General features: G+C 44.0%; 1 protein-coding gene across 1 annotated transcript; it reads right to left on the bottom strand.

Annotated features, from left to right (window-relative positions):
- Positions 1 to 6,876: 6,876 nt before the first annotated feature.
- FBXO3 (F-box protein 3) lies at positions 6,877 to 39,373 on the bottom strand. The gene is made up of 11 exons (XM_065402378.1): positions 39,240 to 39,373; positions 35,703 to 35,792; positions 32,130 to 32,293; positions 26,643 to 26,757; positions 23,553 to 23,757; positions 19,981 to 20,026; positions 16,705 to 16,789; positions 14,665 to 14,787; positions 14,025 to 14,140; positions 12,833 to 13,023; positions 6,877 to 8,039 (listed from the first exon to the last, which is right to left on the bottom strand). The coding sequence occupies exons 1-11, from the start codon at positions 39,338 to 39,340 to the stop codon at positions 7,914 to 7,916; spliced, it is 1,362 nt and encodes a 453-aa protein (XP_065258450.1). The 5' UTR covers positions 39,341 to 39,373; the 3' UTR covers positions 6,877 to 7,913.
- Between the last annotated feature and the right edge of the window lie 16,855 nt (positions 39,374 to 56,228).

The following is a 56,228-nucleotide window of genomic DNA, read 5'->3' as shown; positions in this document are numbered from 1 at the left end:
TAAACAAACAGGGTCGCTATTTGCTTCAGTGGGTAGTTCTGACCCCTTTTGTGTGGTTTCCTCAATCCCTGCCACCTATTTCCAGGCTGTCAATGAGCCTTAGGGAATGTAATTTTTTTCACCTCCTCTGCCTCTTGTAATTTGCGCCAGCACTTGAGAAGTGGTATTTTTACCTTGGGCTGGGGTTTCAGCCCTTCAAGAAGCTCCTGCTCTGCCCTGAGACTGTTCCATCTGCTCACATTTAGCATCTTGGTTCAGGAGCTGAAAAAGTGAACGGCACATACACGAAATTCATAGATGATGTTAATACATCTTAAAGGTGAGGGGGGAAATCCTAGCGGTTGAGAGATTCCTGCAGAGGACATAATGCAGTGGTTCTCAATCAGGGGTACAGGTATCCCTAGGGGTACACAGAGCCAGAGGTCTCCAGGGGCTACATCAACTCATTTAGATATTTGCACAGTTTAACAGGCTACATAAAAAGCACGAGAGAAGTCAGTACAAACTAAAATTTCATACAGAATGAATTTTTTATACTGCTCTATCTACACTATACACTGAAATGTCAGTACAATATTTATATTCCAATTTATTTTATAATTATAATGTACATCAATTCAATCCCAGGGCTAAATAACAAACATTCTACAACTAACATTCTACAACTCAAGCTTCAGAGTATTTGTGGATAGAATTCCAGTCATATATAACACTGGTCTACAATTTTTGAGAAGTCGTCTGCTTCAGAGATAAAATGTGCTATTTATTATGTATTTTGATGTGCTGAATTCAAATATGACAATTAAAACAACGGATTGTCTACTGTTTCTAAGATATTTATGTTTTTTACATTTTATGTCTATGTATATTGTGTAGATAGTAGAGTTTTAATCATAAATTGTAAACCTAGGTCTTTTCATGTGTTTATGGTTGCTTTACATGATAATATTTCACCTGTCCTGTTTATGTAACACTTTAAAAATCAGCAAAAGGGTTATATAAATAAAATTTATTATGAAACAAAAAGGCAAAAAACTATTATGTACACAGTTTAGTCCTATTCAGTGTCTACTCGGCGCTTCTTGGCTTGTCTCTTGTATTCATTAAATGGAGCATCTCTTGTCACTGTCCAGCAATAGTCTGCAAGCATTGATGGGCTCCATTTGCCCTGATAGCGTTTCTCCATTGTTGCAATGTCCTGGTGAAATCGCTCGCCATGCTTGTTGCTCACTGCTCCGCAGTTCGGTGGAAAAAAATCTAGATGAGAGTGCAAAAAATGTATCTTTAGTGACATGTTGCAACCAAGGCTTTTGTATGTCTTCAGGAGGGTTTCCACCAACAACCTGTAGTTGTCTGCCTTGTTGTTTCCGAGAAAATGTATTGCCACTAACTGGAAGGCTTTCCATGCCGTCTTTTCCTTGCCACGCAGTGCATGGTCAAATGCATCATCTCAAAGAAGTTCACGAATCTGAGGACCAACAAAGACACCTTCCTTTATCTTAGCTTCACTTAACCTTGGAAATTTTCCACGGAGGTACTTGAAAGCTGCTTGTGTTTTGTCAATGGCCTTGACAAAGTTCTTCATCAGACCCAGCTTGATGTGTAAGGGTGGTAACAAAATCTTCCTTGATTCAACAAGTGGTGGATGCTGAACACTTTTCCTCCCAGGCTCCAATGACTGTCGGAGTGGCCAATCTTTCTTGATGTAGTGGGAATCTCTTGCACGACTATCCCATTCGCAGAGAAAACAGCAGTACTTTGTGTATCCAGTCTGCAGACCAAGCAAGAGAGCAACAACCTTCAAATCGCCACAAAGCTGCCACTGATGTTGGTCATAGTTTATGCACCTCAAAAGTTGTTTCATGTTGTCATAGGTTTCCTTCATATGGACTGCATGACCAACTGGAATTGATGGCAAAACATTGCCATTATGCAGTAAAACAGCTTTAAGACTCGTCTTCGATGAATCATTGAACAGTCTCCACTCATCTGGATCGTGAACGATGTTGAGGGCTGCCATCACACCATCGATGTTGTTGCAGGCTACAAGATCACCTTCCATGAAGAAGAATGGGACAAGATCCTTTTGACGGTCACGGAACATGGAAACCCTAACATCACCTGCCAGGAGATTCTACTGCTGTAGTCTGGAGCCCAACAGCTCTGCCTTATTCTTGGGTAGTTCCAAATCCCTGACAAGGTCATTCAGTTCACCTTGTGTTATGAGGTGTGGTTCAGAGGAGGAGGATGGGAGAAAATGTGGGTCCTGTGACATTGATGGTTCAGGACCAGAAGTTTCATCCTCTTCCTCTTCCTCGTCTGACTCAAGTGAGAATGATTCTGGTGCATCAGGAACCGGCAGTCCTTCTCCGTGGGGTACTGGGCGTATAGCTGATGGAATGTTTGGATAATGCACAGTCCACTTTTTCTTCTTTGACACACCTTTCCCAACTGGAGGCACCATGCAGAAGTAACAATTGCTGGTATGATCTGTTGGCTCTCTCCAAATCATTGGCACTGCAAAAGGCATAGATTTCCTTTTCCTGTTCAACCACTGGCGAAGATTTGTTGCACAAGTGTTGCAGCATATGTGTGGGGCCCACCTCTTGTCCTGATCTCCAATTTTGCAGCCAAAAGAAAGGTGATAGGCTTTCTTAACCATAGTAGTTATACCGTGCTTTTGTGATGCAAAAGTCACTTCACCACAAACATAGCAGAAGTTATCTGCACTGTTCACACAAGTACGAGGCATCTCTGCTCACTTTGGCTAAACAGAAATGTGTCCCTTTGCAAAATCAAACACTGACAAATAAGAGAGCACGACACTGTATGATTTCTAGAGCTGATATAGGGCAATTTGTTCAGCAGAGTGATGTAAGCTTCGTTATGACTGCATCATCCATGACTTCTAGGAATAACATGATGCAATTCATATCATGTATGATGCAATACCAGCTTCAGATTGCATCATTCATTGTTTTGCCTAAAAAGCAAGTACTGTCCAAACCCGGTCATAGATTTATTCATAGATCCAATCAAAGATGTATTTTAGTCATTTCTGGTTTAAATTGAGATCCCTTCCCTTTATAACTCACTTATCCTCCGCCATTCCCAAGTCAAGGGTCGTATATACTGACCCAATAGCATATCTTGAAAACTAGAGCCAATCAACAATTTTAAGCATCATTTTTGTTCTCAGTGACCCAGAATTAGTAAAGTTTGACTACATTTATTTCAGAAGCATTTTGGCTGTAGAGCAGTGTAATTGAACTATATTATTCCTTTTATCATTCACTGTTCTGAATATCAGATACTAACCATTCAGGCAAACAACTAACAACTGCATGACCACATATCCTCACCTATATCAAAAGGCTTTCATACGCCAAGCCTTTTACTGTAAATGTCATGCCTCTGTTAAGGTCACCTTATCTATCTAATAATGCAGAAGTTACAGAGAACTGAAGAGCTATCATTTAACTGACAGAAGGAACACCCCACATATTAACAAGGATATTGGGCTGCATTAGTACGAGCATTGCCAGCAGATCAAGGGGAAATGATTATTCCCCTCGATTTGGCACTGGGGAGACCACATCTGGAGTATTGTGTCCAGTTTTGGGCCCCCCACTACAGAAAGGATGTGGACAAATTGGAGACAGTCCAGTAGAGGGCAACAAAAATGATTAGTGGGCTGGGGCACATGAAGTATGAGGAGAGGTTGAGGGAACTGGGATTATTTAGGCTGCAGAAGAGAAGAGTGAGGGGAGATTTGATAGCAGCCTTCAACTACCTGAAGGGAGGTTTTAAAGAGGATGGAGCTAGGCTGTTCTCAGTGGTGGCAGACCACAGAACAAGGAGCATTGGTCTCAAGTTGCAGTGGGGGAGATCTAGGTTGGATATTAGGAAAAACGATTTCACTAGGAAGGTGGTGAAGCACTGGAATGGGTTACCTAGGGAGGTGGTGGAAACTCCATCTTCAGAGGTTTTTAAGGCCTGGCTTGACAAAGCCCTGGCTGACATGATTTAGTTGGGATTGGTCCTGCTTTGAGCAGGGGGTTTGACTAGATAACCTCATGAGGTTTCTTCCAACCCTAATCTTCTATGACTTCCAGCTATCCATAGTAAATGCTTGTAGCCAGTCCATCATGCCAGTAAATCTATGCTTTAGTATTCTGCATGGTATGTTCATTCAGTGGCTCATGACACATTCTATATAGAACACCCATGGCCATTGCTATAGAACACTGGACTACCTAGGCTGGTACACAAAGGATAAGGTGGGGCTTACAGCAGACTCTTCAGTGAGGTGGTTAGAGACACACCGTGTCTAGTAACTAATACAAGAAAGTCTTTCTTCCTAACCTTAGCTGACATTCCATTAGTAGCCTAAAGCAGATGTTTAGAGTTCTGCAATTTTATCCTAGATATAGTATAATTACACAAGCTATTTTTATTCATGTATCTACTCCACTTGTGAACCATACCAAGATCTGTGCTTTAAGAGATTGTAGAAGTAGGTCCCATGAATTTGTTAGACACTGATTATTCAAAGTGTTTCCTTTTACTCATATTCCCTTTCACACATCTCCTTGTTTTCATATGATGTAGTCTTCTTCCTAATATTTACTCCTTAGCACTAGGATTCAGAGGATTGCCATATGTAACACCTCCAGTGTTGTCTTTTTACAAATTCAATATATTGCATTTTTCTGTCTGCTTGTAAATAGCTGAACATAGCTCAGGCTTTTCAGCATAAAGCAGAATGAAAAGTGTTTTGTAAGTGACCAATTCATTGCCCATACATGAAGATTGATGTTAATACACGAGATGTGCAGTTTTCCCTTAGAGTATATTGCACTGGTCACATAGCCAATCCTTCGTATAGCATGTAAGAAACCAGCTTCTGAGGTAAGGAAAGAAGAGCAACATAAAAACAAGCAGGTGGTATGAATCAGTAGCTAAAAAAGTGGTAGAACTTGAAGAGCAGATGAATTACCCCTGTAACTGGGCTTCAGCTGTAGAGCAGAGAACATCAAGAACATGATGCTCTGGCAAAAGCCCCCTTTGCACAAGCTATGGAAATTTGCAATTTAAATTAGGAAAAGAAGCAAATCCATTTAGACCTGTGTCCTCACTGGAGACATTGTATCCATCTACAATTTCTGTTCACCACAGAGTTTTATGTTTATTTCTCTTTGTATGCAGGGCCGGCGCAACCCATTAGGCGACCTAGGCGGTTGCCTAGGGTGCTGACATTTGGGGGGTGGCTACCGCAGCAGCCGAACATCCAGCCGCCACAGTCGTCTACGATATTTCAGGGGCGGGACCTTCCGCCGCCTAGGGCGCCAAAAAGGCTGCCGGCACTCCTGTTTGGATGGTAAGTATCAATAGTTTTGGTTGCACACAGAAAGGTGGTGTTTGGTTTTCCACTAAAAATCACGTTAAAACAAAGCTATATGCAAAAGCAGGGCTTATACCAAATGTGATTACTGCTTTTTCACATATGAATTTTAGTTAGTGTTTCCCAAACTAGATCTCTCCTAAAACACGATCCTCTTCCTCCAGTTCCACTCATATCAGGTCTTTTCTCTTACCCTAAGCACATCACCGTAATAGAGGAAACTGAGTCAGGGAAGCCTACAAACCTATAGATCACAATCTAGAGAATTAGATATAATTTTATTCATACGCTTATGTCAAAGTAAACATTGCCGATGTGGCTTTTAGTGAGACAAGGTGAATGAAGTAATATCTTTTATTGGCACAGCTTCAGTTGGTAAGAGAAACAAGCTTGTTTCCCAAAACTGAAGAAGAGCTCTGTGTAAGCTCAAAAGCTTGTCTGTCTCACCAACAGAAGCCAGGCCCATAATAGGTATTACCTCACCCATCTTGTGTATCTAATATCCTGAGACCAACATAGCTACAACACTGCATATGATTGTGGTTTTTGTCCTTCCAGCCATTTACAAGCATGACCTTTTCAATTATTACTATTTAAGACCTTATCTACATTAAAGAAATTTTGCAGGAATTGCCCCCCACCCCCGTTCAACTCTACCAGATAGTTAGAGCTTCCAATGTTCAGGCACAGTGGGAATTTTTTTGAAAAGTTCTTAAGTCTTTGAGATTGAACACATGCGGCTGGCTGCAGAGCTGCTCCAGCAGCAGCTGGTGTGGCTGGACCCAACTGGACAGCCACACTGGCCATTGCAGAAATCACAGCACCAATGACTTCCATGACACCTGTGACAGACACGGAGCCTTAAATCGTCAATAAGACAGTGGTACTTTCTGCCTTTAAAGAATATTAGAATCTTTTCATTTTAATACTACAGATTTGTGGTTATGCTGAAAGTTACAGTCTAATCTTTTGTTAACTAATTCTTTTGTATTTAGTTGAAATAGGAATCAAGGCTCTCTCACATTACATAGTATTTTCCTTTCACTCAATATTTAAGACGGTCTAGTAAAAACAAGTGAGCAGTTTCAAGTATTCCAATTGTTAGTACAGTTCATTATCAATTACAGGCAGAGTTCTGCAGACCGAGGTAGTTACATCTCTCACCTACTTCCATAGACTTTTTTCCTGAGTAATACAGGATTCAATCCAGTAACATTTCCTGGCTCTACTTAATTCTGCCTTGGGAAAACCTCCCTGACATGAAGACTATAACCTAAAAGTGAATCTAATGGGACTAAAATCATGTAAAGGAAATAGTGGCCACAATCTATAATAGCTGCAGCCAACCATTACTCAAGGAGATATCCAGCAAGTGAGGTTTCAGTTGGGTCCATCAGTGCCAGATATTGGTTTCTCTCCAAGCTGGAGGGAATTTGCTGTGGTAAGTGTGAAGAAGGGCAACCAACTACAACTTGACATCAGTTGCAACTTTTAATTCCTTGCTCTACTCTTAGCAAGAGGAATAGTTCCAAGTAACATTTAGAACAATGGAGGCAATATATTTATTTTAATAGCAGTGGAAACAAAATAAAATGATAGAACAAATGTTTCTTTAAATATAAGGCTTTTAGACATCTGTGTACTGCTAAGCCCCAATTGTGAATCAAGCATAATTACAAAAATCCATATAGGATTCAGGAAAACATATGATAATACTTAGTCTTACACATAAAATTTGTGTCACTTACCACAAAGTCAGATAGCAAACAGCATATAAAGGAAAAACTCAGAAACAGTATTTACAAATTTATACTATGTAATAAGTGAGAAATTGCTTGTTAGTAAACAGCAGATTATGAATTATACTACATCCCAAAAGGCATGTATCTGTGATCATCATCAGATATTTATTATAAAGTAAGTTGAAAGACAGATTGTCTGGAAAAATAAAGTTTGTTTCATTTCAAACTTACGCACTCAGTCACCTGAATTTTATGCTATCTGTATATTAATATAAAATGTACATGAGCACCTGATCCAACCCAATGGGGTTACATAGGCCTAACTGCAAATTTCATTCATTCATAGCAGAAATTAACAATTGGAAGTCAGTGTGAAAGGCCATTATATACCTTTTTGCAAACTTCTCTGTCTGTTGCTAAGTTTTAAATGCTTGTATAAAAACAAATCCCCATACCATGTTTGTAATATGATCATAAATAGGAAATAGTTTAAAAATGTAAGATATGATTACCTCAGACTGTCAAGCTATTTTGCACTTTGGAAAAAAAGTGAACACACAAAATCCTCCCCCCCACCCTTCAAAAAAAATCCCTATAATCCAATCAGATGAAAGTTAGAACTGGCACCAGTATTCATGCTAGTTGTCCTGTTGTGGAAAAGAAACAATTCATTTACAATATTCAGAAGCTGTCTTATGTAGTAGCCCCAGGAAGTTAAACTTCTTCTCTGACCAACAGTTTTTATTTTCTTTTAAAAAGAAGTTCGATCAGGTATGACGTGGACAGCGTCCAGAAGGGGCAGGAATATCCAAGACTCTACGTCTGTCTTCATATTCATCAGTATCTGTTGAGTCTTCATCTTCATCCATAGCATATTCATTATGATTAGTTTCCTATAAACAAGACACCCCCAGGTTTAACTAAATACTTAATAATTGCCTCCTAAATCTCACTTTGATCACGTGCTAACAATGTAACAAAAAAATTAAAATCAAGATGTCATTTATATCACATTTAAAGTCAGTCTCCGATAAAGACTAGTTACTGTAAATATGAAAATACTGCTAAATCAGATGTGTTTTCATGTATCAATTTTATAAAATTTAATCTACATGGCAATTATATTTCTAATCTGTTTAAACTTTTATTCATAAACTAAACAGACCAGTGAGATCAGAATCTGACTCACTAACTGTTGGAATGGTGTTGAATTATTATAAATTACTGTGGTTGACATGAGTTTGGTAAAGGTTGGTAAGTCTGAATTTGATGAAGAATTCTGGGAGTGGGTTTTTTTTTTGGGCACCAGACAGGCTGTATGAAAGTTTACTGAAAGTGATGACATTACACTTGGACACTGACACAATTATGTACTTTGGATGTTTAACCAGGCTCTCTGTGTGTATTTGTGCTGATGTAAAAAAAACAAAAAACAAAAACCACATGGTTAGTCATGTTTACCAATCAAATCACACAAAAAACATGAAAATAGTGAACATAGAACTAACTAACTGAACTGGGTTAACTAATCCTGTAGCACAACCAAGAGCTAACTCAAAAAGTAATTAATAAGTTAATAATTAATAAAAAAGTAAATTTCAGCCAGCCTTTAGTCTGTTCACATTATAGAAAAAAGTTACAAAACATTAAAAGGGCATATTTCAGAACATGTAACTTGATTAAAAAAGGGGTATAAGTATTGGAAAATATTACATGCTCCTTCCTTCACCCCGATTAACATCTGAAAAGGCTTGTAACAGACCAAGTGCTTAAAAAAACCCAACAATCCCCCCCAAAATAAAGGCTTTCATCTAGAACTGGTAGCTATACCTGCTTTGTTTGTTAATCAGGGCTATGTCTACTACCGAGGTAAGTCGGCCTACGCTACGTAACTCCAGCTATGTGAATAACGTAGCTGGAGTCGATGTACCTGAGGTCGAGTTACCGCGGGGTCTACACTGTGTGTGTGTGTGGGGGGGGGGGGGGGGGGGGGGGGGGGGGGAGGGGCGCGGGGGGAAAAAATCTCCCGTCGCCTTACCTTATTCTTCTTGTTGGGGTAGAGTACAAGGGTCAACTGGAGAGCGATTTGCAGTCGATTTGGCGGGTCTTTACTAGACCCGCTAAATTGACCGCCGGTGGATCAATCTAAGAGCATCGATCCTGGCTGTAGTGTAGACGTGCCCCAGGATACTGTGTAGGGCCAACACAGTTACTAAGGGTTTATGCTTGAAAAATTAAGGCTTATTTAAAAAAAGCATGGTATAACCTTTCTGCTGCCTGTGTGAAATTCTTTTAAATAAATAGCTTTGCATTAAAAAACAAGAACAAAAAACTAAATCTGGGTTTTACTGGTACTAATATGGCAAATTCTTCCCAGCTGTGGGCCAAGAAAAATCTCAACTCTTCACTAACAATTGAATTCAATCAGTTCTTTCTGTTTTACAAATATGTAACAGAGCAGAATTTAAGCCACTAGGTATGAATTTGAGTGAATACTCTAAAATATCAGTGTGCCACTCAACTTTAATATACATAATCCTCTGCTAAGCATCTGTATAAGAGGCAGAGTAATAAAATTATCAAATCAAATGCAGGTGATTTCTGCAACTTGTGGAACAGAAAAGAGGTCCTGGTTTAAATAAAGGTAACCAAAGGAAAGAGAGGGGGAAAAAAAGCAATTTATCTGTTACAAGTGTGACCTCGGTTGGCACTTTGTATTCACTGTTACCAGCCTAAACCAGTGCTAGTTTCCCAAAATAGCTTTTTTTAAAAGTAATCTTCTCCTAATCACATCACTTGATTGCCCATATTCCTCTTTAGCATTGCCCTGCACATGGATGCCAGTGTAATTAGCAGCTTCATTTCCCTCTTATGGAATCGGTTGACTCTGGGCTCTTTTTGCTTATTTGTCAATTCAGTTTTGTTTTGCTGCTCTGGATTTTGCAAGGCCTTCTGCTTCCTTTGAGTGTTTAACTACAGGGCCTGAAAAACATTAAACACCCTACATTCCATTGAACTACCTAGACATGGGACAGTTTACAGATTTTATCAAATCAATTTACATTTACGTCAAAACAAGCTAACAAAGCTGCCCAGATTCACCAGCTGCTTCCAAACCTTAAAACTAGATAATCATTCAATAGAACAGCAATTCACTAAATTTTTGGAGTTGATGCAGGAGTTACTGGGTGTAATTCCATGGCCTATGTTGTGCAGGGTAGACTAGATGAACATGAAGGTCTGTTTTGACCTTAAAATCAAAACAGCTTAAAAGGCCTGGTTAGCACATGTATGGAAACCTCTCTCCTATCAAGAAAAGCAGAGACATTCTTCTGATGTAGAAGGAAGCAAACCACAATCAGGTCACACCAAGACAGAAAGAGCTCAAATAGGTAACAATTTAGATTTATAAATAAGGGTGTGTAGTGAGTCGGCATGGCTCCCCTCCGCCTCTGACAGGGTAGAGCTGCATCCATCCCCAGCGTGGGCGGAACTTCCGGGTCCGGGGCCCGCCCCTCCGAGGTCACGGCCCCGACCCGGAAGTATAAAAGCCCGACACCAGAGCTCAGTAGGAGGCAGCCGGCCGGAGAGAGCAGACGTCCCGGACAGAGCTCCTGCCTGGGAGACACCGGCAGACCGCGAACCGCCTGCTAACGCCCCGCGCCGGTCTAGCCTCCCTCTCGCCAGGTACCCCGAGGAGGACTGGCCCAGCCTGCCCCGGACCCGGTACCCAGACGAGGACTGGCCCAGCCTGCCCCGGACCCGGTACCCAGACGAGGACTGGCCCAGCCTGCCCCGGACCCGGTACCCAGACGAGGACTGGCCCAGCGCGCCCCGGACCAGCGGCCCCGAGGAGGAGTCCAGTCTCCCCTGTGCCAGCTATCCCGGGGAGGAGATACCGAACCAGCCCCCCAGCCCCGCCACCGAGGAGCCGATGCTGGTGGACTGGCCTGAACCCAGCCCCACGGACGAGGTAGGCCCTGAGGGGGACCTTGGAAGTAGCCCGGGGGTAGCCGACCCCAGTCAGGCTACAGAGGCCTGTGAGCCCATGGCAGTGTGTTGCGGTCAGGATACCCCACTGACCGGCAGCGAGAGTCCTTGCTGCTAGGGCCCTGGGCTGGGACGCAGTGGAGTGGGTGGGCCTGCGTCCCCCCCTGCCACCCCTACACACGGGTGGCAGGCTTCCCCCTCACCCACCGGCCAGGTAGGAACCTGAGCCCCCTTTGCCTGTTTGCCTGCCCAGCCTCTGCTCCAGAGGGCCTGGGCTCTTGAACTGCTGTTTGCCTAGCCCCTGCCACAGAGGGCCTAGGCTCCCTGAACTGTTTGCCTGCCCAGCCCCTGCTCCAGAGGGCCTGGGCTCTTGAACTGCTGTTGCCTAGCCCCTGCCACAGAGGGCCTAGGCTCCCTGAACTGTTTGCCTGCCCAGCCCCTGCTCCAGAGGGCCTGGGCTCCTGAACAGTTTGCCTGCCCAGCCCCTGCTCCACAGGGCCTGGGCTCTTGAACTGCTGTTTGCCCCGCCCTGCTACAGAGGGCCTGGGCTCCGTGAACTGCTGTTTACCTAGCCCCTGCTACAGAGGGCCTGGGCTCCTTTAACTGTTGTTTTTCCCTCAGCCCCCACACCAGAGGGCCTGAGCCCTGAGCTGACCGGCTATTGATTTCGGCCGCAGTGAGTCGGCGTGGCTCCCCTCCGCCTCCGGCAGGGTAGAGCCCCGACTCACTCTATTACAGGGTGTATCCATCCAATTTCAGTTACAAAGATGCCAATGTCACAAGTTACAAAAACATAAAACTAAGTCACCTGCAGAACATCAAACTCTGTTCTCCCTCAAAGCCCAACATTGCAATAGCCTGCATAAATAGATGTGCCTGGAAGCATGCCCCGAAAGTCCACAGACATGAGCTAGCATCTGGGCTAGAATGTGCAGGTAGAAGCCATTTCAGAATAGCAGACCCCTCATGTAGGAATTACTAGTCTACTCTCATTGTCAAGATGACTGAAGTTCAGTGTCTCCGTCCATTGAAACTGTAACAGAGTGGGAGGGGAAAAAGGTGGCCCATCAAGCAGGATGGTCCCAACCCACTTAGGAATTCATGGATAAAAATTAAACAACTTAGCTTCAAGCCATCTTTGATTCAAAATGCAAATTATAACTCCAATGACATATGCTGCACCTAACAAGCATGTGCTGCTTAACAGACAGACCATTACTCCACTCAAAGTGTTGTATTAACTAAGGGAAGCCCCACATGAAGTGTACACAGTAATCCAAGCATGAGGTGACATTAACACTTAATCATAAGTGATAATTGTTAGATTCAATTAATCTATTGTGTTATATTCTCTTGGCTATATGATCACCCCAAAGAACTCAGAGGAATTCAAATTAGGGGACAGGAATTTTTTTTTGGGGGGGGAGGGGTCTTTATATATATATCCCCATATTTAGTAATTGTTGTTCTTTTCCTTCCCCCTTGTGGGGAATTATCTACATTATAATACTAAGAAATGAAATAAAATTATAAAACTGGAAAAAAAAGTGTCATGATTATGGAGTCTGGTAAGCCCTGTATCTAGAGAACGTATATTATACTGTTCTATTAGAGCTAATTTCATTCATGCTTTCTGCAAAAGGGTTAGGGATAAAAGCCTAGCACAAACGACAATACCAAATGTATCTCAGCTTACCATGCGTGCTGTAGACACCTTGAATGTTGGGCACACCATATGAAATCTGGGAATTATGACGTTAAAGAACTTGTCCTTATAGTAGAGACAATGGAAGGTATAGTATCCTTCCATGTATCCTGAATTAGTGGAGAAGGTAGTACAGCTGGTATATTCGTAAACTCGACCTGGGCTGATTATTGGAAATTCTCCTGCAGATACAAAAAACAACAAAGAGCCATTGGGAGTTTTGAATTAAAATAGGTATAAATAGCATATACTTTCCCTTGCAATATAGTTAATTTCTATAGACATTAAGTTCAGTTAGAGTTCTGCTGGAATACACAGCTAGTAACAAAAGTTTGTGTTTCTGTAACTGTACTATACAAATAAAAAGAGGTAAGCTTGTTGTAACAAATCCTGTTTTAATGAACATTCTAGTGACTAGTTATCTTTGCATCACTTTCAGTCACAAGTGAATAGCAGTTTTTTAGAGAACATTGTTCACTAAATCAGAAGTGCCTAACTTGCTGAACAGGAGTCACTATAACAAGCTCAAACGACAAGAATGCCCAAACAACATCCGGGGGGGGAGGGTGGCGCAGGGAGAAGAGGTTTTTTTTGTTTGTTTGTTTGTTTGTTAAATCAGAACTATTGCTACAAATCATTTCTAAAAACAAAACAAAAAAAATACTTAAGTCTTCTGACATGCACTTATGCGGTTAACCCTGATACATAGATTAAAAACAGATGGCATTAGAGACTTCAGGATTATTAATATTAATTTGTATTCTCAAAGTGCTTAGGAGCCCCACTCAGGGACCAGGACCCCAATGTACTAAGTGCTGTACAAAAAGACAATTCCTGTCCCAAAGAGCTTACAATCTAAGTAATTCAAGAATCTTTAAATGGTTTGACTACTTATACTAATATTAACTACTGTATATTAATATACAGATTTGCCCAACAATATATATGCCCCAAAATTATATTCCTTAAGATCCTTTAAAATTGAAGTTAATGTTTAACACTTTCACTTACACACAATGCAATATGAGAAAGTAGAACAGAATGCATGTTTGCTAAGAGAAGAGAATAGCCACCATCTTGCATCATTACTGAGAATGGCTCCCCCAGAAGTTACAGAATTTTCAGATTAATCACTGGAATGCTCTGAATGCTAAAATAAAACTCAAACTCTCAGTTTACATACCAACGACTCCAGGACCCTGAACTTCTTCTACGTCACCTTTGGCATTGGTTATTCTCCAGTACCGACTGTCCAACTGACAAGCCTTTTCAGGAAGAGCATCTTTGGACATCTCAATTCTATGACCCAAATCAAATATATTTTTTGCTTAGAAATGCCTTACTTACATGTCTAAAAACAACCATAAAATGTTTAAAATACTATCCTATACTCCCTACTGCTTAGAGAAAGTGGTATGTTCTAGTGACCTGTGTACAGACCAAAGTAGGAACACCAGAGCACTAATCCCAGCTTTATTATTCCTCTTACCTACCTCTCCTTAACTCATGACAAATAGTGACAAATGTTTGTTTGCAAAGTGATATGTGCTATATATTGTTAGTGAAAAGAAACCCCCCAACAAAAGTACAACGATAAGACCCTTTCCAAGTTTTAAAATAGTCAAAGCCTTTTTATTTAAACTATATTAAAATAAATATATTGCATGCTGTACACCAAGCCCCATATGTATATGGTATCTAAATTTCACCATATTTTACCATACTTCTGAGTACTATGCGTACGCATGCAACAGTCATGAGGCTTGAACTCCAGACAGGACTCTCTCCTGTTATCAGGAAGATAGCCCATTTGCTATTCTCACCTGATTCTGTAAGTGAAGAAGTAATGAGGTGGATGTACAGAACTGAGTTCAGGTAGAAAAGATGTGGAGACTGAAACAGTAATATCTCCTGTTGTGGCCACACACTCCTTATCATGAACATACCTGTGCAACAGAAACATAATAAAGAGTTGGAAATTTCTTTTGTATGGTGTAACCCAATTCCATGGGTTCAATACAGATGCTAAAAGGATATTTTTGAAGAATACGTTTCCACATGCTACACTAATAGTATTTTGGATTATTAAACCCAAAATTAAAAAAAATATTAATTATTCTGTGTGACTATTAGCTCTAAATTAAACTAAACTAGTCATTCTTTAGTCTTTGTGAATGCACTAGTACAACAGTGCAATACTTGCCTTAAACTACGAGAGCAGACTTTAGAAATGTCTTCATGCAATTCTTCACATTAGGTTGTGTACAAATCTATTTTGGAGATACAACATCTTACAGCATCCCATTAATCTTAAAAGGGGCTATTATACATCAGTGGCTCTCAACTGTTCCAGACTACTGTACCCCTTTCAGGAGTCTGATTTGTCTTACATACCCCCAAGTTTCACCTCACTTAGAAATATAAAAGAGCATCACAGCCCACTATTACTGAAAAAAAATGTATAATTATATGGTAAAAATGACAAAGTAATACAATATGAATATTGTACTTACATTTCAGTGTATAGTATATAATATAGAGGAGCAGTCCCCAAACTTTTGAGGGTCTCGCCCCCGTTTACCCCTGCTTCCCCCCCCTCCCCAAGCCAGACAGTGACTCCGTGGAGAGGGGGGCCATGGACAGAGGTAAGGGGGCCAAGGCTGGGGACACAGCTGGGGGTGGGGCTGTGGTCAAGGGCCAAGGCAGGGGCAGGAGCAGAGCCGCAGCCGGGCTGCGGTGGGGTCAGACAGCCGTGCCTGCAACCAGATGCAGCTCCGCTCCTGGCCTTGCCCCTAGTCTCTGTTCCAGACCAGGAACGGGGCTGGCACGGGGCCTGGAGCGGAGTCGCACTGAGGCTGGGGCTGGCGCCAGGAGCCGGAGACACTGCTGGGGGCAGGACTGGAGCACAGCGGGGGGCGGGGAGGAGCTGAGTGGCACTCCCTCCCCACCCGTGGGGGCTGGCCTGGGTCCCACCATGCACCCTTGACCCCCAGACCTTTCTCCACATCCCCCTGGGGGGGCGTGCCCCACACTTCAGGGACCTCTGATATAGAGCAGTATAAACAAGTCATTATCTGTATGAAATTTTAGTTTTTACTGACTGCTAGTGTTTTTTATGTAGCCTGTTGTAAAACTAGGCAAATATCTATATGAGTTGATGTACTCCCTTATGCGTACCCCTGGTTGAGAACTACTGTTATACACAACCAGGATAAAAACAAAAACATCTAGAGAAGTGCACTTGGAGCTTCAAGGTAAATCCATCTCCAAATCTTGTTTGTTTAGAGTATCATAATACATGTATTCAATACAACATTCAAATTAATAGTAGATAGACCATATCACTGAAAGAATCCCTTATTTAAAATAGCAAATGTCATTTGTTTACCAGTTTTGTTGTAGCTGTTTTGGCCTCAGGATATTAGAGAGATAAGGTGGGTGAGGTAATATCTTATTGGACCAACTTCTGTTGGTGAGAGACAAGTTTTTGAGCTATGCAGAACTGCTCTTCAATAAATTCCTACACGATCTGCAGCTGCATCTTGCTCACTAGCCCACTTATTTTGCACCTCAAGTTCTTGGCAGGCAGATGAGTTAGAGCTGGTATTAATTACAATCCCTTCAGTGTGATGCTACTAGTTCTAATATTCCTGGTAACAAAACAGGATTAGTTTAAGCCTTTAGATTTCTGCAGCTATATCTGTTGTATATATTACACATCTCTTCTCTCCATACCCACCCATTTACCCTCATGTCATACACATCTGCACCCAGCTGTTTGGAAAAAAAAATCAGCATTTAAAATAGATTGATTTTTCTCTTCCTTATAATTATGCTGCACTACAGATCAAAAGTCACAATACCTGAAAATCTGGTCCCTGATGATGGGATAGCCGCCTGTTACGACATTGTTTACATAAGATGTGAACCACTCCAAATAAGAAGTACCTAGATGCCAAAGAGGGAAAGTTTTACAAGAGCAGGTACTCTTATAATTAAGCCAGTTACAATATTAACGTTTTTTTTTTTTTTTATTATTAAACATAGGCAATATAAAAGCTAGTAGGCTTTAATATAAACAATTCCCAGACCTCTGTAGCGGAGTAACACATTCCTCATCCTGCTCTATTCAAAAAATTGAACTCTGCTTTTGCTGGGAACTAAATTACGGCTTAAATGGTTTGCTTGTTATCCTCCACTCACTGTGTCACAGCTAAAATGAGACTGTATACTCTTCAGGCCAGGAACCATGGCTTTCTATTTATATTGTGAAGCACCTCGCACAATTCTGAAGTATAAAAGCATCCAACAACTGCCTTTTAGACCTTTGCTGGTACTGCATGATTTAAGGAGATGGTAGCTTTACAAGTAATGTAATTACTACCTATTTCTTAGGCACTGTACTCCACAGTTAATCCAATATTCTATTTGCTAAAGCTGGTAGGTCTATTACTGGACGTACAAGCTTGGTTTTGGTTTGTAGGGATCTGAATGTATAAACAGGTAAGGTATTAAAGTTTCTAAGAAATCTAGCAAATTTTGTAAGTTTCTGTACTCACAAGACCAAAGCTGGAAAGTAGGGTGGAAGAATGTGCAACATGCACACCTGTTACCACCACAAGCTCAGAGCTCTGGGTTTATAGGTCACCTAATATAGAAACAGCTTTCCAAAAACCTGCAGTCATCATTTTGAGAACAGCTGGATTTATCAGGATCATAAAAATTCAATAATTGGGCAGATTCAACCTTGACAGAGTCCCTTTAATGAACGAAGTCCTCAAAGACAAGACATTATCCTCTATAAGTGAAATAAGCTATAGGTAATTCAATTAATTCAGGCAACGTATTATGGGTTTTAGTAATGGAAGATCAATAGTTCTTTAAATTTTGGTTTATATTATTGATGTGAAATATGTTTGTTTTTAAGTTAATGATTTCATAATATTCTATTTCTCACAAGCTACACAGGGTTGCTATGGCACAAAGCAATAATTAACACAATTTACTCATCACTTGTTCTTAATTTTGCCCTAAAAAGCCATTTAATTATTTGTACTGTCCTGCCATCTTTGGGGCTCCTCTGTTGCTTAGAGGTCTCCAATAATTTATCTTCTCCATTTTCCTTCTTCTATCACCCCACCCAATCATCTTCAACATTTTGTCTTGGCCTTGAAATGCTAGAGTTTGGGGTGCACACTAGCTGTATGATTCACTCTGCAGTTTGAACACTTGGTTTTTATATGGAAGTAGGAAATACTTAGCAGATTAATCTTCTCATGTACATGGAATGTGCTGCGCCAGGATACTGGTCCACAACAACTGGAAGTCATTGTTTCCATAAGGACAAGGCCAACCCAAAGTGATAATTAACACTAGATCACTGCAGTCACTATCTCTAAAACAGTTCATTTTCCTCACAAATTGCAAATAATTAGAATAGTACTTTGAACTTCTACAACACCTTTCATCTGAAGATTTCAAAGAACAAGACAGTAACCGCAACACTCTTGTGAGGAAGACGACAGTGATTTCCTCACCCAGCACTGCAATACAGCTACCTCTGGGGCGGAATAAGTGACATGTTTTCCAATACACAGCCACTGCAAGTCCAAAATTGCAGGACTAGAAGACTAGGAAGTCTTAGTAAGAGTTTCTCTTGCCTTTCCTTTTACCCATAAATGAAAATATTATGGCATGGCCCAGTGGGGCTATTACTCATCATTGGTGTTGCACTAGAAACAACCTGTGATGCAGGTTAGCATAGCAAAATAGCAAGATTATGCATATTAATAGAAGTCTAAATTAAGGTACTGTTTTCACTCAACAGGAAAGCAGTTCAGTTAGTTGAAGGCTTCCATAGCCAATAGCTAGGGCCCTACCAAATTCATGGTCCATTTTGGTCAATTTCATGATCATAGGATTTTTTTTTTTAAATAGTAAATGTTATGATTCATGTGGGCCCAGCTGTGAAGGCAGCGCTGCCGCCAGTATCAGCGTAGAAGTAAGGAGGCATGGTATAGGTATTGTCACCCTTACTTCTGCGCTGCTGCTGATGGGGCGCTGCCTTCAGAGCTGGATGCCATTTTGGTCAATTTCATGATCATAGGATTTTTTTTTAAATAGTAAATTTCATGATTCATGTGGGCCCAGCTGTGAAGGCAGCGCTGCCGCCAGCAGCAGTGCAGAAGTAAGGGTGGCAATACCACACCCCCCCATAATAACCTTGTGACCCCCCAACCTTCTTTTGGGTCAGAACCCCCCGTTTGAGAAACGCTGGTCTCCACTGTGAAATCTGTATAGTATAGGGTAAAAGTACACAAAAGAGCAGATTTCACAGGGGAGTCCAGATTTCATGGTCCGTTAAATGATTTTCATGGCCATGAATTTGGTAGGGCCCTACCAATAGCCTTCAGTAGAAAAGGGGAAAGGAAAAAAAAAAAAAAAAAAAAGATTTGAGAAACTTTCTACTACAGTCCCAGCCCATGTCAACAGAACATCATAAGGATTCTATAGTCATCAATGACTCCGAAATCTTCCTCTCCCCTCCTTATGCTTTGAACAATGCAGTTAGAGAGAAAACCTGAAAAATCCAGGAACATTTTCCTTTTCAGGTATAGTTACATTTAGAAGAAATTTTAATTGAGAGGCACAATATATATTGAACCTGTGACATGGTTGCAAAGGCTACTAAAAATTCCTTCTCCCAGGCTACAGTTCATGGTGTTTTTGAACCACGCATCTCCGACAGCTCCTCTGATGGTTACCCTAAAGGTTGCTACATGTTTTGTCAGACTGACCAGTGAATTGAATAACTCAAAAACAGAGGTGTGAAGTAACAAGCATTAGTAGGGAAATAAAACGGTTTTATAACGGATTTCAATTAATTGTTCAAGTTCCAATACCGGTTATAAGTTTCTCAGCAGTAAGAATACATGTACAAGTTTAGTGCTTACTTTGTGCAGGTCAAAATGTTGTGCAAATGTACTAAACAGCTCTCAGCATAGGTATATTTTTTATTAACATATGCAACTTAAGACAGAATGAAGTGCTTAGATACGCTGGCATCTCTAAACAAGGTATTTTTTGCATGAATGTTTCCTCTCCCCTCCCTCCCACCCCCCACTTCAACATGCTCTTACCTGTAATGAACATATCAATAGCAGATGGATTACGGGCCATCTGATCCTAGAAAAGGAACAAAAATTAAGTGTGTATATTGAAAAGCAGACTGATGTTTTTTCTTGACATCCTAAATACCTGAATATTTTCCTAGTATTATCTAGGCCCAAACCTAGCTTCTTCAATAGAGCATCCAAATCCCACAATCAGATGTTCAAATCAGTATTTAAGACACAAATGTCTGTCCCATGTGTCTAAGTGCCAAGTTGAGCATTCAAACACACAATTGGGACATTCCACTAAGGTGATCACATTTGAAAATCAGGCTTCCTGCATCATCTAAAAAATCAGCCTTAGAATAATCTGAAAACTAACTCCAACTCATTTTTAGAGCTCCTATCTTTATATTCCTTCCTACCGAAGGGTCTGTATTGTCTCCAGAGGAACACAAATATTAACATTTAAATGCCTTCAATTTCTCATAATATAGTCCAGGCAAAATAGACATTTAGCATAACATAAAAAAAGTGTACAAGATTTTTTTTCAATGTCCCCATCAATGTCAGGTGACTAGAACTCCCATTGCTACACATGAGGAAATAACTAGGAAATCCCAACAGGTTAAGGTTCTATAATAAAGTCTGTTACTTGAGAGTTCCAAGCTCCCGGCATCTTTCTTTACAAATTTGCGCTGAATCCCATGGACAGCTAGAATTAGGTCAGCAGTTTAAACAACTGCTTTTCAAGGGGTTTTAGCTTAATTCCAATTCAAAATTAAGACTAAGACTGTAGCCAAGGTATCTTCTGTTGTTGCTTGTCATTGCAGTTCTACTGTGATGCCAAGTAATATGTACTGCAATAATTTTAGTACAGTGAGAAGAATTAAGAATAGTTTATTTTTGAATGTGAGTGACCTTGCTTTTGAGGGTTTCAGACTTAACCTTGGCGTATGTTTTTAAAATGCACAATTTAGTATGTAATGTACAACCTGACCAGACCTGCGGTTATATCTTAGAGCTTGGCTGTAGACAATGGATCGTGTGGTGTGTCCTGGATGGAAGCTGGAGGCATGTAGGTAAGTGTAGCGGTCAGTAGGTTTCCGGTATAGGGTGGTATTTATGTGACCATCGCTTATTAGCTAATTGTGCTAATCGTTCACCTGCACATCTACCAATGTGATATATGCCATCATATGCCAGCAATGTCCCTCTGCCATGTACATTGGCCAAACCGGCCAGTCTCTACGCAAAAGAATTAATGGACACAAATCTGACATCAGGAATCATAATACTCAAAAACCAGTGGGAGAACACTTTAACCTGTCTGGCCATTCTATGACAGACCTGCGGGTGGCTATCTTACAACAGAAAAACTTCAAAAACAGACTCCAACAAGAGACTGCTGAGCTGGAATTGATATGCAAACTAGACACAATCAACTCAGGATTGAATAAGGACTGGGAATGGCTGAGCCATTACAAACATTGAATCTATCTCCCCTTGTAAGTATTCTCACACTTCTTATCAAACTGTCTGTACTGAGCTATCTTGATTATCACTTCAAAAGTTTTTTTCTCTTACTTAATTGGCCTCTCAGAGTTGGTAAGACAACTCCCACCTGTTCATGCTCTCTGTATGTGTGTGTATATATATCTCCTCAATATATGTTTCACTCTATATGCATCCGAAGAAGTGGGCTGTAGCCCACGAAAGCTGGGCTACAGCTTTAGTCTCTAAGGTGCCACAAGTACTCCTGTTCTTTTTGCGGATACAGACTAACACGGCTGCTACTCTGAAACCAGTTATTAAAGAGAGACAAAGAGTCCTGTGGCACTTATAGACTAATAGACGTATTGGAGCATAAGCTTTCGTGGGTGAATACCCACTTTGTCAGATGAATAGTGTGTGGAGAATTCATCTGACAAAGTGGGTATTCACCCACGAAAGCTTATGCTCCAATAAGTGTTAGTCTATAAGGTGCCACAGGACTCTGTCGCTTTTTACAGATCCAGACTAACACGGCTACCCCTCTGATACTTATTAAAGAGAGAATATCTTGACAATCCCTTTTCTGACTATACTCGCACTTTAATCCGTGAAAGAGACAAAGCTGTTCAGGAACTGAGGGCTTGATTCTCTCCACACACACTAATGAGACTTAGGAGTAAACTCCACTGAAATCAATGGAATTATACCAGTGCAAGCAAGAACAACCAGACTCCAATATTAGGGTGTTGCCATCATTGTAGTATCAGAAGCAATTTTATAAAGCTTTCAATAAGATTAAATTGTTTGTCTTTTTTTAAAAAGACAAACTGATCTTCTGTTCTTTCACTGTAGAGTAAGCAGCGTATATTTCTCAAAAAGATCATACCCAATTTTTTCCCCCTCTTTTGCTGTTTCTAGAAAACAAGTCTATAACTCACTGCTAAATCCAAAATCCCCCACTGTGCAAAACAAAGTTTAACAATGAAAAAGTGAGACTTGCTGAAATAGACTGGGACAAATTCATGCCTGGCATAATTCTACCAAATTAAATAGATTAGAGCAGGGATGAGTTTGTCCCATGATGTCTTAAAATCTGCATAGAAGTTGGCTACAATCATTACTACTGGGGGCATTCTGCACCAAAAAAATTAAAAAGCTGCGCACAATATTTTAAAATTCTGGAAAAATCCAGAAATTTTATTTGTCAAAATAACACTACATAATCATGCCAGTTTCAATTATTTTGGTAATTTATTTCAAAATACCTGTCAGCAAGTATATCTATAATAATACAGACACACAAAAATTCGCCCAGGAGTAGAGAGTTAAAGAAACCCCTATGACAACCCAGTTCCTGTTTCTCTGCCCCCTTCCCCTCCCCAGAGCCCAGTCAGGGGGGCAGACACTCATAACCCCTTGCCCACAAAACCCACCTGCAGCAGGCCCCCCCCAACCAATACACCCACACATCCTCCTCCTCAGAGCCCAACCGTGGGGCCCTCCCCCAGCCCAGATACCCACACCCCATCCCCAGCTGCAGGGTCCCCCTCCACCCCAGAACCAAGGGATCCAGAGGGAGAAACAGCCTGATGCTCTGTCCCAGGCTTGCACAGAGTTTCCTGCACACTGCCCTCTCCTTTCCTCAGGGCATGCTGGGAACTGCAGCTGCCAGGAATCCTCTAGCTCTCCCCCCAGCAGTGTCTTCTATGTGCAAGCTGGGCTCTGCTGAGTCCAGTGACCCCTAATAGCAGCTAGCAGCACTGCAGCCCATTTCTTTGGGGGAAAGAAAATTCTGCATGCACAATGTTAATTTCTACAAAATTCTGCATTGCGCAGTGGCACAGAATTCCCCCAGGAGTAACTGCATTACACACTACGGTCACATCACTGTTGTGTTAAATAGTCTTCTTGTGTAATTTTGGTGTACACCTGAGGGCAACTCAAAGACATTTTTATTTACCAGTTAAATGCTCTCAGTCATAGTATACAGAGCATCCACTCATTAAACTGTGCATATTGTATATTTCACATGTTTTATAACATGCAAAGGACAAATGCCAGTTTTATCAAAAAGATACATTTATAAACAAACATTTCTTCCTTACTGGACATTGGTAGAAGATCTCATATTTATTACGACCCTCCACACTCTCCAGTGCCATGTATTGACTCAGGCCAGTGTGAATGCAAAAGGTTAAAGGAAGACATTGTTTCAAACCAAGACGCTGTTGAAATCCCCCAGCTGCTGTGTCAATATCCAATAAATCCTCTGAACGATAGTGATTGGATAGTGCCATACTTCCCATCAACCTTAGAAGGAACAACAACAAAAATAGAAACAATGAACACTTGATTAACAATGCAAAGATAGCTTTTACCTTTTACTCAATGAATAACAACTCATTCTAAGGTCTAATTCTGCCATCTAGGCATAACTTATACCCAGAGAAGTGTGAATTGTAATGTTTTCTACAGAATCAGGTCCTCAGTTCATAACACCAGCCTTACAGATTTCTTTTTTGTTTTTTTGGGGTAAGAAAAAACTAAGCGGTTTTAACAAATATGGTCTTGCTCATTTTCCATGCTTAGCACAGGAAGAAAGGGAGTTCTGGGACATTCTGGTGACTGTCAATTGCCTCACAAGTTAAAGCAGCCTAGGGCATCTGTTCACCATTGAAATAGCATAATAGGGCAGCTTCACAGGCAGAAACTTGGACTATATTCTGCACTTCAAGTTTTGCATCAACTCTTTTCAGTACTAAAAGGAATATTCATAAATACTTAGTTTCTATAGGCCAAGAAATAGTCAACTTTAGTAACAAATATTTGACAAGACATATTGTTACCTAGAAAAAAAAAAGAACAGGAGTACTTGTGGCACCTTAGAGACTAACTAAGGTGCCACAAGTACTCCTGTTTTTTTTGCGGATACAGACTAACACGACTGCTACTCTGTAATTGTTACCTAGATTCATTCACAAAATGAGTTGAGACTGAAGCCAGATGTAAGAAATTAATAAAATTCAACAACTCTGTTCATCCCTTAAGAATAGTTAAGAAACAAGTCAGCAATTATTTTAACAGATACATATTTATGGATCTGCACTTAGGATTTACATAGACTTGAAAATTATTCAGTTACATTTGGAAGGAAAAGAAAACCCCCATGAAGCATGCTTCTCTTTTTCATCAGTAGAATCTGAAAAATACACCTCTACCCCGATATAACGCTGTCCTCGGGAGCCAAAAAAAAAATCTTACCGCGTTATAGGTGAAACCGCGTTATATCGAACTTGCTTTGATCCGCCGGAGTGCGCAGCCCCGCCCCCCTGGAGTGCTGCTTTACCGCGTTATATCCGAATTCATGTTATATCGGGGTAGAGGTGTAGTTCACATTTAGCTGGCCAATCTGCCATAGGTTATAAACGCACAATAAATCAAAAAAAGCAGACACCTAAAATAATCATGAAAACTGACATGTAGTGTTAAACACCACAAAATTTTGCAGATTACAGCATTCTCATTGTTTTCTGGCACAATTAGATAGACATTCTCCAGTAGCTCTCTATACGTACAAATATTTCCAATACAGATGGGCTGGTGAGAGATGTGTTTGTTGGAAGACATTGGAAAGAGCTTTAATTCTAATGCAACATAACTGGCAGCTGGTGGGGGGAAAGGAGAGAGAATCACACAGTGCCTAGTTCAAGGTATCTGTATTCGAGCTAAGAACAAAACAAAAGTAAAGAGAGAGCTTTCACACTTTTAGCTTGCTTTAAAAAAAAAAAAGAAGAAGAAGAAGAAGAAGTGGGGAAGAGTTAATAGGATAAAAACGTAAACTGTCTCAGCATGCAGGCCTAGTTACTCCAAAGCATTGCTTAAGCATGACAACACTCTTATGTGGCAGGTAAACAGCTTTGGAAATTTCTGAAATGTCAAGAGCAATACTGATCAGATCCTTCAAGAAGCTGTTTTATGTCTTTCACTATTTTCTCTTAAAATGTGCAGTTTGGATACATTAGTTATATTAAGCCAGGATTTAATAGCTCTTGAGGGTCATAGTAGGATAGCATTTCTAGAAGTTTTTACCATTTCCTGACCAGTTCCATTACATCACTTGGCTTTTGTTAAATCACTGACTTGTCCACAGAGGGGAGATTTTCAAAGGGGAACAAGGCATGTCACTCCCATTGCCTAATTCCCTTTTGAAAATCTCTTCTAGAATACCTACTTGTAAACGGTTCAAGTCATCCTCATGAATATGCAGAACTGGTTACTTCTTACACACCTGGTTCTAGGGTTGGGGGAAAAAGATACCCAAAAAGGCTCAAGCTGCCGCCCAGTGAGAAGTTAGAGGTGCCACAAACATGCAAAAGCCAACTCAAACACACACACCTCAGATCCCCATCTTTTTCCATCAACATACCATTCTTGGAAGTATTTCTACCACTCATGTCACTTTCCCTCAAATACAGCCCAGTGTGCTAAACATGAGAGGCTTGAAGGTGCACAATATGCAACCATGTTTAGTCACTTGTTTAAGATATCAAGAATTGTCAGTTTTACATTTCAGGGAGACTTCATCTTTTCAGTAATATGGAAAAAAATTTAAAAAATTATATTTTGTAGGGTGCAAAATTTCTATTCTAGTCTTCTGCTTTTCCGGTGGTTCCACCTCCACACTTAAGACTATTCTTGTATTGCCAGGTCTGGAAATTAGTTCCCTGACCATTTTATCACACCATTTATTCTGCAAATTCTGGTACAAAATAGGCTAATTCTGCTCTCAATTACAACACAGAGAATCCAGAGTAACTCTGTAAATATTGGTGTAATTGAGGGCCATAAATATCCAGGGCTAAAATTTTGTTAATTATGAAGGGTAAAACTTTCCAAAAGCATTAAAGTCCCATTTTCAAAAGTGACTTGGGCATTTAGGATCCTAGCTCCATTACAAAGGAACTTAGATGCCTAGGTCCCACTGCTAAGGCACTGCTGACAGTGGGACATAGATTCTTGTGAAGATTTCACCCAAAGAACACAATAGCTAACTTCTATACTATATATAATATTTTGCATAGCCTGCTCAGCAGGCATTGCAATCCTCACTCCATGTCTCAGTTTAACTGAACTGGCCACCATGAAGAAAAAGAAATAATTAAATAACGGAACTGATAGTAGGTTTAACTCCTTACCCAGGAACAACTAGTTTCTGTCCATTATGAATACGAAATGAACACCGATAATCATCAGGGAGTTTGCAACCTATTTGTGCTTCCACAGCATCTAGGTCTTCCTCCTGCACACTATCTGCAAACACATTAAAAACAGGGTTTTTTTAGGTGGCAGCTTCAGACAAGAGAAACAAGAACTGTTGCTTCAGAGATTATCTCAATAAATTGGATCCTGCTTAAAGTACTTTACTTTGTGTAAACCCCTCTTAAAATTCAATTGGATAATGCCTGACAAAAATTGGTGGCTCTCTTAAGACAACTAGAGACAAATGTTACTTTCATTTACACAGTTGCAACCCCTTTGGCTTCACTGGAGCTGCATTGCTGTATGTCAGAGCAGAATTTGGCCTAACTAAATGTTTTTAAGTTTTTCAGCTATGCTATAGTGGCATCAGCAAATGTACAATGAATTTAAAAAAAAAAAGGCTCATTTTAAAGCCCCCTCCAGCCACCACAAGAACCCGAGTTTCAACTGCATTTGACATTACAAAAGTGCAGTGAATTAAAAAAAAAATTTTTGTTTTGTTTTAGGAGCAGTCTTATTCTACATTTAGTGCAAAGGAAAACAAAAATAGAAATGATCTGACTCAATCATCCAAGAGTCCAGAAATTCAGAATTAAGGTTATCACTCTCCTTATTCATCCCACTGTAACTCTCTAAATTCAAAAGTAGGATTTTTGACCAATGACCCTTGATATTGGTGCTTACCGTTGGGCACAATAGCAAGAATAATTATGGACAGCATTACCTTAACTAATACATCTAAGAACATTCAAAATTCAGATTATTATTTGTACTACCAACTCCTTCTTCAAGCAAACAGGGAGTTCATTACGTGGTACTAACTCCAATAGTACGCTAGTGTGTTAGGTAACATAAAATACCAGTATATCACAAATTTCAGAACAAGGGTTACTCATATAACAGTAGTCTGTTTTTGCCTCCTAAGAGATCTCAACAATACTAATCTATTAGAAGTAGGTGTTTCTTCAACAGCACTGGCTGGAGAAACAAAGTGACTCACTCTTAGAACCTTCCCTAAAAGAAAAGAAACATTGCCCTGACCACTGGAAGTTAGTTGACTGAGTCCTGACTCAGCCACTCTCAGCCAACCAAGTTGTAGCTCCTAGTTGCTACCATAAAAAAAGGTTCTGTGCCGATTTTCTTTTTTTGATCATTACCATACAATTTAGAATGTTTCACTAAAGGAGGAGATGGCCACTTTAAATTTCCAGCAAAAAGACAATAAAAAAGCCAATCTTGGAGATGCTTCAGTTACTCTAAGTTTCTCATATGGGGTCTCTTTTGAGATCCTGAAAGAGATCTGCTCTTCCCACTATATAAAATTGTGATAACGTTGCACATAGTGAACATTTCTCATGTTATCATTTCCTAGGGCTAGCCAACTATTCTCTCAATGGAGCTATTCCATTTAATTTCAGTAGAGTTGCTCCTGAATTTGGCTGTATGTTTATATCAGTAACATTGGGCTCAATCCAGGGACAACAGGATGAAATTCTATGGCCACTGTTATACAAGAGGTCAGACTAGATGATCTAATGGTCCCTTCTGATTTTAAAAATCTATTACTGAATTAAAACATATTTAAAAAATAAAGTACCAAAAAAGCAACATTTAATAGTCATTGTAAACAGTTACAAACCTGTTTTCCAAATATTTCTAATAAAAAAAAAAAAATCACAACCTAGTAATCACCAATAGTAAACCCCAGGAGGGGAAATTTCTCTCTGTAGGAGGGGAAATTTCTTCTCTGCTTCTGAGCTTTGCTATTCCACACCCCAACTTGAGCCAACAGCTCAGCACAGCTTCTGGTCAGTTTCACACAGAAGACTGAAACAAGCTTAACAAGGTCTGAGTTCTTTTGGCTTTATATGGAATAGGACCAAATAGATACCTATAAACCTGCCTGGGTACATTTTGTGTTATAAAGCACTAAAAATTAGAAGCCCTTAAAATATTTTAAATCAATTCAATTTGCTTTATAGATTCTGATGTTACAAGCAAACATTCATAAGACAAAGTTAATATGAGGCTACAGACTGATTTTTAAAAAAAAGAATTTTAGCTCAAAGCCACTTGATTAAATATCTTTTTTATGCAGAGATGTTTTAAATTGGGTCTTCAAAACAAACTTATGAATTAATATAGAATAAGAGACATATAGGGCAAAAAGGGACACTGAGAAGTTATGAAGTCCAGCCTCCCACACAGAGGCAGGACCAAGTATACCTAGACCTGGGGTGGGCAAACTATGACCTGGGGGCCGCATCCTGCCCTTCAGACGTTTTAATCCAGCCCTTGAACTCCTGCTGGGGAGCTGGGTCTGGGGCTTGCCCTGTTCCAGAACTCCAGCCAGGGAGCGGGGTTGGGGGCTTGCCCCGCTCGGCGCATTCCATGGCGCTGTACGGCTCCTAGAAGCAGCAGCATGTCCCCCCTCTGGCTCCCACGCATAGGGGAAACCGGGGGGCTCCGCACGCTGCCCCCGCGCCAAGCGCCAACTCCGCAGTTGGCCTGGAATCGCGTCCAATGGGAGCTGCAGGGGTGGTGCCTACGGATGGGGCAGCGCACAGAGCTGTCTGGCTGCCCCTCAGTGTAGAAGCCGGAAGGGGGACTACTTCCAGGAGCTGCTTGAGGTAAGCACCACCCAGAGTCTGCACTCCTACCCCCCCCCCCCCGTGCCCCTGCCCTGATCCCCCTCCCACCCTCCAAACCCCTCGGTTGCAGCCCAGAACACCCTCCTGCACCCCCAGCCCCTCATCCCCAGCCCCACCCCAGAGCCTGCACCCCAGCCGGAGCCCTAACCCACCCCCCCTGTCCCAGCCTGGAGCCCCCTCCCGCACCCTTAACTCCTCATTTTTGGCCCTACCCCAGAGCCCACACCCCCTCCCACACCCCAATCCCCAATTTCGTGAGCATTCGTGGCCCACCATACAATTTCTATACCCAGATGTGGCCCTCGGGCCAAAAAGTTTGCCCACCCCTGACAGGTGTCTGTCCACCTGTTCTTAAAAATCTGATGATGGGGATTCCACAACCTCCCATGGAAGTCTATTCCAGAGTTTAACTAGCCTTACAATTAGAAAGTTTTTCCTAATATCTAACCTAAATTTCTCTCACTGCAGATTGAGCCCATTACTACTACTTCTACCTTCAGTGGACAAGGAGAACAATTGATCACGATCCTCTTGATAACAGTCCTTAATATATTTGAAGACTGTTATCAGGTCCTCCCTCAGTCTTCTTTTCTTAGACTAACCATGCCCAGTTTTTAACCTTTCCTTAAAGATCAGTTTTATTGCTCTCCTCTGGATTCTCTCCAACATGTCCACATCTCTCCTAAAGTGTGGCACCCAGAAGTGGACAAAGTACTCTAGCTGGGGACTCACCAGTGCTGAGTAGCACAAGACAATTACCTCTGTGCCTTACATATGACACCTCACACCCCAGAATATTTGCCTTTTTCACAACTGCATCACATTGTTGACTCATTCAATTTGTGACCCATTAGGACCCCCAGATCCTTTTCAGCAGTACTATCACCCAACCATTTACTTCCCATTTTGTAATTGTGCATTTGTATTTTCCTTCTTAAATGTATTACTTTTCACTTGTCTTTATAGAATTTCATCTTGTTGATTTCAGACCAATTCTTTAATTTGTCAAGGTTGTTTTGAATCTAATCCTGCTCTCCAAAGCACTTGCAACCCCACACAACTCGGGGTCATGCATAAGTTTTATAAGCAAACTCTCGACTCTATTATCCAAGTCTTGAAATGAAAATATTAAATAGTACAATCACACTATTATGACACCCTGATAGCCATCAAAACAATATCCCTATTTAATTACAGGATAGGTGCAGTACAGGCAAAAGCAATGTAAGTTTCCTCACTGTATGGCATCTCTTATTCAATAAGAAGGCAGTTACATTTTCACAATAATTCAATCTTTGGACTCTTTGCTGAGGCTGCCAGTGATTATAGTACTTTGTGCAACCTGGACATTCATCCTCTGGAAATTGGGCTTGGACAAAACACACACCACGTTTAACATAGGCCAACAGCCACAAGACAGTATTTACTACTGGTGAATGTAGTGACCAGGAAGGGATTTGAACCAGACACCTAGTTGTGAAAGACTAGCCAGATACAAGAAAATCCACAAACAACAAAAAGTAGTTAACATGGAGTTAAAGTTGCAGGACCTCAACCCTATTTTAGGTGCTAATGTGGCCCCTATTATTGCAGTATGCAAGTTCCTTGATCTTTAATGTACTTATACGCAACACCTCTGAGGTAGGAAGTGCTATTATCCCCATTTTACAGATGGGGAAATGTCACACAGAGACATTAAGTGGCTTGTCACAGAGGGAGCGTGTGGCATAGTAGGGAATTGAGCCAAGGTTGTCTCCTGAGTCTCAGACTAGCAGCCTAGCCATCTGACCATCCTTTCCTCTACACTACCCTGAGCTCTTCATGTCCTTCTAGAACAGGAGTTTGGTTGCGATTGTCAAAAGAGCCTAAGAGAGTTAGGCAGCCAAGTTCCCTTAGGCGCCTTTGAGGATCTCAGCCTAGATTCCTAAAATTCAAACATACCAAAACAAAGACATGTAGAGTTAAGAATATTTACATAGAAAAATTAAAATACAAATATTAGAAAACCAGGAAATGCAGAGTAACACTTTCCACACAGTAGCCAGACAACCTTAACTTAGGCCCTTTCAATCCCTACCCTAAGGATTCACTCAGGGAAATTATAATACCTCACCCCATCTCAGCCTTTTTAAAACCTGATCTCCGCTACCCAGCTACAAGTCCTCCCCAAGTTAACAGTGCTGCAGAGAGCACAGTGAGAGGTCTGCAGGAGTGTATGAACAGAAGTGCCAATTGGGTGTTGAGGAAGGCACAGAGGAAGTAGCCAGGTTTTGTCACTGCTCTGGAATCTGTGCTGCCTACCAACAGTTTCCTAGCTGAATTTACGATGTTTGTTTTACCAATGACACTTAGTGGGCCGGACTACTTGAAAAATCATCACCCTTACTCTCCCCCTCCCGGTGATAATTCTTAAAACACTTATGCCGATTTAATAGAGAAGGAGCTAGCAGCAGGTCACTCTTGTGGAGGGGCTCAACTTTGGACCTCGCTTCATGTCTTGGTTCACTTGACCCTGGATTTGAAGGCCTTCAGGACAAGAAATGGGCCCGCATGTTCTCTCAGACTTGTCCAAGAAGTTTGGGAAATCAGTGAGGAACAGAGGGAAGGATGGGACCATGTCTAAGATTCGGGATAATCTTTTTTGGAGTTCAGTTTGATAAAAGTTGGTACTTTTGCTTACATAGGGCACCTAGATTATGCAGTGGGTGTAAAACTTTACAACTATACAAATATATCTTGGCTTTAAAAACAAAAATAATGTTTATACAATACCTTTCAAAGAACCAATCATCCGGGGACACCGCTGTCCCAAGTATCTCTCTATATCATCCCATGCTTTTTTAAGTGTAGCATAATATTGAATATACCTTCCTAAATCAGAGTAAATACTTATAAAGATAGCCTTCCAGCTCTGCTTTCTCTGAGTCTTCTCTGCCCTGAATAGACAAGAATAAAAATATGATAAGTTTCTAGTCTAACAAATTCACTTTAAAAACAATAAGTTATTGCTTAGGCAGTTAGGGTTTTGCTAAGTAACATGATAACATTATGTTATAACAGTGTACATCGATACACTTCAGTCCTGTGAAGGTACAGATGTTCAACTAATTCATGGAACTATTCAAATTTTTAATTTCCTTTGCAAGTAACTACATTTCAGCCAGTCATCTTTTCTTTAGAGGACTGTGGGCCATTATTAAACTCAGGAACTTGTAGAAAACTAAATCAGATCAATTTAACTTGCATGTGCAGAAGGCATTTAAGTTAAAAAAAAAAAAAAAAGTCCAACCCTGCTGTCCTTTCTCAATTTTGCCTAAATAAGGACTACGGGACCAGAAACCAGGTCACGAAAATAGAGGTGACAATTAAAATAAAGATTTCATGTGTAGATTGGAAAATAAAATCTCAAGAGCACCTCCTGCAATAAAAAGAAACAAACAAACGCCCATTATAAATTGAGACAAATAGCAGGGGATTCAGCTTTTATTCATTTGTAGAACAGCAATGAACATTTCAGCATTTAAGTCACAAATAAACTCAATCTTCAGAGAGTTCACAATCTAAAAAACAGATACAGAGAGGACAGGACACATTAAGACAAACAGAGAAGGTAATAACTTGGAAGGTTTATTAATTGTTATCAATTCATTCTTGTATACATCATAAAAGAGAAGTCTTTGAAAGAGCTGAGTGAGGAAAAGGTGGTGGGAGCCTGGTCAGGGAAAGTACGTGGCCTTATTTAAGTTTTAAAAATAGTTCCCATAAAAATCAGACTTAAGAACAACCATTCATCAAAGTAAGTAACACTGAAAATGAACTCCCAAAATAATTATCTCCTTAGGCCTTTTTATACAAGGACAGAAGTTTCAGATCAGACTAGCATGCCAGACACTGCCATTTAGGAGGCTCAGATACAATGATATGGCCCATCCACCAAGGCTGACTGTTGAAAGTTTTACCAGGACTGAGTGTTCCTGAGCTGCTAGAGGGCTGGAACCAGTGGCAGATTAACACACAGTCCCAGGCACCCATGCCCAGGGGCCCCGGCCAATTTGGGGGCCCCTATAGGAGCACTGGAACCTGTGTAAAAGCATGGGGGGGGGGGGTCACATAACAGATGCTGGAATTGTTGCCCTGCCTCCTGCTCAGGCCAGATGCTGGAGCTGGGCTGTGGTAAGAACTGTCCAGGAAGCCTGAGCTGCTATGGGGAGCCTCAGACCCTCCACCTGCCCTGAGTGGAGGGCCGGGGTGGTAAGAGCAGCCCCTGGCCCACGTACCCGCATCCCAGGGTGCACCACCCAGGGCAGGTAGAGGGTCCAGGGCTCCCCACAGTGGCCTGGGCTCCCTAGGTGGTTCTTACCACTGCCAGGCTCTGGCTTCAGGCCTGGCCAGGGCCTCAGAGGGGGAAGAGGAGGAGCAGGGCCCCATGGTGAGTGGGAGCTAAGGCCAATCTCAGCCCCCCACCGGGAAGAGGTTGGCACCACTAGCAGGGACTGTGCTTTATAGTTGGGGAAATTATCACCTTATCAGCTCCCTTGCTGTGAAGCGCAGCCCCTGCCATGCCTGCCTGAGGCTACTACACCCATGTTAAAAAGTGGGCAGGCATGGCCCTCCCACTTTTAAAAGGGGGGAGGGCCATGGCCATGCTGGTCCTCTCTGGTTCCAGCCCCATTAGCCCCCCAGGGTGTTGGGGGCCCAAATGTTCTTTGTGCCCAGGGCCCCACTAGATCTTAATCTGCCTCTGACTGGAACTGTTGACTGACCAACTGAGGAGCAAAACTAGTTAGCTTTCTTAAATAAATAAATAAATTAATGGAGATATCCTATCTCCTAGAACTGGAAGGGACCTTGAAAGGTCATCGAGTCCAGCCCCCTGCCTTCACTAGCAGGACCAAGTACTGATTTTGCCCCAGATCCCAAAGTGGCCCCCTCAAGGACTGAACACTCAACCCTGGGTTTAGCAGGCCAATGCTCAAACCACTGAGCTATCCCTCCCCCCTAACATCTTGGTAGAAGCTGAAGGGGAGGACTGGCAATACTGGGTATGCATGAAGGGAAACAGAATTCTCCATTTTGTATATTTCCACTAAGTTGTTTTAGGCTGTTCTATTCAAAATGGGCAGTTTCTTGTCTCTCATGCAGCTTTCAGATGTGGAACTAACAGGTTAGTTATATTTTAGAGAGAAGGCCATTTCCAAATACTACAAAGCATGTAAGAGTTAGGAAATGCTTTTGTGTTTACCGATTCTTAGTTTGAATGAGAACATGTAAATAGAATACAATATCCATTTGCAAAATGGAAATATTCAGTCATTTTATTTTCAGAAATTGCAAGTGACAGTGACTGTAATTTTATGATGTGTGCCCTCCATTCCCCATGTTCACCCACTCCATGTGTCATCATTTGTTGAATTTTGCCTAAATTTAAGTCCCAATCTCATTAGAGTCTCTGACCTCTGCATCTGTGCAGCACTTCAATTAAGTCAATGGAATATCATCCATGCAAAGCATTTGCAGGATCATGGTCTTAGTTGGTAAGTTCTTTGGAACAGGGACATCATCATTAAGGCGGCGAGTCTGTGGCTGGTGCTGGCCCAGGGGCTGCTCGAGCCAGGCAGCCCCTGGGCCAGCAGCAGCAGTTTGGGTGTGTGGGAGGAGGCTCAGGGCTGGGGGTAGGGGTTTGGGAGGTGTGGGGGTGCGCTTACCTGGGGTGGGGGGCACCCCTGCAGCTAGTAGGTGGTGGAGGGGTCTCCACACTGCCCACACCTGCAGGTCCCGCCCCCATAGCTCCCATTGGGAGCTGCCCTGCCCTGGCCCCTGCCTCCGCTACCTAGGAGCTGCAGGGATGGAGCTGGTAGGAAGCCCTGCCCCCAGCATCAGCAGGGCTCCCGGGTCATCGCCCCCAGCACCCCTGAACCACCCCTCCCCCCCCATGACTAAAACATTGCCTTAATCATCATCATCTGTCTGAAAAGCACCACACAAAATTGTGGCACTGTGTAAAAATTACCTAAATTGCTCCCTGAATCCATCTCCATTCCTAAAGAAGAGGCCAAATCCACCATGTAACATAGAAGTAACAATATTAAACAAATCTCTAGGAGTATCTTCAAGAGCTAACATTAACTTTGTTCAGTTGATATCAGAGGACAGCTGATCTCACAACTTGTGTTAATATTGGATCTACAAAGCATTACTTAAAGACCACGAGAGGCTATGAAGCATTTTGCAATGTTATTCTGAAAGATCCTATGCAAAAATAGTGCTGTTAACCAAATGAGCTGGTTAAAAAGAACTGCTGCAAACTAATTTTTTTTCCCGTAAGATAAGAGTACCCTTACTTACTCAGATAAAAGCCAGTATTTCTTGCAGTGTCTTTTCCACAATGGATCATGACTTGATAGCTGGTTAAATCTTCGACTTACATAGCAGCAGCTATAAATATAAGTCAGTGTTAAGTCTGATTACAAAAAGTAGTAAAATAACGAAGGACAAATGCAAGTCAAGGTATTAACATATTTAAGATTATATGTCAAAATGAACATTAGAGCTATAAAATTTTAACAAGTTGTAACTTTATTTTTAGGGAATACAAACAGTTTTAAATGCAATACAACTGTCATTAAAACATGTTGTAACAAGGCTTTCTTGTCCACATAAGCAAAGAGAAGAAAATAAATGTTATAAACCATGTTACAGAACCACATTTTTAATCCTGTTAGATACCCAAGTAAAAACAGGGTTTTCTAAAATGGTTTATGACATTTGGGGTGGGGGTGGGGTTACCCCTGCACTCCCTCCAGACACAAAATAGTATTGTGTCTCATCTACATTGGCAGTCACCATAATACACCACCAGAGTCACTCCATGATGACAAATATGCCTGAGGACTGTCTTCACTATAGCTGCAAAGCCAGTGAATTACAGTGACAATCTGCTAGTGTAGGCACAGCCCTAGAGAATGAATATTAGGGAACTTTCTTGGCAATTAAATATTTTTGTAGAATAGGCAAAGACATAGGTCTATTTCACAAAAGAATTTTACTAGAAATTTTCCATTGTGACACTCCATTAGTGGTAGCAGTGCTAGCATAGGCTAGCTCAGGGGTTGGCAACCTTTCGGAAGTGGTGCACCGAGTCTTCATTTAGTCACTCTAATTTAAGGCTTCACGTGCCAGTAATACATTTTAACGTTTTTAGAAGGTCTCTTTCTATAAGTCTATAATATATAACTAAACTATTGTTGTATGTAAAGTAAATAAGGTTTTTAAAATGTTTAAGAAGCTTCATTTAAAATTAAATTAAAATGCAGAGCCCCCCGGACCGGTGGCCAGGACCCAGGCAGTGAGAGTGCCACTGAAAATCAGTTTGCGTGCCGCCTTCGGCATGCGTGCCATAGGTTGTCTACCCCTGGGCTAGCTGTTGATGTTTTAATCAGTTTTATCTACTAGGCAGTCAGCCTATACTAGTGCTTTCATTGTTGCCGCTACAGATGGCGCTCCATCAGTAGTAGTACAGTGATGGAAGAAACTTTTTAACTACCTGTCAGTTGATTACTACCTATTTAAAAATATGAAAATATATTAATTTCAAGTACAGGAAATAATGTAACTATCAGCATGAAATAAGAACAGCACAGTGTGAATATTTGAGAGAGCTGTTTGCACTAAGTCATTTCCCCCCCCCAATTTTACTTTGTTATGAAGTTTCCTCAGCTTTGGGAAATTAGCCCTTTTGAAGCACCAACTATACATATTACCGGATAGCTCTATCCTCGGTTTACCCATATTGAATCAGGTCATGATCACTAGTTCCTAGACAAATATCAACTTCCAGTCAAGCAATGGATTCATCTTTATCCACCACAATGATATTCAAAATAAAGTTACCTCAAAATACCTCAAAAGTTATCTATACTTTTTAGAAACTAATGATGTTTTACTACTGGCAGTATAAGACCTCTAGCACACACCTCCCAAATTGAAGTTTCCAATAATCCCACAATTTTCCTTCCCATACATTATAGACATGTGTGTAAGAAGTTAATCATGCTGTTTTCTCAGTGATTTGTAACACCCCTAGCCAGTACTCCTTCCATTGATCCATATGCATTCAAGATCCTGAGTGAAAGTTAATTAAATAACGCTAAAACAGGTACAGTAACTCCTCACTTAACATTGTAGTTATGTTCCTGAAAAACGCAACTTTAAGTGAAACCATGTTAAACTAATCCAATTTTCCCATAAGATTTAATGGGAATGTAGATTTAATGTAATGTAAATTTAATGTACATGAATTTTTTGGGGGGCAGACAAAAGGCATCATATACTGTACTGTGGTGGGGAGGTGCCCCTGGCTTACCTCTAGGGATCTGGGAGGGAGTTAGGGTGTGGGAGGGCACTCAGGGTGGGGTGCAGGGTCTGGGAGGGAGTTAGGGTGCAGGAGGGCACTCAGGATGGGGGTGGGGGAGGAGGCTCAGGGCCAGGGCAGGCAGGAGGTGCAGAGCATTTACCTGGGGCAGCTCCTGTTTCGTGCAGGGGGTGTGTAGGTGGCTCTCTGCTTCTCTCTGGCAGGCTTTGAAGGGGAAAGCGATGCTTCTCTCCGGCCGCTGGCTGCGCGGCTGCCCCTGCTCCTCCTGAGTCCTCCGGCCTGTGCTCGCAGGGCCGCATTCCAAAAGGGACTTACGAGCTGCAGGCCAGCGCCCCGGGGCCCGTTAGCCCAGGGCCCTGCAGCCTCTAAAGCCCCTGCGTTCCAGGTGGCCCTGCCTACCGGGGGGTGGGGGGCGGCAGCTTCCCCGCTCCCTTCCTCCCTCCCAGAAAGTCCTGGGAAGCGCTGGGAGGGAGGGAGAGGAGACGGAGAAGAGGAACTGGTGTAATTCTCCCTTGTAAAGTCAGCCAAACGACATTATAAGGAAGCATTGCACAACTTTAAACGAGTACATTCCCTAAGGGAGCAGCGACATAACTTCAAAACAACGTTAAGCGGGAGGACGTTAAGTGAGGAGTTATTGTAATGAGATCTTTAAAGTATAGTGCCATCCCCCCATCTGTTATCCACTCTAGCCTTCTGAAAACAGGTTATAATCAGCAATTTTAACAACCAAATACTGTGGTTATCCAACCAGGTTTCAGTAATTAGAGATACAAGATGGGTGAAATGGGTCCAATAAAAAGGTATTACCTTAACCACCTTGTCTCTCTAACAGCCTGGGACCAACACAGCTACAACACTATGTACAGGTTTCAGTAATGTCACATAGGTCAAGTTTCCTCTCATGAGAATTTCCAAGTTTTCTTGCGTGGTACCCAACCTCGAAACGTTTTCTCTTACACTGTTTGCCACACCAATTCAGTGTGCTCACAGCACTGCCCAGCCTGAATCTACACGAAATGTTTCCCTGCAGCGTCCCGGGCCGCTGGAGTTGGGAGAGCAATGTGTGAGCACCGGCGCGCAGAGGGCTGGACAGCAACCCCGTGCGGCTGTTCTGCAGCCAGGGGACGCACCTGGCACGGTGCAGGTCGCCTCGCAGCAGCACAGGACGGGACTGGGGGCGCCGCGCACACAAGCTGGGGCACTTACGGAGAACACACCTGTTGACGCCTCATTAGAGGGGATCGCGAAATCCACTTGCTGCGCTACCCTACGTCCCTCCCCCCTACCGGGGGCCCCTCCGCCTGCCCGGGGATGTGCCGCACAGGTTCCGAGAGACCACCCCGCTCCCCCGCGGGTCGCCCGGCCAGGGCGCATCAGAGCCCGGGACACGCCGCGCCAGGGGCGCCGCCCCAGTCCCGCAGCGGAGGGCAGGTAGCGGCGAAGGAGCGTCTGACCCCCGGGGAGCGGCCCGCAGCGCAGACGCGCCCAGCCCTGGGGTCCCGCCCTACCTCAGGAGGTCCCTGTAGTCCAGGAAGCTCAGGATGAGCAGCAGCGGGTCGGTGGGCAGCAGCTCCAGGCTCAGGGGCTCCGGCTCTACGGCCGCCGCCATCTTGAAAGGCCTCGCGCCGGGCCGGGCCTGCTGCTGCCCGGGGAACCCCGCCCCTCACGCCGGTTTGTTATCAAACGCCGGGGAGGGGCGGGCTGGAAGGGGGAAGCTCTTAAAGGGCCCGCGCCTAACCCGGGCGCGGAGAGCGCCCTGCAGGGCAACGCGGGAACTGCAGGCTCGGCAGAGACTTCAAAGGGGGGATCCTGCCCCCACGTGGCCCAACGCCCTGGGCTCAGTCTTAAGTGCTGCTGGAACTAGGGTGACCAGATGTCCCGCTTTAATAGGGACAGTCCCGATATTTGGGGCTTTTTCTTAGATAGAGGCCTATTATCCCCTAGCCCGATTTTTCACACTTGCTATCTGGTCACACTAGCTAGAACAATGGTTATGGTGGGGGGTGCTGAAAACCATTGAACCAAACTGTAAACCCCATATATGCTGGAAACCACTTCAAACCAGGGGGTGCTGCAGCACACACACACACACACACCCCAGTACTCCTAGATCCAGCACTTGGCTTGCCCCAGAGGTTGGCCCTTCTGGGGAGCTGCACTCACAAGGGTGGGCCCTTGCCTGTGGGGTGCCCTGCCAGACATGTCAAGTCTCACTCATTGGGCATGACTGTGAGAGTCACTGGTTAGCATGCAATCTCACTCTCACAAGACTCATACCTAAGCTTAGCTCACTCATTTTGAGTAACTAGATAAAGATCTAAAGTGTTTTTACTCAGGGGCTGAAGGAGACAACAATACATCTGGAGACTGGGGCATGAGGCTTTCCAAGCTCGGTAATGGTACTATGGTAAGCATAGAGACTACAGGATCGCATTTTATACAAGAGTGTGTGAGAGGAGAGAGAGGGGGCTCTGTGGGAGGGGCAGCTTGTGTGTGAATACTTGATGGTCCAAAAAAATATAAGTTTGCCCTAAAAATGAGCAGGACTTGATTGAAAGTTTGCAGGTTTTGCAAAATACAGTTCAAAATTTAAACCCCACTGGACAAATTCATTATCTTTCATTGTCCCACGAGCAGGCAAGACTTTTTTTTTTTTTTTTTTTTTTTTTTTTTAATATGAGCAATAATATACAAACCAAATAATATGTGTACTGTAAAGTGTTTTTCAAGTGGGTGATCACAAGGACAAGGTGATATGCAAAATAAACATTTCTGTGCTGATAAAACCGTTTTCTTTTTAGTTAGGTTTATATAAAAGTAAGTTTATTTTTGAATATTTCTCCTGTTCTGTCCACTGACTGTGTGCCTAAACTAGGGGTTATTAATTCTGGGCCTCAGGTTTTTATTCCAACCAGTAAATAGTAGTTTTTATTAAAATTAGGGCTGTCAAGCGATAAAAAAAATTAATTACAATTAATCACGCTGTTAAACAATAAGAAAATACCATTTATTTAAATATTTTCTACATTTTCAAATATATTGATTTCAGTTACAACACAGAATACAAAGTGTACAGTGCTCAATTTGTGTACAACACAGAATACAAAGTGTACAGTGCTCAATAATATTTTTATTACAAATATTTGCACTGTAAAAACAAAAGAAATAGTATTTGTCAATTCACCTAATACAAGTACTGTAATGCAATCGCTTGAACATGAAAGTTGAACTTACAAATGTAGAATTATGTACAAAAACTTGCATTCAAAAATAAAACTATATAAAACAAGAACAAGAAGTAGGACTGAGTGGACTTGTAGGATCTAAAGTTTTACTTTGTTTTGTTTTTGAGTACAGTTATGTAACAGAAAAAATTCTACATTTGTAAGTTACACTTTCACGATCAAGAGATTGCACTACAGTACTTGTATGAGGTGAATTGAAAAATACTATCTTTTTATGACTTTACAGTGAAAATATTTGTAATAAAAATAATATAAAGTGAGCAATATACACTTTGTATTCTGTGTTGTAACAGAAATCAATATATTTGAAAATGTAGAAAAACATGCAAAATTATTTAATATATTTCAATTGGTATTCTATTGTTTAACAGTGCGATTAATCACAATTAATTTTTTTTAGTTAATCGTGTGAGTTAACTGTGATTAATCGACAGCCCTAATTAAAATCTACTGATTTGCATTGCTTATAGAATTCTCACATGCCCTAGACTTTAGTATGAATTAGGACATTTATGCAATATTAAGCAGTGTACATTTAAAAACTATTAAGAGCTGGTTGGATTAAAAAATTGGGCAATTGGATGTCGTCAAAGACCAAAGATGAGAGTCCCTGTCTTAACCAATGACCTAACACTTCCTGGAAAGTGTCACACTTTGGCCTTGAATCTCACTCTTTAGGGATGTAAATTTCACTCTTAAGGACAGCCAACCCTTGGCATCTCTGCCTGGCAGAGCCTCCCAGCCAAGATGTGCCCCCCACATTGCACCTCAGTCCCATCCAGTTGGTACCCCACTAACTCTGAGGTCGCTAATGGTTCCTGCCAGTTGGGGCGAGGCACACACAAGGGATGGGAATAGGGCAGGTGAGAAGAGGGAACAGTGGCAGATGTGGAGGGACACTGAGGTGGAAGAGACTGTGAGGGGTGGGGAGAGTTGGAGCAAACAGCTAATCAGTACAGGGCAAAGAAATCCAGTTAAAACTGAAGAAAGTTCTGCAAATATCCAGAAATCCCTGTTTTCGCTGCTACTGGTCCTACGCTTCTCTGATTTACACTAGTTTTACGCTGGTGGTAACCTCATTTACTTCAACAGAGATAACTCCTATTTATACTGGTGCGCGCGAGAAGAGAATCAAGTCACTTTTGTACTCCGGATAAAACTTCAGAATTTCAGATAACCAGGAGTTACAGATAACTGGTGTTCAGATTATTACTCCTCCACATTAAATTGTGTTTTGCTTTTAAGGGACAGGGTAATTAAGCCTTCCGTCCCTCCAAAAAATTAAAATGTATAATAAATGGATCTCTATCAGACTACCCCAGCCAGTGAGCATGCGTAATCATAAATATTGGTAGGATCAGACCCAGTGTAGTGCTCACCACCTCCAAGAACAGGCTCCAAATAAGAGCACCAAACCACTGACATTACTTCATAGCATTATTCCTATATTTAGCACACCCACAAGAGTTATCTTTAGAAATGTACTAAAGTGGATCCCAGGCAAGACAGATCTCTACATTAATATTTTTCAACTTTTTTTAGATCTGCTATTTGATCTGTAGGTCGCATTGGGCAGTTATCCATGATTAGAACCCACTGGGATTGAAATGATAATAAGAGCAATTGATAGTACACTTCCAAATTGAAACAAATCCATGAATTAAATAAATTAAATTAAAGTGATGAAATTGTGTAAGATTGGAAACAAATACAAATATAACACATTTTAGAATTTTTTAAATATGTATATCTTCCACATTATATAAGAACCAAATTTCCTTCTCAAAGTTTTAAAAACATTGTGACTATTAGATATTGTAGTCATAATAACCATAATAAATTTATAATTCCATAGTCCCATGCAACCAAGGGTCAATACATTTACAAGCAGCGAATGAAGTCTCATAACTATCCTGTGAGGTAGATAAATATAATTACGCCAGTTTTGCAGAAGGGGAAAAGAGGACTAGTGGGACTGAATTTGAGAAAACTATAACACAGTGAGCATCCACACTAGCCACACTGTTTGCAGTACACCCAGTGCATCATAATCCACAGCATTCTCTGAAAGTGTCACGGGGGTGTGAATTGTTGAACCTAACCTACATAGGTGCTGGAACTAAGGGGGGACAGGGGGGAAGAGAGCTGCAGCTTAAATGACTGTTTCTTGGAGCAGCTAGTCCTGAAACCCACCAGAGGAGAGGCAATTCTTGATTTAGTCCTAAGTGGAGCATAGGATCTGGTCCAAGAGGTGAATATAGCTGGACCGCTTGGTAATAGTGACCATAATATAATTAAATTTAATATCCCTGTGGCAGGATAAACACCACAGCGGCCCAACACTGTAGCATTTAATTTCAGAAAGGGGAACTACACAAAAATGAGGAGGTTAGACAGAAATTAATGGGTACAGTGCCAAAAGTGAAATCTCTGGAAGCTGCGTGGAAACTTTTTAAAGACACCATAACAGAGGCTCAACTTAAATGTATACCCCAAATTAAAAAACATAGTAAGAGAACCAAAAAAGAGCCACCATGGCTAAACAACAAAGTAAAAGAAGCAGTGAGATGCAAAAAGGCATCCTTTAAAAAGTGGAAGTTAAATCCTAGTGAGGAAAATAGAAAGGAGCATAAACACTGGCAAATAAAGTGTAAAAATACAATTAGGATGGCCAAAAAAGAATTTGAGGAACAGTTAGCCAAAAACTCAAAAAGTAACAGCAAATTTTTTTTTTTTAAGTACATCAGAAGCAAGAAGCCTGCTAAACAGCCAGTGGGGCCACTGGACGATCGAGGTGCTAAAGGAGCACTCAAGGACGATAAGGCCATTGCGGAGAAACTAAATGAATTCTTTGCATCGGTCTTCATGGCTGAGGATGCGAGGGAGATTCCCAAACCTGAGCCATTCTTTTTAGGTGACAGATCTGAGGAACTGTCCCAGATTGAGGTATCATTAGAGGAGGTTTTGGAACAAATTGATAAATTAAACAGCAATAAATCACCAGGACCAGATGGTATTCACTCAAGAGTTCTGAAGGAACTAAAATGTGAAATTGCAGAACTACTAACTGTAGTCTGTAACCTATCATTTGAACAGGTTCTGTACCAGATGACTGGAGGATAGCTAATGTGATGCCAATTTTCAAAAAGGTGGTCCTGGCAATCCATAGGTGATCCTGGCAATTACAGGCCTGTAAGCCTGACTTCAGTACCGGGCAAACTGGTTGAAACTATAATAAAGAACAATATTGTCAGACATATAGATGAACATAATTTGTTGAGGAAGAATCAACATGGTTTTAGTAAAGGGAAATCATGCCTCACCAATCTACTAGAATTCTTTGAGGGGGTCAACAAGCCTGAGGACCAAGGGGATCCAGTGGATATAGTGTACTTAGATTTTCAGAAAGCCTTTGACAAGGTCCCTCACCAAAGGCTCTTACACAAAGTAAGCTGTCATGGGATAAGAGGGAAGGTGCTCTCATGGATTGTTATCTGGTTGAAAGATAGGAAACAAAGGGTAGGTATAAAGGGTCAGTTTTCAGAATGGAGAGAGGTAAATAGTGGTCTCCCCCAGGGGTCTGTTCTGGGACCAGTCTTATTCAACATGTTCATAAATGATCTGGAAAAAGGAGTAAACAGTGAGGTGGCAAAATTTGCAGATGATACAAAATTGCTAAGTGGTAGCTGTATTAGTCTGTATTAGCAAAAACAACGAGGAGTACTTGTGGCACCTTATAGACTAAAATTTATTTGGACATAAACATCTGATGAAGTGGGTTTTAGCCCATGAAAGCTTATGCCCAAATAAATTTGTTAGTCTATAAGGTGCCACAAGTACTCATTTTTACAAAAAGCTCTCTCAAAACTGGGTGACTGGGCAACAAAATGGCAGATGAAGTTTAATGTTGATAAATGCAAAGTAATGCACACTGGAAAGCATAATCCCAACTATACATATAAAATGATGGGGTCTAAATTAGCTGTTACCTCTCATGAAAGATCTTGGAGTCATTGTGGATAGTTCTCTGAAAACATCCACTCAATGTGCAGCGGCAGTCAAAAAAGTGAACAGAATGCTGGGAATAATTAAGATAGGGATAGATAATAGGACCGAAAATATCATGTTGCCTATGTATAAATACATGGTACACTGTAACAGTGCGCTTCATTCTCAAAAATCAGCCGGAGACCTTTTCTGTGCAAACACCAGTGCCCTTTTATTTGAAGTGTTTGTTCCCACCACCATCTATATACAGTTCAGTCAAAACAGCCAGCTCCCTGGTGGACTGCTAGTCTCTTCAGCTAGCAGGGAACTCCAGCCACAGGCTCCTCCCTTTCCGGTTCTCTTCGCCCCCCTGCTTCCTTCCTGCCAGCTCTATATAGTCTTCTGGCTGATTAGGCCAGCAGGCTTCTCCTTAACCCCTTAGGCAAGCCACACCCAGCCAGCTCCAATTAATACTCCTTACTTGGAGCTGGGCTAACGGGCCTGGCACAGGTCTCCTGGCCAGCCCCTGTTAAATGCCTCCCCCCTTAAGACAGGCAAGGCCCGGCCTACTTCGGCCCTTTCGCCCCTCGGCCCTTTTGGGGAAGGCTCCCCGCTCCTGGCCGGGCACTCCCCGGCCACCTCTGTTGGTGGCTCCTCCATCCCTCTCCCACGGAATGTACACTGCTCCGTGAGGGGTGGCCCCCCTAATTCCACCTCCACCCGCAGGTCATCACACCAGTCACAGTGCAGCGGGCACCCCACCCCCTGTTCCTCCTGTACCTCGGGTTGGGGTTCTAAATTCTCCCCACTCTTGGGCAGGGCCCCCTTCACCTCAGTTTCACCCATACCTCCCTGTGGGCTCGGGGCCTCCTCTGCGGGGAGCGGTGTTAAGAGTGGCTTCCCTGGGTCCATCCCTTCATCTGACGGACTCTGGCCAGCCTCCTCCCCCATATACGCTTCCTGCAGGTCCACCCGCTCTGGGCTTGGTTGTCTAGGAGTTTCTTTACTATTTCTGGAGCTTTGCTCGTCCCCCCATCTTGGGCTTGTCGGGCAGGGGATATCCGCCCCCTCCGGGCACCTCACCGCTTCCTTCCCGGTAGCGGGCCCCAGTCCCTGCCTAGCACTACCGGGTACGGCAGCCTCTCCAGCACCCCCACCCGCATCCATCAGAAGCAGCCTCTCACTTCCAGGGGTACCTGGGCCACCGGGCAGGACTTCTTGTCCCCATGTATGCACCCGAGGGCCATCCGTGCCCCCGCGATGAGCCAATGTGGCTTCACCAGCACCTTCTGCACTACTGTACAGCCTGATGCCGTGTCGACCAGTCCCGTTTGGGGTTTTCTCCCCACCTTCACGGGACTGGTGGACATGTTCAGCCCCTGATTTTGCCCCTTAACTTGAGTCCATCTGCAAAATTCCACCCACCCGCACTCCATATCCAGGCAGTCCCGTTTCATGTGACTCAGTTTCCCACACTGCCAACACATTATCCGGGCGGGCTTTTCAGGCGCTCCTTGGGGCTCCCCCTTCTTCCCTTGGCCTTTCCTAGGAAAAGGTTCTGTCTGCGTCCTCCCCGTCTCCCTGTCCTTCCGGGGTCAGTCCTCCCTCCGGGGTCCCTCAGCCTCTTCCGTCAATTGGACAGCCGCTTCGATGGTGCCAGACTGGTGGCGTCTCACCCATACAGGTATGGTCTCTGGGAGGTTCTGCAATAGTTGTTCGAGGACCAGGGTATCCATAATTTCCTCTATGGTCCACGCCTCAGGTCTCAGCCAGCGCGTGGCCTAGTCCCTCAGCCTCTGGGTATATGCCCAGAGCCGCACTGCCAACGCCCCCTGGGCCGACCGGAACTTCTGTCAGTACCGCTCAGCCGACAGGCCCACCCGGTCCAGAATGGCTGCTCTTACCGCCTCATAATTGCAAGCTTGTTTCTCGCTCAGCGCCACGTAGGTGGCTTGGGCCTCACTGGTTAAATAGGGAGCAAGTCAGAGGGCCCAGGTTGTCCTCTCCCACCTGGCGCCCGTGGCTACCCTCTCAAAAGTCCCAAGGAAGGCATCCAGATCATCCACTAGGCTCATCTTACACAGTCCCCAGCCCGGCAGCCAGGTGCCCTCCCCTGTCATAGGACTCACCATGTGCTGCAGGAATTACCCCTGCATGCTGGTCTGCTCCCAGGTGAAGTCCTGTAGGCAGGGGTGAAAGTAACTTACAGGATTTACCGGTACTGCCGGAGTCCTGAGGGGGCGTGGCCTCATCCGGAAGAGGCAGGACCTCTCAAGATTTAAAGGCCCTGGGGCACCGGCTGTGGCTGGGAGCCCAAGGGCCTTTAAATCAACCCGGGGCTCCCAGCTGCAGAGGTGGCTGGGAGCCCCCGGAGCTCAGGGGCAAATTAAAGGGCACGGGGCTCTGGCCGCCGTGGAGCTCCAGGCCCTTTAAATCCCCACCGTAGCTCCGGGCCCTTTAAATCTCCACCACAGAGGGGGATTTAAAGGGCTCGGGGCTCCCTGCAGCCATGGGAGCTCCAGGCCTTTTGAATCCCCGCCCGAGCCCGGCCGCTGGCGCTGCGGGCGGGATTCAAAGGGCTCTGGGCTCCCTGCAGCCACGGGAGCTCCGAGCCCTTTAAATCCCGGCCCCAGCCCGGCTGCCAGAGCTGCGGGCGGGATTGAAAGGGCTCTAGGCTCCCCGCAGCGGCGGGGAGCCCAGAGCCCTTTTAATCCCCACAGCAGAAGCCGGTGCGGACCGGACCGGACCGACTTACTTTCACCTCTGCCTGTAGGCTCTGCTGCTGTTCCACCTGCCAGGCCAGGCAGGCCTGTCTCTGAGCCTGGTGGGACTGCTGGAAGTTTTGCAGGGCCTACTGTGTCTGTTTCTGCTGCTTTACCAGCCATTGCAGGGTCTCCTCCATGTCCAGGTCGCCAACCACATTCGCTGGCTTCAGATCTCAGACAAGCCCCCACATGTAACAGTGCGCTTCACCACTCCTCTCAAAAATCAGCCAGAGACCTCTTCTGTGCAAACACCAGTGCCCTTTTATTTGCAGTGTTTGTTCCTACCACCATCTATATACAGTTCAGTCAATACAGCCAGCTCCCTGGGGGACTGCTGGGCTCTTCAGCTAGCAGGGAACTCCAGCCACGGGCTCCTCCCTTTCCAGTTCTCCCCCTCCCCTCCCCTGCTTCCTTCCTGCCAGCTTTATATAGGCCTGGTCTACACTACGAGTTTAGGTCGACTTTAGCAGCGTTAAATCGAATTAAGCCTGGACACGTTCACACGACGAAGCCCTTTCTTTCGACTTAAAGGGCCCTTTAAACCGGTTTCTTTACTCCACCTCCGACGAGGGGATTAGCGATAAAATCGGCCTTAGCGGGTCAGAATTGGGGTAGTGTGGACGGAATTCGACGTTATTGGCCTCCGGGAGCTATCCCACAGTGCTTCATTGTGACCGCTCTGGACAGCACTCTCAACTCAGATGCACTGACCAGGTAGACAGGAAAAGCCCCGCGAACGTTTGAATTTCATTTCCTGTTTGCTCAGCGTGGAGAGCACAGGTGACCACGCAGAGCTCATCAGCACAGGTAACCGTGATGGAGTCCCAGGATCGCAAAAGAGCTCCAGCATGGACCGAACGGGAGGTACGGGATCTGCTCGCCATATGGGGAGACGAATCAGTGCTAGCTGAACTCCGTAGCAGTAAACGAAATGGCAAAATATTAGAAAAGGTCTCCAAGGCCATGAAGGACAGAGGCCATAACAGGGACGCACAGCAGTGCCACGTGAAAATTAAGGAGCTAAGGCAAGCCTACCACAAAGCCAGAGAAGCAAACGGAAGGTCCGGGGCAGAGCCGCAAACATGCCGCTTCTACGCGGAGCTGCATGCCATTCTAGGGGGTGCAGCCACCACTACCCCAACCGTGTGCTATGACTCCCTCACTGGAGAAACACACAGGGAAGCGGGTTCGGGGTACGAGGAAGATGAGGATGGAGATAATGTAGATAGCTCACAGCAGCAAGGAAGCGGAGAAACCGGTTTCCCCAACAGCCAGGATATGTTTATCACCCTGGACCTGGAACCAGTAACCCCCGAACTCACCCAAGGCGTGCTCCCAGACCCTGAGGGCACACAGGGGACCTCTGGTGAGTGTACCTTTGTAAATATTACACATGGTTTAAAAGCAAGCGTCTTTAATGATTAATGATTAATTTGCCCTGGCAATCGCGGCCAGTACAGCTACTGGAAAAGTCTGTTAACGTGTATGGGGATGGAGCGGAAATCCTCCAGGGACATCTCCAGAAAGCTCTCCTTCATGTACTCCCAAAGCCTTTGCAAAAGGTTTCTGGGGAGGGCTGCCTTATCCCGTCCGCCATGGTAGGACACTTTACCACGCCAGGCCAGTAGCACGTAGTCTGGAATCATTGCATAACAAAGCATGGCAGCATATGGTCCCGGTGTTTGCTGGCATGCAGACAACATCCATTCCTTATCGCTCTTTGTTATCCTCAGGAGAGTGATATCATTCACGGTCACCTGGTTGAAATGGGGTGCTTTTATTAAGGGGACATTCAGAGGTGCCCGTTCCTGCTCTGCTGAACAGAAATGTTCCCCGCTGTTAGCCACGCGGTGGGGGGAGGGGTGAAGTGATCATCCCAGAGAATTGGGGGGGGGGGGGGGAGGGGGGTTAGTTGGGTTTGTGATGCATGTTAACCCGGAAACCGCAGCCCCTCCTTTTACATTGCAAACCCATTTTAAATGGCCAACCCAATGTGTGCTTGATCTGGGAAATGAGGGCGCTGCTGTTTGAAACCATTCCCACATGTTATGAGGGTTAAAAAAGCCAAAAGACTGTGGCTTACCATGGCTGCCTGCAAGCCGAAATCTGTTGCCTGGCACTGCGTGAGTGATCTCTCACACCAAACCGGCAGGCCCTCAATATAAGAGGAAAAATGCGACCTTGTAACGAAAGCACATGTGCTGTGTAATGTGAACAGCAAAATTTAACGTGAAAGAGTGTACCCATTGTTCTCTAAAATGTGTCTTTTTTAACCACCTCTCCCTTCTCCTCCACCAGCTGCAAATGTTTCTCCTTCACAGAGGCTAGTGAAGATTAGAAAGAGAAAACGGAGGACGCGGGACGATATGTTCACGGAACTCCAGATGTCCTCCCACGCTGACAGAGCACAGCAGAATGCGTGGAGGCAGTCAATGTCAGACTACAGAAAAGCACAATATGAACGAGAGGAGAGGTGGCGGGCTGAATCGCGGGATGAACAGAGCAAGTGGCGGGCTTAAGATGATAGGTGGCGTCAGCTTGCAGACAGAAGGCAAGAGTCGATGCTCTGGCTGCTGGAGCATCAAACTGATATGCTCCAGCGTATGGTTGAGCTGCAGGAAAGGCAGCAGGAGCAGAGACCGCCGCTACAGCCCCTGTCTAACCAACAGCCCTCCTCCCCAAGTTCCATAGCCTCCTCACCCAGACGCCCAAGAACACGGTGGGGGGGCCTCCGGCCACCCAGTCACTCCACCCCAGATGATTGCCCGAGCATCAGAAGGCTGGCCTTCAATAAGAGTTAAAGTTTTAAACTGCAGTGTGTCCTTTTTCTTCCCTCCTCCCCCACCCATCCCGGGCTACCTTGGCAATTATCCCCCTAGTTGTGTGATGAATTAATAAAGAATGCATGAATGTGAAGTAACAATGACTTTATTGCCTCTGCAAGTGGTGCTCGAAGGGGGGAGGGGTGGGTGGGGTGTTTGGTGTACAGGGAAGTAGAGTGAACCGGGTTGGGGGGGGGCGGAGGGTTCATCAAGGAGAAACAAACAGAAGTTTCACACCGTAGCCTGGCCAGTCACAAAACTGGTTTTCAAAGCTTCTCTGATGCGCACCGCGCCCTGCTGTGCTCCTCTATCCGCCCTGGTCTCTGGCTGCGCGTAATCAGCGGCCAGGCGATTTGCCTCAACCTCCCACCCCGCCATAAATGTCTCCCCCTTACTCTCACAGATATTGTGGAGCGCACAGCAAGCAGCAATAACAATGGGGATATTCTTTTCGCTGAGGTCTGAGCGAGTCAGTAAGCTACGCCAGCGCGCTTTTAAACGTCCAAATGCACATTCCACCACCATTCGGCACTTGCTCAGCCTGTAGTTGAACAGGTCCTGACTCCTGTCCAGGCTGCCTGTGTACGGCTTCATGAGCCATGGCATTAAGGGGTAGGCTGGGTCCCCAAGGATCACGATAGGCATTTCAACATCCCCAACGGTTATTTTCTGGTCCGGGAAGAAAGTCCCTTCCTCCAGCTTTCGAAACAGAGCAGAGTGCCTGAAGACGCGAGCATCATGTACCTTTCCCGGCCATCCCACGTTAATGTTGGTGAAACGTCCCTTGTGATCCACCAGGGCTTGCAGCAGCATTGAAAAGTACCCCTTGCGGTTTATGTACTCGGTGGCTTGGTGCTCCGGTGCCAAGATAGGGATATGGGTTCCGTCTATGGCCCCACCACAGTTTGGGAATCCCATTGCAGCAAAGCCATCCACTATGGCCTGCACGTTTCCCAGAGTCACTACCCTTGATATCACCAGGTCTTTCATTGCCCTGGCAACTTGGATCACAGCAGCCCCCACAGTAGATTTGCCCACTCCAAATTGATTCCCGACTGACCGGTAGCTGTCTGGCGTTGCAAGCTTCCACAGGGCTATCGCCACTCGCTTCTCAACTGTGAGGGCTGCTCTCATCCTGGTATTCTGGTGCTTCAGGGCAGGGGAAAGCAAGTCACAAAGTTCCATGAAAGTGCCCTTACGCATGCGAAAGTTTCGCAGCCACTGGGAATCGTCCCACACCTGCAGCATGATGCGGTCCCACCAGTCTGTGCTTGTTTCTCGGGCCCAGAATCGGCGTTCCACGGCATGAACCTGCCCCAGTAACACCATGATTTCCACATTGCTGGGGCCTGTGCCTTGTGAGAGGTCTATGTCCATGTCAATTTCCTCATCACTCTCGTCGCCGCGCTGCAATCGCCTCCTCGGCTGGTCCTGGTTTTGCTTTGGCATGTTCTGGCTCTGCATATACTCCAGGACAATGCGCGTGGTGTTCATAGTGCTCATAACTGCCGCGGTGATCTGAGCGGGCTCCATGATCCCAGTGGTAGCTATGGCATCTGGTCTGAAAAAAGGCGCGAAACTAGTATCTGACGGACCAGGGGAAGGAGGGAGGGAGGGAGGGAGGGGCCAGTGACGACATAGCGTACAGGTACAGGGAATTAAAATCAACAAAGGTGGCTGTGCATCAGGGAGAAACACAAACAACTGTCACACAGAATGCCCCCCCCCCAAAGATTGAACTGAAAAGCCTGGGTTTAGCAGGCCGTTGATTTGACGGAGGGAGGGGGAAGCAAATGAATACAGAACAAATCTATTTTTTACATCTTAAGCTGGCAGACGACGGTGCAGCATGACTGATAGCCTTCGGCATCTTCTGGGTGCTTGGCAGCAAATACTGGGCGCTTGGCAGTTAGTGTACTAAGACTGATAGCCACTGCAGTATGACAACGATGGATACCAGTCGTAATATACTATCTACTGCCAAAAGGCAAGGGGCTGCTGCTGTGTAGCAATGCAGCCCCACGTCTGCCAGCCCCACGTCTGCCAGCACCCAGATCGCCCTCGGCCTCTTCTGGGTGCTTAGCAGAAAATACTGGGCGCTTGGCAGAAAATAGCATACTACGACTGATAGCCATCATTGTCAAGACAGTTCAATAGGACTCAGCATGTCTTCCCAGGTGCCCATGATTGACAGCCACTGCAGTACGATGACGATGGATACCAGTCGTAATAAACCATCTACTGCCAAAAGGCAAAAGGCAAGGGCTGGTGCAATGCAGCCTTACGGCTGCCAGCCCCACGGCTGCCAGCACCCAGATCGCCGATGAAGGCTACCAGTCATGCTGCACCGTCTACCGCCAAAAGGCAGTTAGCTGCTGCTGCTGTGTAGCAATGCAGTCTCACGTCTGCCGGCACCCAGATGACATATGGTGACGGTGAGCTGAGCTGAGCGGGCTCCATGCTTGCCGTGGTATGTTGTCTGCACAGGTAACCCAGGTAAAAAGGCGCGAATCTATTGTCTGCCGTTGCTCTGATGGAGGGGGAGGGGCCTGACGACATGTACCCAGAACCCCCCGCGACACTGTTTTGCATCATTCGGGCATTGGGATCTCAACCCAGAATTCCAATGGGCGGCGGAGACTGCGGGAACTGTGGGATAGCTACCCATAGTGCAATGCTCTGGAAGGCGACGCTAGCCTCGGTACTGTGGACGCAGTCCGCCGACTAGAGCACTTAGAGCATTTTATGTGGGGACACACACAATCGGCTGTATACAACCGATTTCTATAAAACCGGCTTCTATTAATTCGACCTAATTTCGTAGTGTAGACATACCCATAGTCTCCTGGCTGATTAGGCCAGCAGGTGTTTCTCCTTAACCCCTTAGGCAAGCCACACCCAGCCAGCTCCAATTAATCCTCCGTACTTGGAGCTGGGCTAACAGGGGTCTGGCACAGGTCTCCTGGCCAGCCCCTGTTACATACACCCACATCTTGAATACTGTGTGCAGATGTGATTGCCCCATCTCAAAAAAGATATATTGGAATTGGAAAAGGTTCAGAAAAGGGCAACAAAAATGATTAGGGGTATGGAACGGCTTCCGTATGAGGAGAGATTAATAAGACTGGGACTTTTCAGCTTGGAAAAGAGACAGCTAAGGGGAGATATGATTGAGGTCTATTAAATCATGACTGGTGTAGAGAAAGTAGATAAGGAAGTGTTGTTTACTACTTCTCATAACACAAGAACCAGGAGTCACCAAATGAAATTAATAGGCAGCAGGTTTAAAACAAATAAAATGAAGTATTTCTTCATACAACACACAGTCAACCTGTGGAACTCCTTGCCAGAGGATGTTGTAAAGGCCAAGATCATAACAGGGTTCAAAAAAGAACTAGATAAATTCATGGAGGATAGGTCCATCAATGGCTATTAGCCAGGATGGGCAGGAATGGTATCCCTAGCCTCTGTTTGCCAGAAGCTGGGAATGAGCGACAGGGGATGGATTACTTGATGATTACCTGTTCTGTTCATTCCCTCTGGGGTACCTGGCACTGGCCACTGTCAGAAGACAGGATACTGGGCTAGATGGACCCTTGGACTGACCCAGTAGCGCCATTCTTATGTTCTTATGACTTGAAGTGGTTTCCATTATATATAGAGTTTACAGTTTGGTTCAGTGGCTCTCAGCACCCCCACTATAAAAAGCTTCCAAGAGTCGGGACATAATATCTGTGGTCTATATTATTTGCAGTTCTCACATTTTTGGTTCCTTCCAATGGATGATTCTGTCCAGCACAAGGATCCACACATGCACCCAAAAGAACAAGAAATAAGCCCTAGTATGATCTCACACTGCCAATATAGATGCCATGGCAGAGAGTCACCAACCTCCCTTTGAAGCCCTCAACTTTGGGCCTGGAAACCCAAATTATTATGAAGAGCTCAAGGAGGTAAGAAGCTTGATGTCCTGTCCATGCATGCATTCAGTAATTTTATCAATTTAATTTCCTTGCTATTCTATCTACTTTCTTTTTTGCTGGTCATTTTGTAGGGCGGAGTTCCCTATATATATTTATTCATGCTTACTTATGCATGTTTCACTGTTCACATTTGATTTTATTGTATTTGTATTAAAATAATTAGTTATAAGGCATTTTGGACAATGGAATCCATCTTTTAAAATGGAGTCCAGTTTTGGTTGTTTACAACTCACTCTCGCACCTTTTTGTTTGGCGGGAAACAGGGTTTGCCACAGAAACTGCCTCTGAGGAGACTGGCTCAAACCAGTCTGGACTAGAACTTGGCAGCCAGTGACTGTCACGTTTGCGTGGGCATTGAGGACTTCCTTCACCATCTTACCTGATCTATCCCACCGATCCGGGTATCTTCTACCTGAACCCACTTACCTTTTTCCTGGTTTCAGTGACTGCCAACACCAGCAGTCTCCTGGTTCCAACGCAGTGAAGGTCCTGAGCTCCTCCTGTCCCCAGTAACCACTGGGTGCACAGTTGCAGGTCCAGGTCCCTACGAATCCAAGCAACGGAGAGACTGTCACTTAACACCCGCAGCTGATCCCACTTGAGATCCATCCTTCGAGATACAGTACAGTTCTGGGGTACCTTGGTTTAGGTTGTTTTGTTAGAAGTGTAAATTGCCAAGGGTTGTATTGGGGACCGGGCTTAGGTCCATCTTTGGGTAACCACATTGCTGTTTTATGGTTTTAATCTGTTTTACCTGGTGGGCTGTGGGAAGATTTTAGTTAACTTTCTCCCCAGGTGATTAGATATTGGTATTGCCAGTCAAAGAACCTGGCCCTGTTACCTGAGATCGTGTAACAATTTACTTGTTTTGTAGCTGAACTAATAGTTTTCTTCTCTGTTGTGTTTCCCTCTAGGACCCAGAGGCAGGAATTTCAGGTTATGTCTCAGTGAGGACAACCAACCCTCCAGGTCCCTCCTTGCAGCCCAGCAAGTTCCCCCATCCCTGTCCCTCATATAAAGCAGTTGAGACCACAGAGGATGTATTTGTCATAGGACATACAAGGAGATGATGATTGGCTGTTAGAGCATTTGGGTAAGTGGATTTACTTGGCGTAATTACAAGCTGATGGATTAGTCATGCAGCGTATCCTTCAGTTAATAACCCTTTTCTTTTTTTCTTTTTCAGATCGCAGTAGTGTGGTGCTGAGGCAGCCCATGGACTCAGCGCCGTATTATTGCCTAGGCCTAGGGCGGCAAATTTTCAGGGGCGGAAGCTCCCCTCCGTGCCCCGCCCCCCTGCTCCAGCTCACCTCCGCCTCCTCTACAAGTGCGCCGCGGCGTCCTGTTTCTCTCCCCTCCCAGCGCTTGCGCCGCGAAACAGCTGTTTCGCGGGGCAGGGAGGAGGGGGAACGCCACGCACTGGGGGAAGAGGCGGGGCCGGGGGGGCGGGGATTTGGGGAAGGGATCCAATAGGGGAAGGGAGGGGGCGGAGTTGGGGCGGGGACTTTGGGGAGGGGGTTGGGATGGGGGCGGGAAAAGGGCGGAGTCGGGGCGGGGCCAGGGCGGCAATTATTTCCCAGCCTAGGGGCGGCAAAATTATTAATCCGCCACTGCATGGACTGCCATGGCAATACCAGTAAAGACTTGTGAGGGAGAGGCCTGTATTAGTGTGTCTGCATTTCTGCTAACTAATCT

Source organism: Emys orbicularis, chromosome 4 (assembly GCF_028017835.1).
Source record: "Emys orbicularis isolate rEmyOrb1 chromosome 4, rEmyOrb1.hap1, whole genome shotgun sequence".
Classification (NCBI taxonomy): domain Eukaryota; kingdom Metazoa; phylum Chordata; order Testudines; family Emydidae; genus Emys; species Emys orbicularis.
The sequence above is the reverse complement of the archived record's forward strand: the minus strand, read 5'-3'. Positions and strand labels throughout refer to the sequence as shown.

Bases quoted from the DNA above. Each gene is read 5' to 3' on its own strand.
- FBXO3 (XM_065402378.1), bottom strand. From the start codon at position 39,340: ATGGCGGCGGCCGTAGAGCCGGAGCCCCTGAGCCTGGAGCTGCTGCCC. The intron at 26,758-32,129 runs GTATTGTATAAA...ATGTGTTTGCAG, and splicing joins GATGATTGGTTCTTTGAAAG to ATAGTGTGCAGGAGGAAGAC. The intron at 13,024-14,024 runs GTATGTAAACTG...TTGTATCTGCAG, and splicing joins TCAGGGTCCTGGAGTCGTTG to GAGAATTTCCAATAATCAGC.